General features: G+C 36.0%; 1 protein-coding gene and 1 long non-coding RNA gene across 3 annotated transcripts in view; one reads left to right on the forward strand and one right to left on the reverse strand.

Moving 5' to 3' along the window:
- LOC148939758 (uncharacterized) overlaps positions 1–358 on the forward strand; it is a 22,712-nt gene extending 22,354 nt beyond the window's left edge. The window contains exon 2 of the long non-coding RNA XR_016143483.1: positions 227–358. This is a non-coding gene — a long non-coding RNA (uncharacterized LOC148939758). The remainder of the gene's footprint in view (positions 1–226) is intronic.
- Positions 359–14,503: 14,145 nt separating this feature from the next.
- LOC148939759 (uncharacterized) lies at positions 14,504–39,769 on the reverse strand. 2 transcript variants are annotated; one of them, XR_016143437.1, is made up of 4 exons: positions 39,676–39,769; positions 23,478–24,891; positions 20,098–20,276; positions 14,504–14,597 (listed from the first exon to the last, which is right to left on the reverse strand). XR_016143437.1 is itself a non-coding variant. In XM_089105753.1 (3 exons), exons 1-2 carry the CDS (start codon positions 39,682–39,684, stop codon positions 23,482–23,484), a joined length of 1,419 nt encoding a protein of 472 aa, XP_088961879.1. In that variant the 5' UTR covers positions 39,685–39,769; the 3' UTR covers positions 14,504–14,597; positions 23,478–23,481. The 2 variants fall into 2 exon arrangements, 1 of the variants encoding a protein (XP_088961879.1); XM_089105753.1 differs by lacking the exon at positions 20,098–20,276.
- Positions 39,770–72,089: the final 32,320 nt, after the last annotated feature.

Here is a 72,089-nt window from a genome sequence, read left to right on the forward strand (position 1 = left end):
GTTGGGTTTCCCTCGAATCAGCGCTGTCAACCACTTATAGAATAGCTAGATCTGGAATCCAGATTTTCTTTTTTTATCCCCCTCCCCCCTCGGTAAAGTATCTATGGATGCAAATGTTGCCTCGTCAGTCGATATAAGAACCTCTCTTGTTGCGAGCGGGAGATGTCTTAAATTTTTTTTTTTTTTTTTTTTTACCGAATAATCAGTTTGTCACTTTTTTCCATAGGTTCCAGTTTTTGTTGGAAATGGCAGAGCCTTGTTAAGCGTGGAGCTTCTGGAACCATGACAGTGATGAATGTATTTCCTTTCTATAACTCTTTTTGTTCAACTTGTATAAAATAAATCTTTTTATTAATGGTTTGGTCTGGATATTTCTTTTGGTCAAATATATATATATATATATATATATATATATATATATATATATATATATATATATATATATATATATATATATATATATATATATATATATATATATATATATATATATATATATATATATACATATATACATATATATATAATGTATGTGTGTGTGTGTTTGTGTGTGTATAAGAAGCTTCTTTTTAAATTTATACCAAAAGATTTAGCATGATAAATGCCTAGTAAAGCCAGTATTTAAAATAAATGTTATTAATATCGACCCTTTAAAAAAAAGAGAGAGAGAGAGACAACTCGATAAAGACAGGTGTTTGGAAAATTTTCTACTCTGAAAACACTGATGCAGTTCTAAGGATGATTATTGTAAGTGCTAAACTTCCTATTTATAATTATGCTTCTGCAATCTATAAACTCTTTTGACCAAGTTTGCTGTATTTTTACATAGAATTCAAATGGTAGAATATTTATTGGGGCTATTTTAAGGTCTGTATCTGGTTACCGGATAGCCTAAACTAGTATGTCATTACGCTCTCTGTTAGGTAACATCCACAAAACAAAGGTATACTTCCAATGCTTCATTTTTATTGATATTTAGCATTGTTAAGATGAACAACGAGTTACCATTTTTACTTTTTTTTTTTTTTTTTTTTTTTTGCCAAATTCAGACTGGCTTCTAGGAAAACGACAGATTTCTTTTTGGTAAGAAAAAGTGGCGTTTTTTGTCACCGTTAATTTTAGTCACTGTTAATGCAACTGGATGTTTCAATCGTGACTAGTATACGATTTTCCTCGCCACCGTAATTAAATTGAAGATACAACAAAAATTGGCAAAAGCCAGGTATCGGTTTGACCCAACTTTGGCATTAAGACCACCTAGGTATGGGGGAAGGGTAACTCCATAGACATTGAGTAACTCGGTAAAAACAAATGCTCATGTGTAAGGAAAATTTTGTTAATTAATTTTTATATTTCAATCAAATATTCATGCATCTCTTTCATAAGCATATGTATAAACACAGACACTATACAATTTTCCAATTTTTTGTGTTGTGTCTGTTGTGTTATTCATTGTATGTTTTTTTGCCTAGTTTTTTTTTTCCATTGATGAAGGCTTCCAGGCGTGAAGCCAAAATATTCAGTTTTATATATATTTTTTGTTTTAAAAAGTTCATTTTTGTCACTATCTTATAAGTTTTACCGGTTTTAGTATATTTTCATTACAATTGTCACGTCAGACTTAATAAAAGACCGCCTACCCCTCCCCCCTTGTATACAAAATAATCCGAGATGCGAATATTAACGAGAAAAGGCAAAAATCATAGGCAGCGCAATAGCGCTGCCTAAGTAAAGAACGATGTCGGCACAATATATTATCTATTTTTATTTTTTTTTACAATAAAAAACCGGTTCATGCAAAGGCTACGTGAGTGGTGCGATTTAAATTGTGTTCAAACTCAATTTACAGTTAACTTACCAAACGCCAAGTGTAAGTATTAAATCAAAGTTTTACTTACAGTTTTCATGGAATGTTTGGTATGGCGACAATTTTTGCCTAATGTTCCAACGGTGGAGATAGATAAAAGAAAAAGGGCCAAAATCTGCAATATTTCGCGGTCATATTTCGCCGTTAACTGGAGTCACGCTAATCCATATCTGTGTTATTTTTGGACAAATAGGGGAAGTAGCGATAAGGTGATCTCCATTCGTTTTCGTGTCGCTGTGGGTCTGAAAATCACTTATACATCCCAGTTACCTTGGTTGTCAGGGTTGCCACCGGTGACACTTTAGTGTCACTTTTGACACTTTTTTTTTAAAATGGCACTTTGCGGGACACCTGACACTATTAGGACACTTTTTAGCAAAAGTGGCACTTTTTTTGCTAAGTAGCACTATTTTACAAAAAAGATTTTTTTCAGACAAAAAACCGGAAGGAAAACTGTCAATGTAGATATGCATCGATATCCTTTTTCTGTCAGTTAAGATTCTTGTCTTAACTCTGCGCTCGGCAATTATTGGATGCAAGAATCTTTCTGTGTGGTGAAAAACATAAACGTGTTTGTCTCTATCTGTGTGTGAGAAATTTTTATATTCTTATTCTTATCACTGATAAGCGAAGATCATCCAGTGATCTTCGGTACGAAATACTTGGCAATGAAGAGAACAGAGATAGACATTTAACTGCAATGTGGTGGAGAAGCCTTCAGTTGTTTAGTTCAACTATTTTCTGTTGTTGCAATAATTTGTAGGCTCATAGACGATAAGTCAGTCAAGCAGTTTGCAATTCTTGAGTGGGTCCGAATTCAATTTTTATGTTTTATTAGTTGAGGGTTGACTACAAGTCAAAGAAGAAAAGAGCAAGAAAAGCTAAGAGTGTATTTTTGCGCCATTATGTTAATAGCTGTTACTATGTTAACCAGTCACTGGACCAGTGACTGCATAACTTTGCCCATTTTTTCATCGATTTCCGTGACTGGAGCTCTTTAAGCCCAGTGACTGAAAAGCTCACTGGTGACATTACACAACGACTCAGCAACGCAAAAACATCCACTGGGCCAGTGAAGCAAAAAGGCGCTCTAACATTTCCGTTCGTACTTTTCATATTTTTTCTTTGAACTCTTGGCAATGGACAAATTAATATTCATAATAACCATCATTCTAAAAAAAAAAATTGATGCCAAAATTTCCATTATCTTTAATCCTATGCAGTCATTAGCAAAATCACAATCTTATTTCACTTTTTTTTACTTAAATTTATGTTACATGATTACATAAATTGAATTTGGACGCACTTCCTCATTTTAGTTATTTTATTCCCACTAATATTTGATTGTAAATGTGCTTTCACGCTAATACACTAAATGCTCGTTTTTTTATTATAAAGGTGCTTTCATATTGATGCTTAAAATGCTAGTTGACTGTTCCTATGCCCTAGTCCCCGGACGCATCGTAAAGAAAAAGTTACTGGGGGTGGTGACAGTTTTCGTGAAACTTATTCTATTCAGGTTGTGATAAATAGATTAGATGATATAGCTGTCTTATTGTTTTTTCACTAGTTTTTGCCAAATAAATTATTTGAAAGAGTTAGAGTCTGAACCACTATTAGTTGTGTTTATCATAGGGTCATCAATAGCTACGATCTATGTTCGTGGCATTCTCTTCAACATTTTCGGAGAAAAGAAAAGTTTCAAGCGCCTGAATACACTGTAATAATCCAGATAATCTATTTTTTGGAAAAACTGCATGAAAAACTTTAAATGTAGACGAGTATTGCTGTCTCTTTTTTCTGTTGTCTCAAAAGAAAAAAAAACTGAAGGGTTTTACTCTTTTCTTTTCCTGTTCCTTTTTCACTATAAGAATAAAGACTGCTCAGAAAAAAAGAGAAGAAAGTACTCTGTTGGACGAGTTCCCATTTTATACAGTAATTACCATTTGTGTTTTAGCGGGTTTTTAGGAGGGGGGCTGGAAAGTTGACAAGAATGGAAGTGCTGCACAAAGCCGGAAATCAGCACCGACTAAGTAAAATCAAAATTTCGTTTTTATAGTTGATAGATGGCATTAAATCCGGCATTTCATGTTAGAGAATTTAAAGATGCGGTAAATCACCCAGGGGTAATCCGAAGCGGACTGACAAATATTTTCAATACAAAAAGCTTGTTGAGATGGGCGCAAGTGACGCGAAGCGTCGCGACCGACAAATTTTGGGAAAATTACGCTTTTTATACAGAATGGACACTATTTTGCCACCCAAAGTGGCACCAAAAAAACCGGCCGAGTGGCAACCCTGTTGTGTGTCTCCGTGACTTTCAAATCTAGATGAAATCGCTCACACCCTAGTCATCAGTAGCTGGACCAGTCCGCAAGATGGATCAGAGATAGAGTTAACACTCAATCCTTGCCTTAGTGAAGTGTCATGTGCCTTTAATATAAGATTCCATTATTCCTTTCTTCTTTTTTCTCCGCCACTTTATAAGGATGAGTCGGTGGTAGAAACATAGGAGGGGGCCGATTCAACTGGAAATCGCAGTTTCTATATACCTTTTTGATTCAACCCTTCCCCCCTGATCGTAAACCCCCAAAATGTCCAATCAGGATTTTAAGACAGCCATTCTGTTCAAATAACCTAAAGGTAAAAACATATATCTCCGGGGAGGACTTGGCTCCGACGAATCCTGTGGCAATACCTGTAAATATTGTAAACTAAAACTTAATCTAATTTGCAAAGAAAATTGTTTGGGGGCACGGTCCCTCTATCCTGAACTGGGCTGCAGAAAATTGCCAAAAGGCTTATTTTGCGGTATACGTGAGACTTATATTTACTTACTCGGGATAAGGGTATTTAAGTGCTAAAGGAAAAAACAGAAACAAATATAGGCTCTTCTGAAGACGGGTGGCGACAAAGGGCCAAAATCTCTTTTTTGAACTGCTGGAAACTTAAATAAATTCCTGCGTACAGAGAACCCTCATAAATAAAAATAGTTTTAGTACGGGGGTATTGGCCTCACGAAAATAGGGGCGCAAAAAAAGCTTATTTTAGATTGGCTTAAAACTCATACCTTTAAGCCTTTAGGCCATGGGGTTCTTAATGCACCAACAATAGAAGGAAAAATATTGGTTCTTCTTAAATAGGACCAAATTTTTCCCCAAACGGCAATATTATCGTGGCTTAATGTTACTTAGAAAACGTGTTTTCTTAGAAACCGTCATGGAATGTTATTAAAATGTCATGTCATTCTTAGATGTCTAAGAATATGGGAGACACATTTCCTTACGGCCCTGATTTAGAAGTAAGAAATATTATTCCAATATCATAGAATGATAATTTTTAATTATGAAAAAAACATTTTTTTAACTTTGAAAAGATTCTCAAAACCCCTCGAATATTGTCTAAAAAAATTAGTTAATTTTCATTTCGTTGAAAAAATCGATCGGGAGGTTTACAGTCCCCCATGTCGAAAAACAGGGAAAGTCGTTATTTTTGCGTGTGTAAAAGTGATCTGTCTCTTTTTTTCCTCGCCAGGGGTGATCATATTTAACTAAAGGTCGTAGAATAGCGGGGTAGAATTCATTTGAACGGACATGAAAATATCTAGTTCCCTTTTTAACTAACGAAGTAAACTGTACCACAGCAAAGTCCTGTTTTCAGCAATTTTGTGCTCAGAAAATAAAAAAATTTTAGTCAAAAAGGTGGACAGTCTAAATTCTGAGATAACCATTGATTTTTTGTAGTCAATTATCGGTTCTTGTAAAATGTTTCGACTCCACTCAAGAAGTGAAGTGTGGTTAATCCTAATGAAATATACCAAAATATGATGAAATAAAATACATTATTAACAAAATTATGGAGAGCAGGCCGCCCAAAACGCATTATGTTAAATATCTAACCTAATCACCTCTATATATTAAATATTTAATTAAAGATATACCTACGTCTTAGTTTCAAACAGTTCGTAAGGAGCGACCCGGCTCAATAGTGGCCGAAACTCTAAAAAACGAAATTTTTATATCAATAGATATATTAAAATAATCGCCTTTTTATGCTGTTTAATTAAAAAAAAAACTTTCCGAAAAATAATTTTTCAAAGAAAAGTAAAGGCCATTTTAAGTTCAGCAGATACAAATTCCTGTTAAAATTCAAACTCAAAACAACCAGAAATTACTATTAAAGAACAAATGAAACACAAAACGAACAGAAATTAAATAAACAATCATAGCAAAAAACATACACCAAGTAATAATATAAATAAATAAATGATCTTATAGCGAGTAATGATTAGATTGAGTATGAAAATCAAGCTTAAAGCGAAAAAAAATATTTTGCTATTGAAGTATAAATTAAACTTAAAACGAACAGAAATTAAATAACAATCAATGCAAACAAACATACAATAGATATTAATGTAAATAAACAAATAAATCTTGAAACGAGTGAAACTTAAATTGAATATACAAATCAAGCTTGAAATGAACAAAAATCTCTACAAACAAGAGTATGGGTTTCACCTCCGTCTCTCACTGTAAAAGTCTAAAACCTACTGCGTCATTGGCGCTTTACTGAAGACCAATTTTATTGCAAATATTTTTTTTTGCACTTAATATTGAAAATAAACATTATAATTATATTATTATTTTGAACTGATGAACTTTCAGCAATCAATATCATTATACATCAAATATTCAGTTTAATTTATTAGTTCTTTCTAAAGTTGTTCAAGAAGAATATAGTTTCACTACAAACAAGAGTTTGGATACTGCCCCCATCCATAACTGTAACTAAAAAACAAAAGCCTCCTTCGTGATTGGCGTTTCGCTGAAAACGAATTATATTACAAATATTTTCTTTTCCAGTTCCTCTAACATCGAAAATAAAAATAAAATTACAGTGAAATAAGTTCTTTAGCTGATGGATCTTTCAATAAATAATATCATTATATGTCAAACATTCAATTTGATGTTGTTTATACTTTCCAAGACTGTTCAAGACGCTTATAGTTTTCAGTAAAGTGGCAATGACGCAGCAGGTTTTAGACTTTTAAAGTGAGAGAAGGAGGCGATACCCAAACTCTTGATTGCAGTGATTTTTGTTCGTTTCAAGCTTGATTTGCATGTTTAATTTAAGTTTCACTCGGTTTAAGATTTATTTATTCGTTTACGTTAATATTAAGTTTGAATTTTAAAAGGTATTTGTATCTGCTGAGCTTAAGTTTAAAATGGCCTTAATTTTCTTTTAAAAACTTATTTTTCGGAAAGGTTTTTTTAATTAATTTTTGTTCGTTTTTGATAACAAAAAGTTTCATGTTTTAACAAATTCCTTAATTCAAAATCAAACTTAAAAAAAAAAGTCAAATATTCATAAAAGTATCAAAACTGATATCAAATTACAAATATCATATTGAAGAAATGGGTTTGTGTCAACCTCGGAGTTTTTATTATCGGATGTTTGAACTATTTTTAAATAAATGGCTATCTCAAAATTTTTATCGGATGTTTGGGGAAAAAAGAGCGTCGGGGGGGGGGGCTAATTATCCTTCGGTTTCTTTTGACTCCTTAAAAGTGAACTAGAACTTTCTATTTTCTATCAAATAAGCCCTCTGAAGTTTATACGACCATCCCTTCTATAACAACCATATTTCACCCCAGGGCAAATTTACAACGCCTACCCCCGGGCCCTGGAGGGCTGTGTCGACACCGGAGTTTTGTTATCTGAACTTTGAATTATTTTTAACAAAATCTCTATCTCGAATTTTTTATCTGATGCATTTCGGGCGTGGAGGGGGGGGGGCTAGTTGCCCTCCGATCTCTTTTGAATCCTAAAAAGTGAACAAGAACTTTCAATTTCCAATCAAATGAGCCCTCTCCGAAGTTTATACGCCCCCAGGACAACACTTACAACGCCTACCCCCCGGGCCCTGAGGGGTTGTGTTGACACCGGAGTTTTTTATATCTAATTTTGAACATTTTTTAAAAAACTGGCTATCTCAAAATTTGTAGCGGATGGGTTTGGGGAAAATGGGCGTGGGGGACTAGTTGCCGTTAAATCTATTGACTCTTAAAAAGTGAACTAGAACTTTCAATTTACAATCAAGTGAGCCCTCTCTGAAGTTTATATGAGCATTCCTTCCATAAGAACCATATATGCCCCCAGGGCATAACTAATAACCCTTGCCCTAAAAACTGTGGGGGAGTGTCCTACTCAAAGACATAATTTCCAGAACTGACAACTGCGTTGAACAAAATGGCTATCTCAAAAATTTGATTGGATGTGTTTGGGGAAATGGTGGGCATGGAAGGGGTGTTAGTTGCCTTCCGATCACTTTCGACTGTTCCAATCACCTTCGACTATTGAAAAGGGCACTAGCCCTTTTAATTTCCAATCGAATGAGCTCTTTTTGAAGTTTCTACGACGATGCTTCCTATAAAAACCTTATATGGCCCCAGGGCATAACTTACAACCCTTTCCCCTGAGGGCTATGGGGGATTGTCGTCCTCAAAGACCTAATTTCAAGAATTTTCAACTACGTTGAACAAAATGGCTATCTCAGAATTTTGATTGGATGTGTTTGGGGAAAAGGTTGGCGTGAGAGGGGTGTTAGTTGCCCTCCAATCACTTTCGACTATTATAAAGGTCACTAGCTCTTTTAATTTCCAATCCAATTAGCCCTTTTTGAAGTTTCTACAACAAAGCTTTTTATAAAAAAAATTTATATGCCCCCAGGACATAACTTACAACCCTGGTCCTGAGGGCTGTGCTGGGAGTTTCCTCCTCAAAAACATAATTTCTATCTGGAAATCAACTATCTAGAACAAACTGACTATCTCAAAATTTTCATTGGATGTGTTTGGGGAAATAGTGGGCGTGGAAGGGGTAGTTGCCTTCTAATCACTTTTTACCCTTAAAAAGGGCACTAGAACTCTCGATTTCCAATCGAATGAGCCCCTTTTGAAGTTTTTACTACGATCCCTTCCATATGAAGTGCCTCTAGGAAAAAATAAAATAATAATAAAACATTAGAGCCGTGTGGCCCTTACTATAGGCAACAGTATAGCGTTGCCTCTGATTTCAAATATACAAAAAATTCCCAGTTGACACTAAATGGAACTAAAACTTTTATTCTTAAAAGTAATTTAAATTTCCTTTGCCGAATGCCTTTAACCGAGGGTTTACAAATCGTATTTATAAAAAAAAATCGTTCGTTACATCCACCGGATCTAAATAGGCATTAGCCTAATTCTTTGCAATTTGCCTTTTCTCAGAAGTAATTTGGTGAGAATATGCAAATGATCTCTGCACTCTTGAGTACTTGAGAAACCGTTTCTATTTTGGCGAACTGGTATATACTCCCGGGAAAGTGTGATTCTTGTTTGAAGTAAAAGCTGTCTTTAATGTTAAGTTTTAACAAAAAGTTACAGTTCCCTTTTTTGTTATCATTACATAAGTTAAATGAAGTATTTTATATCACATTTAATATATGCTTTAAAAAAAATGAGAAAAACTAATACAAATGAAATAAAAAAAGGTTTTTTAATGAAAGCTTGAGCGAAATCAAACAGTTCGTGGTAACGAATTGCAAGTAAGGAGCGACCTGGCTCAATAGTAACCAAAACTCTAAAAGACGGAAATTTAATACCAATAGATACATCAAAAGAATTTAATTTTTACGCTGATTTCAAATATATAAGTCTCATTAAGCTTAGTTTTACTGATAAAAAATTACGAGCCTGAGATAAATGCCTTATTTTCAAAGAAAGGGGGAAACACCCTCTAAAAGTCATAGAATCTTAATAACAATGACACCATCAGATTCAGCGCATCTTAGAACCCTACTATAGAGGTTTCAAGCTCCTATTTGCAAAAATGTGAAATTTTGTATTTTTTTTGCCAGAAGAAAGATCACGGATGCGTGTTTGTTTTTTTCTTTTTTTTTTTTTTTAGGGGTGATTGTATCAACCCAGTAGTTCTAGAATATCGGGAGAGGGATCATTTGAAAGTTTTAGTGCCCTTTTTAAGTAACCCAAAAAATTGGAGGGCACCTAGTTCCCCTCCCACGTCCCTTTTTTCTCAAAATCATCCGATCAAAATTTTGAGATACCCATTTCGTTCAGCATAGTTGAAAAGACCAATAACTATGCCTTTGGAGATAGCATGACCGCCCACAGCCCCTGGGGAAAGGTCTTTAAGTTACAAAATTTTTCCATTGTTTCTACATAGTATTTGTTGTTCGAAAGTATGCATACATTTTGCAGGTAGGGAGGGCAAATTTTCTGCTGGTGGTATTTTCCACAGGGATAATTTTCCATGGGAGGGGTAAGTTTCCAGGGGAAATTATACAATGGGGGAATTTGCGAGAATTCCTATAAAAAATTCTTTTGATATTTCTTGCTTTCTCTTTTCCGTCTCAATTTTACGCGTGGAGATGTTAAGGGTAATTGCCTGGGTAAAATTTAACCGGTATTGAATTGTCTAGAGGATATATCCGTGGGGAGGGTGTTTCTCCGCTGAGAGGGGGGGGCAGATTTTTTGGAAATGTTTAAGAAACGATCAGAAATGAAATAAAAAGTTTTTTCCATTCAAAGTAAGGAGCAACATCAAAACTTAAAACGAGCAGAAATTGTACCTTATATGAAGGGGGCTATATCCTCCTCAACACCTTGCTCTTTACGCTAAAGTTTTTATTTTGTCCTAATTCTTTAAGAACGACTCCTGAAACTCAACGTTTGTTTAATTGGAACAATAAGAAGCTTTTTTCAAAAGTACTAAAAAAAACTTTAGCGTAAAGAGCGAGATGTTGAGGAGGAGGCAACTACTTTCCTATACATAATAATTTCTGTTCGTTTTAAGTTTTAATGTTGCTCCTTACTTTCAGTTGAAGAAACTTGTTTTTTTATTTAAGTGAAACTCGAAACGAACCAGATTTACCATACTTCGCAGTTAATGTAACATATATTTATAAAACGTAACAGCATAAACAGATTCGTGATAATCACATGTATTAACAGAATTATCGAATAATAGCACTTTACTGAAAACACAAAATCCACTAAATAACCAACGGGATGTTTTCCTAGGAGCAGAGAAGTCCTTTAGTAGCCTGTAGAAAAGGATTATGCATAAGGCTTTCAGTAGTCTTTCACATGCTATGGTATCGAAAACTTTTAATATACAATTTAAATATTCTCAAAACGAAAAAAAAGAAATTTTATTTAGTTATCGTAAACTCGATAACCAGAACGCAAGAATGACAGACCAACTTATAAGACAGTTTAGTGGTCAAACCATGAAACCAGTTGTAATGTCAATAGCCAGTCATATAATATTCTTTTATTTTAGTATTATTTGAAATCAAGAACAAATAAAAATGATATAAATATTAAAAATCCAGTTTCCAGTTAAAAATCCAGTCTCCTATGGTATGGAGAATCTTGAGCCATGGTTCGAATTCCTGAAGTTAGTCTGTGCTATAGCCAAAATATTTACCCATACCCGTTCCTTTCAGATTTTTCTACAACGTAGTCATCGAATATCAATTTTAAAACTAAAAATTGAACTACTCATTGGATTGAGCTTATTTTGCCGAAGTTTACCTAAATTAGGTAAATTCATTCCATGTAGAAACATCCTAAAATGCTTTGCTTTTTTTACCTTAGATCCTCCAGAGCCAGGAATGGAGCATAGGACGTCTAGGAATCCTCGCCCCACATCTAGGAGCTGAGCTGCAGCCGTGACGTCTTCCCACCGTGGTTGAAGAGACAGTTCCGCACTTCTCAGGTCCCGGTCGTATTACCGTCGTTGGGCATATTTTGGTCGACCTCATTTGCACCTCTCCTGGTGGTGTTACTCATAAACTGGGTTTGGGAGGCGATCCTCTGTTATCCAAAGGATGGGACTAAGGTACATCCATCTCCTGCGCTTCAGAAGGTCGGTATTTAAGGTTTGACCGGTTTTCCGGTGAATTTCAACATTGATGATCTTTTCCTGCCAAGATATGTGTAGGATTCCTTTAAGGCACATGTTTAAACACGTTTCTCCAGTTTGACATTTACTTTTCAGTATTAACGAGCATAGGGCAGAAGGTTCGAGTTCAAGATTCAAGAAATGAAGGTTTAGGTTGACAGAGTATTTACTACTGTGCCAGGCTGATTTCAATTTACTAAAAGCCGATGTCGCTTGTCCAATTCTTCTTTTAAATTCGTTCAAAATTTCACCATTGTATTACATCCAACTCCCAAGATGCTTAAACTGTTTAACCTCTTCTATTGTTTTATCATTGTATTTTAGCATCAGCGGAGACTTACATGTGACAATACTCTTTTTGTTACTGACTTTTACTGCAAGTCCCATTTTTTCGGCCTAACATTCTGTGGCATCGAGTCAATTGCAGTCGCTGTCTCGCTTCTGCGATGAGGACAAGTTCATCTGCGGAATCCAAGTCAGATATCTGCCGTCTGCTAATCTTCCTTCCAAAGAATGGACAAACAGAAACGGGTATAGAACACATTCCCGTATGATATCAGACAATATTTTGAAGAAACGCATGTCCCCGTTATCTGTGCGCAAGTAGTATTCACTCTCTTCGTAAAGTGCCATATCTATTTTGACTAGCTTATCATGTGCTCCGTAATAATTCAAAATCCTCCGTAAGACAATGCGGGTCAGTAGATCAAACAAATTTTCAGAAAATATGAAGAGCAGGTAAAACTTCGTGTTCCGTTCTCTAGACTGTTCCATCATTAGCCTGAGAATGGAGATGAGATCGGAACAGGACCTGAAGTGTGAATCTAGGGTCCCTCTTAGGCCCACGACTGCACGTAGTATTTTATTGGGCACTAACGTCAAGCTGATGCCCCTCTAGTTGTTACTTCACAGGATGGTGCTATAATGGAGAGTTTTACTGATGTACCTCTGGTCTAATCTTTTGGGATTATTTGCTATTCTAGATATCCACTAGAAGAGTAGTCCATACAGTTTATCAGGTTTCTAGGGACCCCTTTAGTATTTCTTCCGTGATCCCATCGACTTCAGTGCTTGGGAGGTCAGCACTTGTGTCAATCTGTATAAATTTGGTATATTTCTGGGTCATTACGTCTGAGTCTGTTCAAGAGTCGCTCAAAATGGGAGGTCTATCTCTCATCAGCCTTCTGCGGATCCGAAATTACGTCCCCATTATAATCTTTGACAAGGAATTTCTAGTTTTTTGGAATTCACTTACCTAGGTAGGTGAAGCTGATTGATCTTCTCTTGATTGATCTTCTCTTGCCCAAGACCGCCTCTTCACCCTCCCTTATTCCCAGTCCAAGCGACTGAGTTTTAACATTTTCGTCTAGGACACTCAACATTATCAACATGATCTACGTCTAGGAGAGCTTTGCTTTCCCATCTGACTCCCTGCTCTCCCATAGTCTTTGTCGTGCTTATTAGGACAAAGTCCAGCCAAATGATCCATATAAATTAGGATAAAGCACAACCCTGCTTAACTCCTGATTCAATACGAAACCAGGGATTAACCTCATTTCCTACCTTGACCGCAGTAATTTTATTATCTTAGATCACTAATCCCTTAGCCCTAAGACTTAGATCACTTGGCCCTAATCACTTTACTACATTTATCAAGTATAACATACAAGGATAGGACCTTTGTTAAAGCTCTTCTATTGGCTGAATCAAATGCTTGCTCCCAATCTATAAATCTGAGAACTAAAGAGGTCTGATGACTTAGGCATTTCTCAAGATTTCACCCTCAAAAACGATATAATGGAAGTGTGGTTAATTTTCAAATAGCTTGCGTTTTCGGTCGTTTTTCGCAACTAGCAGGGAAAAATTGTATTTGTAAGGCAGCCAGTTTTAATTTTTTATTTTTATTTATTTTCTTTTATTTTTTTGAAAGAGGTATAGTTTTCAGACTATTAGTTTTTCGTTCTGGACAGGCCAACCACTAAATATATACCATGCCTATTCCAATTATCATGGTTGTTTTTCTGACAAATCTAAGAGTGAAAATTTGGTCGACGCATCTTGTCCTCTTCCTAAAACCACACTTTTCTTCCCTTAACACTTTATCTACAGCATCTATAAGTGTAAAAACTATTATCATACTAAGTAATTTGCTTCCTACAGAAACCAAGCCATTGCCTCTACAATTACCACACTCGCTCTTATCACCTTTTTTTTTTATAGAGAAAGGAGATGTGTTTTGACTTTTTAAATATTTTAGAAGCTTAATAAACAGGTAGTATGCACAAATACATTCTTGAAACTTCGCTAGGTTCGCCAACTAAAAAGTGCTCCATGTATAACGGGACCATAGTGCTGTGTGTATTATAACAAACATAGTTCATGAATAAGTTATATGGCAAATTCAGTAACTTCTGCAAACTAAATGGGAGTCTGCTTTGAGGGTGCTTGTGAAAATTTCTCCGCAGTCTAGTCAGACAATTATTTTATTTTTATGAGTAATTAAAGAATCGTATTTTGAATATTTTGGTCTTGTAATGAGGGGGATGGGCTGATCCCTGTCTTTCTAAGTCGGTCTACTTGTATCTCCCTTTTCTCTTTCTCTGTAGTTGTACCCCTTGGACATTCGTTCGTGATACCAAAAATACAAACTGTGAATTCAATGTTTAAATATAATAATAAAAATAATTTATTCCGTATAAAATTAATTAATTATATAATAGAAAAAGATAAGCTGTCCAGCGATGTTTCTTCGTCCTCCTCTAACCTGAAATAACAAAAAAAATACATAGATAAATCCAGTCAAGATAAAGATATAGATCTTCGTTAACGATCTATTTTAGTGCCTAGTATAGTAGTAGCAGATTATCTTCAGTGTGACTGCGTTTTTCCTGAGGCCTCAAAGAAGGAAATATTTTTTTTGAGGGGGGGGGCAATTGCTAAGGTCCTACTTCTGTGGCGAGAAAAAAAATTAACAGCTAACCAATGTGTTGTTTTTCATTTTTCTATACTTTTGGCAAAAGATTTTGCTGAGAACTTTTAGCTTTCCCCTGCTTATGCAAGGGAAATTAGACCCTGATTTCTTGTTTGACTAAAAAATTGAAATTTTTCCGGGCACTAAATAGGTAAAAAAAAGCAGAGATTAGAGAATAAACACTTTGAGGCTCAGCCACAAATATACAAAGAATGCATAGTAGTAGGAGACTACGAGTATCTCCAATGTGGTTGCTTTTTTTTTATAACCTCACGAGACCTTAGGAAAGGAGCTAATTTTCTTGACAATTGCTAGGGTCCTACTTATGGGGCGAAAAACAAAAGAAAAAAGATTTTGGTAAGAACTTCTAAGCTTCCCGTACTTATGGAGGGTAGATTAAACCTTACTTCTTATTGGACTGAAAAATTAAAATTTCCCCAAGCAATAAATACGTACAAAAAGCAGAGAATGAACAGTTTTATGCTGGACCATAAATATAAAAAGAATATCTCGTTGTCAGGTGCGTTACTCTTGCGTTGCGTGTAGTAAAGATCTAATAAGTCTTCGGAGTGCCATTTATTTGTTGTTGTTTTTTTCCAGAGCTCCTTCAGATGGACAGAGTTGTCGCAGAAACTTTTGAGATGGCTTGTTTGATTAGAAATTGAAAATTTTGTTAAGGGTCAAAAATGATAGGAGGATAATCGAACCCTCTTTCTTGTGTTTTTCACTACCTGGCCCCTCGCAACCTCCAAAGACACCTGAGCAAAATTTTGAGATAGCCATTCTGTTCAAAATGCTGGAAAAGTAAAATTAAGCAAACAGTTCGTGGTAACGAAATGTAAGTAAGGAGCGACATGGCTCAATAGTTGCCTAAACTCTAAAAGACAAAAGCTTGATATCAAAAATATACATCAAAACGATCGGTTTATTATATAGATTCCAAATATATAACATTCATTAAGTTTAGTGTTATCCAACAAAAGCTTTGCGCCTGAGAAAATTTGCTTGATTTCCGAAAAAGGGGGGAAACAACCCTAAAAGTTAAGGCATCTTAATAAAATTCATATCATCAGATTCAGTGTGTCCGAGAGCTCTACTGTAGAAGTTTCAAGCTCCCATCTGCAAAAATATGCAATTTTGTCTCTTGCCAAAAGAAGATCACGGGTGCGAGTTTATTTGTTTGTTTGTTTTTTCCCAGGGGTGATAGCATCGAACCAATAGTCGTGGAATATCAAGAAAGGGATCATTTGAATGGGAATTAAAAGTTCCGGACCTTTCTTTCTGGAGAGAACAGCTCAGGGTATTAAATCGCTCTTTTTAAGTAACAAAAAGAATGGAGAGCAACTAGCCCCCCTCTCACCCTTTTTCCTCAAAGTCGTCCGATCAAAATTTTGTTCAGCATGGTTGAAATGCCCGATAACTGTGCCTTTGGAGATAACATTACCCCCCCCTACAGCCCCAGGGGAAAGGTCTTTAATTTATAAAATTTGCCCATTGTTTATGTATAGTGTTTGTTATTGGGAAGTATGTATACATTTTCTGATGAATTTTCTGCTTGGGAGATTTTTCATGGGGATGGTAGTTTCTGGGGTTGAACTTTCCATTGAAAATTTTGCACTAGAGGAATTTGCCAGAATTCCTATACGAATTTCTTTTTATTAGACTTTCTTTCTCTTTGCCAATTCAGTTTTACAATTATAGATGTTAAGGGGGATTTTCTGGGAGGGAAATTTTTACCAGGTTAGAGTTGTCTAGAGTATCTTTCCGTAGAAGGGTGGTTTTTCACGGGATAAATTCTCCGAAAGAAATTTTCTTTCGACTAGGGGGCAGGTTTTTTGCGGGAAAGCTTTTCCACGGAGGTGATTTCCGGCATAATTTTCAGATAATTTTTTCAAATGAAACTCCTTTTCAATGAAAGTGCGCTAAGATCAGAATTTTCACCTGGACCTTCCGCAAGAATTTTTTTGGGGGGAATTCTCAACTAGAATGGAAATGTCTGGGAGAAATTTTCCTGGCGGGGGAGGGTATCTTATGCGGGAATAAATTTCCGTGGAGGGGTTGTCCGCGGGGAAAAGGAATTTTCCATGGAGGGGAGCCAAATTTCCCAACATTATTTAAAGACGATCAGATTTTTTTTTTTAAATAATCACATTTTTTCAACCAAAAGTAAGGAGCAACATCAAAACTTAAAACGAACAGAAATTATTACTTATATGAGGGAGAAGTCCTCTTCTCAATATCTCGTTCTTTACGCTAAATTCTGACTTTTTTTTCCAATTTTTTAAGAACGACTCCTGAAACACACGGGCTGTTTAATTTGAATAATAAGCTTTTTTAAATGTTAAAAAAAAACTTTAGCGTAAAGAGCGAGGTATTGAAAAGAGGCAACCCCTGTTATAAGTAACACTTTCTGTTCATCTTAACTTGTTGCTCCTTACTTTCAATTAAAAAAATGATTTTTTATTTTATTAATTCTTCCACAAAAACCGCTTCCACAAAATAAGTTTTTCAAAGAAAAGTAAAAAAGTCCATTAAACAAAAATGAACAAAAATAAAATAATCTACCAAGCGTGAAACTACCACAAATCAGCATCGATAAATAAATGAAACCCAAAACAATCGAAAACTACAAAAATCATTAGAGCATAGCCCCAAATGAGCGTAATTTAACATGAGTAGCGCCGATAATCCCTGTGACTTTCACGGGGCAGAACATAAGTAGCATTTAGCTAACAAAGATAAATGTTTTTACTTTTATAACTTTAATAAATCAAATAATATTAACATTTTGATTACTAAATATCAGTATATGTATATTAAACTGACAATGCGCATTCATTTATATTTTTCAGCAAATTATGTTCTGCCCTTGGGGAGGCATAAGGGTGCCCAGAGGGCTGTGGGGGAGTGTCATCATCAAAAACATAATTTCCAGACTTTTTAACTACGTCGATAACGTTAGTTATCCTCCAATTAAAAAGGGCACAAGCCCTTCTAATTTGCAATCGAATGAGCCCCTTTTGAAGTTTCTACAACATCACTATCTATAAAAACCTTATACGCTCCCAGGGCATAATTTACTACCCTTGCCCCGAGGGCTCTGAGGGGGTTATCATCCTCAAAGAACTGATTTCTAAAACTTTTAACTGCGTTGAACAAAATGGTTATCTTAAAATTATGAGTGAATGTGTTTGGGGAAAAGGTGGGCGCGAGAGGAGGGTTAGTTGCCCTCAAATTACTTTCGACTATTAAAAAGGGCATTAGCCCTTTGAATTACCAATCGAATTAGCCCTTTTCAAGTTTTTACGACAAGGCTTTCAATAAAAAACCTTATATGGCCCCAGAACATAACTTAGAACCCTCACCCTGAGAGCTGTGGGGGGAATGTCATCTTCTTAAATAAAATTTCCGGACCTTTCAACTACTTGAAAAAAATGGCCATCTCGAAATTTTATTTGGATATGTTTAGATAAATGGTGGGCGTGGAAGGGGTGTTAGTTACCTTTTAATCACTTTCGACTATTAAAAAGGGTACTAGCCATTTCAATTTCCAATTAAATGAGCCCTTTTTGAAGTTTCACCGACAACGCTTTATATAAAAAAAAAAAAAAAACTTATATGGCCCCAGGGCATAACTTACAACCCTTGCCGTAAGGACTGTGGGGAAGTGTCCTCCTCAATAACGTAATTTCTATCTGGAAATCAACTACGCTGAACAAAATGGCTATCTGAAATTTTGATTGGATGTGTTTTTGGAAATGGGGGGCGTGGAAGGGGTGTTAGTTGCCTTCGAATCACTTTCAACCATTAAAAAGAGCACAAGCCACTCCAATTTCCAATCGAATGAGCCCATTTCAAAGTTTCTACGACAACTCTTTTATACGAAGTGCCCTGGTATGGAAACCCCCCAAAAAATAATAAATAATACATTGTGCCAACATCGTTCTTTACTTAGGCAGCGCTATTCTGCTGCCAATTATATACCTCCAAAGATGTCATGAGCCCATAGGGCCTAAGACCAGAATCGTAAATTATGGAAGTTGGCAATTGTTTAAACATATGTTTTATAATGGAAGGGGGGATGGTTAAAATATTATATGTTTTATAATAGCCTTGTGCAATATCTCATGAACGGTTAAGGGTATCAAGTCGAAAATTTCAAGGAATGGCATGGAGGGTGCTAAACCACATCAAACGATACTGTTCTCATCCAGATTGGCAATTCGGCGTATCTGCAATATCTCAGGAACAGGTAAGGGTATTAAATTGGAACTTTCAGGGAGTGCTGAGATGATAATTATCTAAATTGAAAGATACTACATGCATCAACGTTCTCAAAATGGTGTGTTTGCAGTATATCAAGAACTTCTAAGGGTGATAAGTTGAATCGTAGGGAACGTTCAGGGGGATAATAAACTAAGTTGAAAAATAATGTGTGTATCCAGGCATTCAAAAAGGTGTATCTAAAAAACAGATAAGGGTAATAATTTGAAACTTCCAGGAAATGTTGAGGGAGATTTAAAAGTAAATCATAAGACATTATTTGTATCCAGGTTGTTAAAAGGGCGTAATTGCAGTATATCAGGAGTGGCTATGGGTATTAAGTTGAAGCTTTTAGGGAATGTTTAGGGGGACGTTCATTTAAATCAAAGATAGTATGTGTATCCATCGTGTCAATATGGCGTATCCGCAATGTCTCAGGAATGGCTAAGGAATTAATTTGAAACCTTCATGGAATGTTTCGCTTGTCCCTCGAGTTTTTGTTGGGACGCACAACTAATACAAAAGGCACTATTAGCATACAGGCTTTCAAAATGGCTTATCTGTAATATAGCGGGAACTTCTATGGGTAATAAGTTTAAACTTTCAGTGAGTGCTGAGGGGGATGTTGAGCTCAATCAAAAGGCAGTATGTAAATCTAGGTTGTCAAAAGGGCGCAACTTCAATATCTGCCGAACGGCTAAGGGTATTAAATTGAAACTTTCAGGTTTAAAATTTTTTTAGTTCTAATGAACCTTGGCATTCCCAAGTGGCTTTGCTTATAAATTTGTATAATAAAATATATAGTTACAAAATACATTTTAAAATAATGATTTTTGTAGAAAGAAAGATTCCCTCGTCTTGTATTACTTATCCCGAAATGACATCTGAAATAGCTTATGTTTTTTCATATTTCTATTTTTTAAAAGCTTGAAAAAAAAGTAAAACTATGAACTAAACAATTCGAAAGTGAAAAGATACTAGCAATACTAGCTGTAAAACTGAAAGTGAAAGTATTGAAAGTGAAACTTACATTTTATTTTATGTTTAATGTCGATTCATAGGTCACTCTTCCAATATTTTGGATTATAATTCCCTCACTCCCTTAACAATAATACTGAACCAACGTCTTTGGTGACTGTTCTGCCTCCTGTGTTGACTCACATGTAATTCTTCCCTCAGAACCAGGAGTTTTTTCGCCTCACCTCACAACTGAAAATCCTTTTAAGTTGAAATTTCTTTTACTGTGAGCTGCCCAGACTCACGGCGAGTTGCCTTTCCTTTTAACTTATTGTTAATGTTAGAACTATTTTAAGGTGTTATGGGTGCAACACAAATGAAAGGGAAAATAAGATAAGATTTGTTCATAATTAATTAAAGATGCAATGAATGTGCCATACTATTCCCTAAAAATGCTCTATAATCAAAAAGTTCGTGGTAACGAACTGTAAGTAAGGAGCGACCCGGCTCAATAGCACCTGAATCTCAAAAATCAGAATTTTAATGCCAATAAACATATCAGAAGAATCAAATTTTTATGATGATTTCAAATACATAAGTTTCATTAAGTTTAGTCTCGCTCATCAAAAATTACGCGCCTAAGAAAATTTGCCTTATTCCCGAAAAAAAGGGGAAACACCCCGAAAAAGTCATAAAACTTTAATGAAAATCACACCATCGGATTCAGCGTATCTGAAAACCCTACTACGGAAGTTTCAAGCTCCTATCTGCAAACATGTGGAATCTTGTATTTTGTCAGAAGAAAGATCACGGATGCGTGTTTATTTGTTTGTTTGTTTGTTTGTTGTTTTATTTCCCAGGGTGATTCTATTGATCCAGTAGTCCTACAATATCGTAAGAGGGTTCGTTTGAACGGAAATTAAAAGTTTTAGTGCCCTTTTTAAGTGACAAAAAAAATTGGAGGGCAACTTGGCCCCCTCCCACGCTCTTTTTTCCCAAGGTAACCCAATCAAGATTTTGAGACAGCTATTTTGTTCAGCATATTCGAAAATCTAATAAATATGTCTTTGAGGATGACTTAATCCCCCACAGTTCCCGAGGGAAGGGCTGAAAGTTATGAACTTTGCCCATTGTTTACATAAAGTATTGGTTAATGGGAAGTATAAAGACGTTTCAGGAGGGTTTTTTCTGATGGGGGGAGGGTGTTGGAGAAGGGTTGTACGGTGGAGGATCCTTCCATGGAGGATTTTTCCTTGGGGGAAGGGACATTTTTTATGAAGGGGGCGCTGGATTTCCCAGCATTATTTAAAAAACGATCAAAAAATAAATTAAAAAACTAGTTTTTTCAACTGAAAGTAAGGAGCAACATTAAAACTTAAAACAATCAGAAATTATTACGTATATGAGGGGTTCGCCTCCTAGTCAATACATCACCCTTTTCGCTAAAGTTTTTTTTTAGTAGTTTCAAAAGAGCTATCTATTCTAATTAACCGGCTTTTGTGATACAGGGGTTTGTGATTCGAACAAAACTCGAACTTTAGCGTAAAGAGCAAGGTATTGACTAGAGGGCAAACACTCTAATATACGTAATAAAACATACGAATATAGAAGTTCGTTACGTAAGTTAATTCGTAAGTTACGTCAGAACAAAATTTCGAGAAACCCATTTAGCCAAAAAAGTAAAATTATATGCAAATTTTGTTTTAATTATTCATGCACGGTGAGCCTAAATCGAAGCTGCATTAATTCAAAACGTTCCGAAGTTAAATAAAAAAAACAAGTTTTTTTAACTGAGAGTAACTAACAACATTAAAACTAAAAACGGACATAAATTATTCCGTATATGAAAGGGGCGCTACCTGCCTCAATACCTCACTCATTATGCTAGAATTTGAATCTGCCATACAACTTTATTTTTTAAAATAGCAAAAAACTTTAGCGTAAAGAGCGAGGTATTGAGGAGAAGACAGCCTCCTTCATATACGGAATAATTTCTATTCGTTTTAAGTTTTAATGTCGCTCCTTACTTTCAGTTATTTTTTTATTTTAATTTTAACCATACAAATACCATATCTTTTATAATGGCTAAGTTAAAACGAGGTCCGGGAAGAAATGCTTATGATATAGCGAGGTAATATGAAAACCTCAGCTTATAAAAAGCATAAGAACTATTTTTTGAAAATTAAATCCTACATAGTTAAAAACACAGATTGAGCTTCAATGACAAAACAGGATAATTTTCAATTGCAGATGTAACCGAGAGACTTAAAACGATTATTCAAAAACAACTTCATTCTAATCTTTCTTCCTAAAGATTCTGTCTTTACAAAAACAAATTGTTTTATTAATATAGCCAGATATAATTTTTAGATTATTTTATTTAGATTTTTAAGTTATCATTTAATAGTCACAAGGTTCCTGTAAATTATGTGTTTTGAGTTTGACAGCACTTGTAATTTATTTGAAAAGATGATTAACACAAAACATTGCGTAACTATTTATAGGAACCGCTCGGGCCTCTTGGCCGCTCCATTGGAAGTTCAACGTTTTTCCACGGTATTATTTGTCAAACGGAAATACTAGTTTGGGGAGGCTCTTTGGCGTCCTTCTTCCCCGAGGTTCGAAAAGGTGAAAAACAAGGACATTCTAGAAGTATCTCCTATACAAGCAAAATAGAAATTGTACATCTAATTTAAGAAAGAAGAAAAGTCGAGATGTTCAACTGGGTTCTAAAACTTCTTAATTCTCGAAAGTTTTGTCATCGGGACTTTTGCGAGAAGGTATTTTCAGATCTTGACAAACCTAATTGAAGGAAGTAGATACTAACCTTGTTGTGTTTTTGTGGATCAGAGCATCGCTCAATCTCTTTGATATTATTCTTAACACAATGCCGCGCAAATGACGCTCCGTCTTTTAGAAGACTTGGGGGTGGTAGCCCTACTCCTGTTTGTGGTAATTTCTGTGCGTTTAAAGTTAGGCTTGATTATTCGTTTTAATTTCAATTTGTTTTAGGATTTATTTGCAGTATTTTTGTCAAAGTAAAAAAAATTAATATTATCCGTCAAAAAATGTTTAGTCACTTTGACAATGCGAACCCTTGCTTTTTAAAGTAGTTCCCTCCCGCTTCGTTAGTCTCGGTTCCTGCCTGAGGAAGAAATTTCCAAGAAACTAGTGTATGAAGTATAGCACTCTACATTCTTGTTTAACCACTACTCCTGGAGCGGGGGGGTGGTATTCCACCTAAACCATCCATTCACCTCTTGAAGTGAAGTTTCAACGCGTACATGCAACCGCGTGTTGAAACTGGAAAAAAAGAAGACAGTAATACATATTTTTATGTGGTCTAAGAAATGTGCCTAATCCCTTAACTCTGTGAAATCAACCACTCAATATCATTCCCGGGTATTTTGCTTTACAAATAATTTAACAATTATATATGGTACATGCACCTACCTAATCATTTATTCCAAGCCCTCGTATTTCTAGGTTCTTCTTGCCAATTAGTATGATCTTCTTCGATGTTCTGTTCAAATTGTGACCACTGATCTTCCTCTTCTTCTTCTCCCTCCAGCGGCAAAGAGCCATGATCAGCGGGTGCGATAGCTCCAGACGGGACTGTGAAGTCTAATTCTCTTGGGAAATCTTCGGGTAATTCGGAGAAAGGTGGTGCTACTGTTGCTGGTTCTCGAAATGGTGCTTGTTGACCTTGTAATTGGTCTTGCTGAACAAAATGTGGCTGTTCAATAGGCCTTGGATTAGCAATTTGAGCATATCCTTGCTGTCTGGCACCGCCCTGCTGAGCCATTGCAGCTTGTTGCTGAGCCAATAAAGATGGTGTTAGTTGGTCTTGTTGAACAAGCTGTGGCTGTTCAATAGGTCTTTGATTAGCAGTTTGAGCATATCCATGCTGTCCTGCTGCGTCCTGCTGTGCTGCCCCATCCTGCTGGGCCACTGTAGCTTGTTGCTGAGCCAATAAAGCTTCCTGTTGAGCAAGGGCAGCTTCGTGCTGTAAAGCCATCATTTGTTCTTGTTGATCCAATGCAACCTGCTGCTGGGATATAACTGGTCGCGTATTTTGTCCATAGACTTGTTGCCCGTTTTGACCTTGCTGGGCTATTGCAGCCTGCTGCTGTAAAGCTGCAGCTTGCTGTCTTTGCAGCACATCAGCATGCTGTCTCTGTAATAGTGCTGCTTGTTTTAATGCTGAATCGCTAGTGGATGACTGTGGACGTTGCTGAATTGGGGCATAAGACTGCTGAGATGGATTTTGACTTGCAGCACCATATATTGCTTGTTGTCCCATAGGCTGCACCTGAGAATACAAATGCTGTTGTTGAGGAACTGATTGATATACAGGTTGGAGAGGCCTTGGGTATATATTTACCATCTGAGGAACTGCAACTGGTGTCTGTGTAGGTGCTCTGTAGCTAGGCTGTTGAATTGGTTTAGTTGGTGCTTCTCCATACCCTGCTAACCCATACCCAGATTGTGGCTGATAATTTGTAGGCTGTTGATATGTAGCAGGGGACTGATCTTTGTATGACTGCAGTGTATCGTATGCAACTGGAGAAGAATATCCAGCACTGCTCTGGGGCTGGTAAGAAGGCATGGGAGCAGGTACAGGTACACCTACCTCACCAATCGGCACAGGTCTTATGGATATTCCTTTGTATTTGTGCACTTTCCATAGTGGGTACATACCCCATGGTACATGGCTCAAAGCTTGAAGTTCTTTTTTTGTTTCTTTATCTTTCTTGAAGAGACTGTCCTTGATTCCCCTTGCATGTCTTGAGGTTTCAATAGGAAGGTAAGGTGTTGCTGGTGTACATTTAGAAAGTGCAGCACAGGATATAAGGAATAACAGGACCTAGAAAAAGCAACTTATAGGGCGTGTAAGGGAACATGGAAGTAAACAAAACAAATGAAAGTGTAAATTATATTCAGGCAGTAATGAAGGCATCTTTGAGCTCTTAAGCGCTTAAATATGATAATTTTTATTTCTACAATATCTCTTTAACACTAACAAGCACTAATAGGCTATGGTTACAAACCTGGGCTTTATAGTCGGGGATAAGCAAAGGCTATAGCCAAATATCAATTGGAAAAGATTTTGTTTGCTGAAGATATCTTTCTAGCAATGGAACAATAATTCAATACGTTATAAGTTGAAAAACTTATACTGGAAAGTAATTTAGTTAGTCTGAGGATGAACTGCGAGTTTGAAGTATTAGTAACTGTGAAACATTTAATTTAATGATTGTAGGTCAACACTAAGAGCCTTGTTCGGGGTCGTTACTATGGCCCACGCCTCTTATTTGTTTAAAAACCTGGTCTTGCTACTTTTGACCAGTACGCTTGCGCACTGTGAAGATTTTAGACATTGTACCAAACGTCCCAGCATTAGAACCAACGGTCCCATTAAATTCTGATTTTTTTTATACTTTTTATTACTTTTCTCTTCGATTTCTTTATACTTTTCAATGGATGCCAGCTTTCAAATAGAATGAAAGCTTGGCTTTAATTCTAGCTATAAGTTTCGCTATATCTCTGTTATTAAAGGGCAAGAACAGACAGGTATATTGTACGTTCAATCGGTATACTATTTCTAATTTTCTCTTCAAGTTCTTTATATTTTTAATAGGGATTCAGGATTTGGGTTGAATAAAAACTAAAAAAAAAAAAACATAACAATTTGACGAGGCTGTTCATTTCCAAGAATCAGAATCTAGTAAAAATCCAGTGCTTTGAACAGATTGGGATGGAGGAGGAAGCGCGCGTAGCTATTTTAGTCTCAGGCCACTTGGTGCTGCAGTGAGTTGTTAGTAGTATTGGCAGTAGCAGTAGTAGTATTAGTTCATTTCTAAGGAAGTCATTCTTGCTGGTTCCTGTCTTGCTGTTGGCTATCAGGCTACGACAACCACTTTCTAATTTATCTTTGAGTATTCCAAATATTAATTTTTCTCTTTTATTAACAGCCCGTTACCATAAACACCTAATCAATATTTTATTATTGATTAGGTCTATTAATAAAAAACACATTTAATTCAAATTTATTTGAAATATCCGTGGCCAAAACAGCTACGATTATTCTTAGCTAACCGGACGATGAACCTCATGTTAGGTCCGGTTTGTAAGATCCCACAAGCCGGACGTCTCAGAATAACACGGTTCTTAAGTTTAAACTGTTGAGACAAAACGCGAACACGTTTTTGATTGTTAAAAAACTTAACAATAACTTTTTTGAGGAAAAAAAACATTACAATGCAAGAGATAGTAGTTGCTACGTTTTAAAATTTTCTTATGTAACTAGAAACTAATCATTATTGAGGATTTTTAATTTAACTGTTTGTGTTTTTGGATCAAGTCAAATTAGCTTCTGAACGAATAGGGAAAAAAAATTATTATTGGCTCGTGGATCTACGCGTGGTGAGTGACTTTGAGCCCGTTTTCCCTCCCCAAACTTCGATATATGAACGACTCGACCAGTAATTTCTTGTATTTGCCATGTCATTCACCTATATTTTTGTCTCTGCCTCCCCCCTGGGTATCCAGCCAGATAGATTTATCCACATTTATTGACTGAAATCATTCATTTTCAGTTATAGCACATTTCAATTTTTCAGCCGCCTGTAAGTAGGATGCCTCGTCTGGATTCCAGACCTTTATGTTCCTTCCTGTGTTATTTGCACACTTTATGTCCCTTGGTAGCCTTCCAAGGCAGATTACCAGACTGGTTATTTGGCCGTGTATAATGTGGTCAAACAGGTTTTTTTCTGTTATTAATAAGAATTTCATAAGAATGTACGTCGTGAGTTCACGTGCACAATTTTTTTCTTAAAAAACTGGTTGTCAATTTAAAATAGTTTAACGTTATACTATATGAAGAAGTTGATACTAAGAGGGGTGTAGATGACAAGAAAAGAATTGTAATAACGAATAGCTTTACTTCTTCGAAGTGTTCCGTATAATACATAAGTGGTGGGGTGATGGCAGAAGGATCTCTTTGGGCTGTCTTTTTGGTCTGTGTTTGTCTCTTTGGACTGTTTGTGTCTTTTTAGACTGTTTATCTTTCTTTGGGATATGTATGTCTCTATGGGCTGTTTGAATCTTTATGGTCTGTTTGTGCCTCTTTGGGCTGTTTGAGTCTTTTTGGTCTGTAGAGCGAGGATTCCCCCATTGGTTCCTGGCAGTAGGCTATGCATATCAAGTTGAAAATTTGACAGAATGAGGTATTTGAGGTGGAACTTGAACTAAATCAAAATACACTATGTGCATGCAGATTTTCAAATTGGCATATCTCAAAAAGGAATTTGTGTATTAAGTTGGAACTTTCAGAGAGTGCTTAAAGGGAAAGTCAATTTGTGAATACTTCGATATGTACTGTATAATACACAAGTGATGTTTGGACAGTGTTGTCAATTTAAAATAGTTTAACGTTATACTTTACGAAGAAGTTGATACTAAGAGGGGTTTAGATGACAAGAAAAGAATTGTAATAACGGATAGCTTTACTTCTTCGATGTGTTCCATATAATACATAAGTGGTGAGGTGATGGCAGAAGGATCTCTTAGAGTACTTATAGTGCTGTACGGTGGGCCGAGCTGCTAGCGAAAACCCCGTCTGGATAAGTTGAAATAAAAAATTTAACAAGAAATGTTAAAATACTATGCTATTGTATAAAATAATTTTAAAGTACCAAGTCACATGATATTTCCGCTATTATAGAAATTACTTTCAAATTACAAAGTCACATGTGATTTAATATTTTGTAGAAAATAATTTCAAAGTAACAAGTCAAATGATAGTTACGCTATTTTAGAAAATAATTTAAAAGTACAAAGTCACATGAACGTTATGTTATTATAGAAAATAATTTCAAAATACCAAGTCACATGATAGTTACGCTATTATATAAAATAATTTCAAAGTACCAAGTCACATGATAGTTACGCTATTGTAGAAAATAATTTCAAAGTACCATGTGACATGATAGTTACGCTATTTTAGAAAATAATTTAAAAGTACCAAGTCACATGATAGTTACGCTATTGTTGAAAATAATTTCGAAGTACCAAGTCACATGATAGTTACGATATTGTATAAAATAATTTCAAAGTACCAAGTCACATGAGAGTTACGCTATTTTATAAAATGATTTCAAAGTAGCAAGTCACATTATAGTTACGCTATCGTAGAAAATAATTTCAAAGTACCAAGTCACATGATAGTTACGCTATTGTAGAAAATAATTTCAAAGTACCAAGTCACATGATAGTTACGACATTGTAGAAAATAATTTAAAAGTACCAAGTCACATGAAAGTTACGCTATTGTAGAAAATAATTTCAAAGTACCAAGTCACATGATAGTTACGCTATTGTATATAATAATTTCAAAGTACCAAGTCACATGATAGTTACACTATTGTAGAAAATAATTTCAAAGTACCAAGTCACATGATAGTTACGCTATTGTTGAAAATAATTTCAAGGTACCAAGTCACATGATAGCTACACTATTGTAGAAATTAATTTCAAAGTACCAAGTCACGTAATAGTTACTCTATGGTATAACAGAATATCCAAGTAACTTGTCAAATTGTAGTTACGATATGGCATAAAGCTATATCAAAAAGGCTAGTCTCTTTATCGTAAAACAAGTATAGAAAATAATATAAATGAACCAATTCACAGGAGCTATAAGATATTGTAACAAATAATTAAAAAGTAAAAAGTAACATTATAGTTACGCTATAGTAGAAAATAATTTCAAAGTAACAAGTCACTTGAAAGTTACGCTATTCTAGAAAATGATTTCAAAGTACCAAGTCACATGATAGTTACGCTATTGTATAAAATAATTTCAAAGTACCAAGTCACATGATAGTTACGCTATTGTAGAAAATAATTTCAAAGTACCAAGTCACATGATAGTTACGCTATTGTAGAAAATAATATCAAAGTACCAAGTCACATGATAGTTACGCTATTGTAGAAAATAATTTAAAAATACCAAGTCACATGAAAGTTACGCTATTGTAGAAAATAATTTCAAAGTACCAAGTCACATGATAGTTACGCTATTGTATAGAATAATTTCAAAGTACCAAGTCACATGATAGTTACGCTATTGTAGAAAATAATTTCAAAGTACCAAGTTACATGATAGTTACGCTATTGTAGAAAAAAATTTCAAAGTACCAAGTCACTTGATAGTTACGCTATTGTATAAAATAATTTCAAAGTACCAAGTCACATGAAAGTTACGCTATTATAGAACATAATTTCAAAGTACCATGTCACATGATAGTTACGCTATTGTAGAAAATAATTTCAAATTACCAAGTCACATTATAGTTACGCTATTGTATAAAATTATTTCAAAGTAACAAGTCACATGAAAGTTAAGATAATTGTATAAAATAATATCAAAGTACCAAGTCACATGATAGTTACTCTATTTTAGAAAATAATTTCAAAGTACCAAGTCACATGAAAGTTACGTTATGATATAAAATAATTTAAAAGAACCTTGTCACTTGATAGTTACGCTATTATATAAAATAATTTCAAAGTACCAGGTCACATGATAGTTACTCTCTTTTAGAAAATAATTTCAAAGTGACAAGTCATATGATAGTTACGCTCTTCTAGAAAATAATTTCAAAGTACCAAGTCACATGATAGTTACGCTATTGTATAAAATAATTTCAAAGTACCAAGTCACATGATAGTTACGCTATTATAGGAAATAATTTCAAAGTACCAAGTCACATGATAGTTACGCTATTGTAGAAAATAATTTCAAACACAAAGAGACGACACACGCACAGAGATGACACACACACACACAGAGCCAACTCACGCACTGAGATGACAAACACACATAGACGACATACACAAATAGACAACTCACACGCAGAGAGGACAAACACACAGAAACGACACACACAGAGAGACGACACACACACACACAGAGCCAACTCACGCACAGATAGGACACACACACAGAGATGACAGACACACTGAGACGACTCACACGAAGAGAGGACAAACACACAGAAACGACACACACAGAGAGACGACACACACACACATAGAGACAACACAGACACAGAGACGACACACACACAGAGACGAAACACACACACACAGAGACGACATATATACAGAGGCGACACACACATAGAGACGACAAACATACAGAGAAGAAACAAAAACAGAGATGACACACTCACATAGAGACAACACACGCAGAAACAACGCACGCACAGAGACGACACACGCATAGAGACGACACACACACACAAAGACAACAAGCACAGAGACAACACGCACACAGAGACAATACACACACCCAGACACAGAGACGACACACACATAGCGACGAAACACGCACAGAGACGACACATACACACACACACACACAGAGACGACAACTTTGTGTGTTGTCTCTTTGTGTGTTTCGTATCTGTGTGTGTGTGTCGTCTCTATGTGTGTGTCGTCTCTGTGTGTTTGTCGTCTCTATGTGTGTGTGTGTGTGTGTCATCTCTCTCTGTGTGTCGTCTCTGTGTGTTTGTCGTCTCTCTGTGTGTGTGTCGTCTCTATGTGTAAGTCGTCACTTTGAGTGTGTCGTCTCTGTGTGTGTGTCGTCTCTCTGTGTGTGTGTCGTCTTTGTGTGGGTGTTGTCTCTGTGTGTGTGTGTTGTCGCTATACGTGTGTCGTCTCTCTGTGTGTCTCATATCTGTGTGTGTGTGTGTCGTCTCTTTGTGTGTGTCGTCTCTATTTGTGTGTGTCTCGTCTCTCTGTGTGTGTGTTGTCTCTGTGTGTGTATCGTCTCTGTGCGTGTGTCGTCTCTATGGGATGTTTCGTCTCTGTATGTGTGTATCATCTCTGTGTGTGTGTCTCGTCTCTGTGTGTGTGTGTGTGTGTGTCGTCTCTGTGCGTGTGTCGTCTCTCTGTGTGTGTGTCGTCTCTGTGTGTGTGTGTAGTCTCTATGCGTGTGTCGTCGCTATGTGCGTGTCGTATCTCTATGTGTGTGTGCTGTTTCTGTGTGAGTGTGTATTCTCTCTGTGTGTTGTCGTCTGTGTGTGTGTGTGTATGTGTCGTCTCTGTGCGTGTTTCGTCGCTATGTGTGTGTCGTCTGTGTGTGTGTGTTGTCTCTGTGTGCGTGTTGTCTCTGTGCTTGTTGTCTTTGTGTGGGTGTGTGTCGTCTCTTTGCGTGTGTCGTCTCTGTGCGTGTGTTGTCTCTGCGTTTGTTGTCTTTGTGTGTGTGTGTGTGTGTTGTCTCTATGTGAGTGTGTCGTCTCTGTTTTTGTGTCTTCTGTGTATGTTTGTCGTCTCTATGTGTGTGTCGCCTCTGTGTATGTGTCTTCTCTGTGTGTGTGTGTTTCGTCTCTGTGTGTGTGTCGTCTCTGTGTCTGTGTTGTCTCTATGTGTGTGTGTGTCGTCTCTCTGTGTGTGTCGTTTCTGTGTGTTTGTCCTCTCAGCGTGTGAGTCGTCTCTTTGTGTCTGTCGTCTCTGTGTGTTTGTCCTCTCTGTGCGTGAGTTGGCTTTGTGTTTGTGTGTGTGTGTCGTCTCTCTGTGTGTGTTGTTTCTGTGTGTTTGTCCTCTCTGTGTGTGAGTCGTCTCTTTGTGTCTGTCGTCTCTGTGTGTTTGTCCTCTCTGGGCGTGAGTTGGCTCTGTGTGTGTATGTGTGTCGTCTCTGTGCGTGTGTCGTCTCTTTGTATTTGAAATTATTTTCTATAATAGCGTAAATTTCAATTGAATTTTTACATTTATATCCCTTTATACAAGATCGTATATAAAAGTGGACCAGTTAGTTTGATTTTATTTTCTACAAAATCTTAACTATCATTTGACTTGGTGCTTTGAAATTATTTTCTACGACAGATTAACTATCATGGGACTTAGTACTTTGATATAATTTTATACAATAGCGTAACTATCATGTGACTTGGTACCTTGAAATTAATTTCTACAATAGCGTAACTATCATGTGATTTGGTACTTTGTAATTATTTTCTATAAAAGCGTAACTATCATGTGACTTGGTATTTTGAAATTATTTTCTACAATAGCGTAACTATCATGTGAATTGGTAATTTGAAATTATTTTCTATAATAAAATAACATTCATGTGACTTGGTACTTGTAAATTATTTTCTAAAATATAGTAACTATCATGTGACTTTTTACTTTGATATTATTTTATATAATTAGCGTAAATATCCTGTGACTTGTTTCTTTGATATTATTTTATACAATAGCTTAACTTTCATGTGACCTGGTACTTTTAAATTATTTTATATAATAGCGAAACTATCATGTGAGTTGGTACTTTGAAATTATTTTATACAATAGCGTAACTATCAAGTGACTTGGTTCTTTGAAATTATTTTCTACAATAGCGTAATTATCATGTGACTTAGTACTTTGAAATAATTTTCTAAAATTAGCTTAAATATCAAGTGACATGGTACTTTGAAATTATTTTCTATAATAGCGTAACTTTAATCTGTAATTGCACTTTTATAATATTTTCAACTGTAGCTTAAATTTACAATGTCTTGTTACTCTGATATAACTCTATACAAAATAGTAACTATAAATAGACTTGATACTACGTTTCTATGTTATACTAAAGCGTAATTTTAAAAGGACATTATTTTTAGATATTATTTTCTGTAACGGCGTAAATATCAAGTGACGGTATAATTTGAAATTATTATATACAATAGCGTAATTATCATGTGACTTGGTACTTTGAAATTATTTTCTACAATAGCGTAACTATCATGTGACTTGCTACTTTGAAATTATTTTCTACAATAGCGTAACTATCATGTGACTTGGTACTTTGAAATTATTTTATATAATAGCGTAACTATCATGTGACTTGGTACTTTGAAATTATTTTATACAATAGCGTAACTATCATGTGACATGGTACTTTGAAATAATTTTCTACATTAGCATAACTATCAAGTGACTTGGTACTTTGAAATTATTTTATACAATAGCGTAACTATCATGTGACTTAGTACTTTGAAATTATTTTATATAATAGCGTAACTTTCATGTGACTTGGTACTTTGAAATTATTTTCTAAAATAGCGTAACTATCATGTGACTTGGTTCTTTGAAATTATTTTATACAATAGCGTAACTATCATGTGACTTTGTACTTTGATTTTATTTTATACAAAAGCGTAACTATTATATGACTTTGTAAATTGAAATTATTTTCTACAATAGAGTAAATATCCTGTGACTTTTTACTTTTATATTATTTTCTACAAAAGAGTAAATAGCAAGTTACTTGGTATTTTGAAATTATTTTATACAATAGCGTAACTATCATGTGACATGGTACTTTGAAATTATTTTATGCAATAGCGTAACTATCATGTGACATGGTACTTTGAAATTATTTTCTATAATAGCGTAACTATCATGTGACTTGGTACTTTGAAATTATTTTATATAATAGCGTAACTATCATGTGACTTGGTACTCGCAACTCCCCCCTCCACTATCACACTATAAGTACTCTAAGACACCCCGCTCCCATCACTCCACCACTTATGTATTATATGGAACACATTGAAGAAGTAAAGCTATCCGTTATTACAATTCTTTTCTTGTCATCTACACCCCTTTAGTATCAACTTCTTCGTATAGTATAACGTTAAACTATTTTAAATTGACAACACTGTCCAAACATCACTTGTGTATTATACAGTACACAATCAACTCATCTCCCTTCAAAATACTTTTCAGCCATTTCTTGTTAAATTTTTTTATTTCTAAACTATTTTAAATTAACAACACATCGAAGTATATTTTAAACTGACAACACTGTCCAAACATCACTTGTGTATTATACAGTACACAATCAACCCATCTCCCCCCAAAACACTTTTCAGGCATTTCTTGTTAAATTTTTTTATTTCTTAACTATTTTAAATTGACAACACATCGAAGTATTTTTTAAATTGATAACACTGTCCAAACCTCACTTGTGTATTATACAGTACACAATCAACCCATCTCCCCCAATACAATTTTCAGCCATTTCTTGTTAAATTTTTTTTATTTCTTAACTATTTTAAATTGACAACACATCGAAGTATATTTTAAATTGAAAACACTGTGCAAGCATCACATTTGTATTATACGGTACACAATCAACCCATCTCCCCCCAGAACACTTTTCAGGCATTTCTTGTTAAATTTTTTTATTTTTTAACTATTTTAAATTGACAACACAGTCCAAACATCACTTGTGTATTCTACAGTACACAATCATCCCCTGTCCCCCAAAACACTTTTCAACCATTTATTGTTAATTTTTTTTATTTCTAAACTATTGTTGGCTAAAGGCAATTCTCCAAAACAAATCAGAAACCGCTCTTGATAGCACAGACTTCAAAAATGAAACTGTGGATAACACACGGGTGATTGACAGCTTTCCCTGCAAAAGCATTCCTTAATACGCAATTTGACAATCTCTAGTTTTCGATTTAAAAAAAAACAGCGGGGAATCCCCGCTCGTAATTGCTAATCACTTTAACCCTTTAAAAAAAATCGAAGTATATTTTAAATTGGCAACACTGTCCAAACATCCCTTGTGTATTATACAGTACACAATCAACCCATCTCCCCCCAAAACACTTTTCAGCCATTTCTTGTTAAATTTTTTATTTCAACTTATCCAGACGGTGTTTTCGCTAGCAGCTCGGCCCACCGTACAGCACTATAAGTACTCTAATAGATCCTTCTGCCATCACCTCACCACTTATGTATTATACGGAACACATCGAAGAAGTAAAGCTATCTGTTATTACAATTCTTTTCTTGTCATCTACACCCCTCTTAGTATCAACTTCTTCGTACGTTCTTTCTTATGAAATTCTTATTAATAACAGAAAAAAACCTGTTTGACCACATTATACACTGCCAAATAACCAGTCTGGTAATCTGCCTTGGAAGGCTGCCAAGGAACATAAAGTGGGCAAATATCACAGGAAGGAGCATAAAGGTCTGGAATCCAGACGAGGCATCCTACTCCTGTATTCCTTTTTGCTAGATAATTGTTATGCAAAACTTAGAATTTGCATTAATAAGGGTATTTGGGGGAACAACAGTTCTCCTAGCCGTGGGCTCTATGCTAAGAACGAGCAGAAATAACATTATAAAAACTGTTTTTAATGACGTTTTCAAACGACGTTAAAACTTTAAGCAAACAGAAATTATTCTGTGTAAAAGGGGGATACCTCCTCTTCAATTTCAGTCTCTTTCAAAACAAAATTTTATTAGTACTTCACTCAAAGCACTTTTGAGGTCAGCACATAGTGTTACTGGGTAACTACAAGCATGGGCGCCCGTAAGCTGAATTCCGGGAGGGGGGGCAAACCTCGTCTAATGGGCACTTTTAATGCTATATAATAGAATCTCAGAACAAAAATATAAAAATAAGGCAGTATTATTCAGACAGCAGGGGGGTGCCCCCCCCCCATGACTGCAAGTGTATTTAATGACTGCATTTCAAGACATTTGAGCAACAAGATCTCTTGGTCAAAGCAAATGCCGATCAGTGGCCATAGACGCGTTTCGAAAATATTTTATTATTCTATTCTAATTTCCCTTGTGTTTGGGCATTCGTTATTGAAATACTGGAAAGAAAAGTTTAACTTCAGCGTAAAGTGAAGGGATAAAAAGGAAGCAACCCCCTAAAATGCAAAATAATTTCATTTCATTTCAACTTTTAGTGTCGCTCTTTACTTTCCTTGAAAAATTTATTTTCTTATTTAATTTTTGTTCGTTTCTAATATATCACCTAGGTCTATCGTAAATAGAAGAAGGGCTAACGCCCCATCAATCCCACTCATTACAGTAAAGCTTAACGCTGTGAAAAAAGGCACTAGAAAGGGGTTGGGATTCAATTTTAAAGGCTTTTCATTAACATTACATCTTGTTGCTTATAGTGAGTAAAACTATGCCCAGTGAAATATTGACGAAACAAGGATAGAATTTGATTTTTTTTTTTTTTTTTTTTTTTTTTTTTTTTTTTTTTTTTTTAGTATCAGTATGAGGCTTGGGACACCCTTCCGACTAAGCCATTAAGCATTGAAGTTACAAAAAAAAAAATGTCACATGTATCCAGTAGGCTACTTTTTTTCATATAGCTAAAGACAAGCAATAGCTAATTAAAAAAGTTTTCTGATGGAAGTAGAGATCAAAATCAAAACGTAAAATGAACAAAATATTTGTTTTGTACCCTATGCAGCATAAATCTATAAAACTAAACAAATAAATGATAGTTTCCAATTTTTGTAAAATCACGCAAAACTAACGCTGTACTGAAAATACGAAACTCACATATGAAAAACAAAGATATATTTATAAGAGCCACAAAACCATCATCCAGCATACAGAGTATAACAGACTTACTTTTTCGTGCTATTATTCATTGTTAAGTTTAGTCTCCCACTCTCACAGACTAAAGAGCCTTTCTGGGGGTCTAAAATTTTGCAATTTTTTCTCTGTTTCCTTTAAATAAATTGATTGATTGCTTTCCACAATTCTTCACCAACCTTATTTCTGATAACTTTTAGAGTACAGTTTAAATGTTTCTTTAAGTTATAGATAATTTTTTTTTTTTTTTTTTTTTTTTTTTTCTATCTTGGAAAATATTAGAATTATACCGGTTTGACATTGCCATCCAAGGCATAAAATGCGCAGCATGAAGTTGATGTCAAGTTAAATTTCTACTCTTTCCTTATTTCTAAGGCTTAGAAGCCTCGATAGATAAAAAGTCTATAATCCATCTAATTTTTTACAAAAATGTTTTACCCTAATTTTGGATTGTAGGCTAAGTTTCTTTTTCTTAGGCTCTAGGTTCGGAAAGGCTCTAGGAATTGGTCTGGAAAGGCTTGGTTTGGAAGGGCTCTATGCTCTAGGAATTTATATAATCTCAGAATGATTTTAAGCCACACCAAGGCTTTTTCCAAATTAAATTAATAGTTTCATAAATATTTAATGTGTTGTCTTTATAATATAAAAAATGTCCTAAAGCACTAAAGGTTTTTGCTGTTCAAAAAGTTCTATATTGGTTTGTGTTCTCAGTAAAGAGATAGTTTTGCATAATCCTACACAAGCAGGGAAATATCATCAGTCCCCTCCCCCCCTTTACCAAGGCTTAGAAAAATTGCCCTTAATTCTGGCTTGAGTGTACTTTTCGTTGACTCTGTTTTGAAAATACAGTTCCGATGATTTGAATAGGAATCGGAGCCATATTGGATTTTTTTAAAATTTCTGACCTATTCTTAAAAGTTGTTTAAAATTCTTCAAAATCGTAACTTATTATAGTTATTAGGCTCAAAATACTTCATTTGGACTTCATTTTTGCTGTAAATCTTTTTATGAAAGTTCCAGTTTTTTAGCACAGAGTTTGTCAAATTTCATCAAAGGCAAGTGTATTGTTAAAGCGAGGGGGTTTGAGGTAAATACTACAAAAGGTGTTCCTTGGTCATTATTTAGAGCCACCTAACTTGACTTCTTTCCACGGTAGCAAAATCCCCCATCACCTATTCCCGTGATTTCCAATAGTCCCCAACGGTGGGGCATAAAAATATATTGGTGGGTCATTTGCAGGGCATGCACCCTTTTGCTGACTATACTTTAGAGCCTTAATTTTGAAAAAAAAATCATATGAATGACGTCTCATTTGTATGCATTTAAGGAGCAAAAAAGATACCTGATAGTATTGCAATAACGTCATGTGTTACATAAAAGGTGTTTTATGCACGCAATATTTTTCATCAGCATAAAATATGCCTAGAGGACGACCCTAAAAAATGCCAAGTTAACGGCCTTTTAAGCCTCCTTCAGGTAAATCCATGTAAATTTTGAATAATAAAATCCAAATTTCACGAGGGGGGCATCAGGATTTTAGAAATGCCTGGGTGGGACATGGCCCGAAATCGGTTGGGAACCACTCGGTTGTGATAATAAAAAGTGTGATATATGCCATTTTGGTCAAAAATTAGTTATGTATGTGTCATGGGTAAACTAAGCACGAGAAACTGAATGGTGAAGTTAGAATTGTCCTATCATGTACCGTTCAGGGTTGCCACCGTCAGTAGGATTTTACTAGATCTAGTAAAAAAAAAATCTAGTAAATTTAGAGGATCTAGTAAATTTCCCGAAATCTAGTAAAAAGTCTATAATAAATAAACCTATTGTTATTTTCCATGAATTCAGGGGGAAAATGAGGGTCCATTCATTACAAAATCTGATTTCGATTACGTTATATATTTTGGCTACTATAGGTTTCCGGAACTTTCATTCATACCACGGAAACGAAAGAAACGAGGAAAAGAGAAAAAAAGGAAAAAAAATTATGAAAATCCTATAAAATTTTCCTCCTATAGCAAAAAAAGATGCTTGATGGTGCGCGTGCGGTGGTAGCCGAACGCGCAAAAAAATTTTTCAGCATTTAGTAAAAACAGATGCGATTTAGTAAACTTTTCCTTTCAGATTTAGTAAATACTTCCAGGCCAGGGTGGCAACCCTGGTACCGTTACGAAAATAAAAAGAAATATAAGCCTGTAAGTGGTCTTATGTCTCTTTTTTTTTATCTATATAACGCTACATAATGGGACTTGGCATTTGTCTCCTTTTTTGTCAAGGAGATATACGCCATAAGATAGAATAATTTTGAATTTGCTCGGAATGCTTGAGTTTAATTTATACCACTAAAAAGAACATAAAAAGTTTGTTTAGAACATGTTCCCTTTATCCCCAGTAGCCTCATCCTTCAGAGCGGCCACAGCTGTAAACTTTTTTGCGTTTTTGGCTCTCCTGAGAAGTTACAAAAATGGTATATGTCGCACTTTTAATTATCATAGCCGCACTGATCTAGAATGTATCTCAAAATTCTAACAACTAATACGTTTCTATAAAAGCTTAAAGTCCGGAATTCGGCACAAATTAGTCACCACGACATAAAGCACCAAGGACATTAGAAGGGGAATCTGCCTTTTTCAATGGGTTAAGAGAGAAACTTGCAGAACCATATTGGGGTTTTGATTCTTAGGGAAAAAGAACTTTTCTATGAAGTTGTGCAGTTTTTGGCAGTAGCGGTTGCATAATTAAAGAAAAGCTATGTTGACAAAACGCCAGAAAATAAACAAAAGCGCATGACAAATGACACTTTAAGAAAGTGCAGATTTCTTTTTAAGGTGTTGTCGTCTTCGGGAGGCAACAGGTTGTAAATGTTTTAACTTTTGCAGATGAAAAGAATTTGTTAAAGTTATCCAATTATTTATGTGTGTTTATTTTCACGGTTCAACCTGGTATCACTGACAAAACGAGGACGACCCCTTTAAAGCCTCTTTATTTTGAGAGAACCTAAATAAAAATATTAAAAAGTCACAATTCCCACGTAAGAATTGGCCAGGGGACAAAAACTCTTTTCAATTTGATGTTTTTAGTACCTTAAAGGTCATGAGACAAATATTGCTTTTCAGATAGTCTACATTTAATATTCTTTTTAGCATAAGAAGTTAGGAATGCTTTATAAAACAAAATAAAGAATTCATTTCAAATATACAAAAAAATATAAAATGAAAGATAATCGACCTACCGATTTCATCGCTTTTCCTATTGGAACCTATCCTTCACTGCCCAGAAGAATGTCTAATTCAAAGTCATATATTTACGCCAAACTTGTTTATTACACTAGTACCGTTGAAACTTGTATACCTTGCGGTATTTCCTTATATCAAAAATAACAATCAAATTCCATAACCTAGACACAGGGGTCAAAATAATTTTTCAAGGCTATTATTCGTCATTTAATTCATTAACCTAAAGAAAACTTATTAGTTGACCTAGTAAATAGTTCAGCAGGAGTGGAAAAAAAATTGATTTTCGAAAAAAGAGTAAACTTCGGAAACGAGAAAACTGAATAGACCACCTCTGCCATAGTGGACATAATTGTGGCCTGGTGTGTGGAACTTTAGTCTGTAGGCCTTCGGGTGGTTAAGAACCTATAGGGCTGTTTAAAAGTAAGTTAGAGAATTAGGTAAGCGCTCAGTGATTTTGTGTTATTACTATTTTGATTATGAATGGGTTTATATTCTTTTCGTGATTTTGTACCTGTTTTTTGGTTTGTGGTTATTGATTTTTTAATTTTTTTTATCAGTTACGTGTATGTAGCCACCCTGCTGCAAGCTTTTTTTAAGGATTTGTTTTGATTTGTTAAGGATTTGTTTTGTTTTGATAGGTTCTTGCAGTGAATTAAATTCAAAGAAATTCTAATTTAAAACAACAAAATAAAAATAATTTCTATCAATTGAGGTTGTTTTTAATTTTTTCAATGGTTACCATTTAGTACTGTCAACATATGGTTAGGCCTTGAACAAATTGCAGCGAAATACCATACTACTACTACTACTACTAACAACTCCCTGCAGCACCTAGCCGCCTGAGGCCAACACAGATACTCACGTTCCTCCTCCATCCCAATCTATTCAAAGCCTCCCTTTTTACGCCCGCCCATGAAGTTCCCATTTCCTTTAAATATTTCTTTATGACGTCCTCCCTTGACAGACGAGGACGACCTGCTTTCCGTTTAGCCCTAGACGGTTGGCCGAAAAGAACAATCTTCGGCAATCTGTCATTCTTCATCCGCACAATGTGCCCTAGCCACCTCAACCTGTCTTTCATTATAGCCCTTTTTAATTAATTTCTGTTCGTTTTATATTGACATAGTCTTTTCAGAGAAAAAGAAAATAATACTTTCAATCTTTTCGTTTTTTTAAGAATTTATAGTTTGGCCTGCTATTTGTATGCTGGAGAAAAATTTTCAGCAATTTTTAACAACATACGTCAAATGGGAGGGTGGGCGTGGGAGGGGGATTAGTTTCCCTCCAATCACTTTCTACTATTAAAAAGGACATCAGCCCTCTCTATTTTCAATCGAATGAGCCCTTTTCGAAGTTTTTACGACAACTCCTTTGATACAAAGTGCCCTGGTCTAAACAACAACAACAGCAAAAAAATAATACATTTTATCCACATCGATCTTTACTATAAAAATGTCAAGCCTTCCAATTACTTTCGACTATTAAAAAGGGCACTAGGCCTTTCGAATTCCAATCGAATGAGCCTTTTTCGAGTTTCTACGACAACACTTCCTATAAACACCTTATATGGCCCCAGGGCATAAATTACAACTCTTACCCAAAGGGCAGTGAGGATGGTTGTCATCCTCTAAGACCTAATTTCCAAAACTTTTAACTACGTTACACAAAATGGCTATCTCAAAATTTTGATTGGATGTGTCTGGGAAAATGGTGGGCATGAGAGGGGCGTTAGTCTTTCTCCAATCACTTTCAGCTATTAAAAAAGGCAATAGCCCTTTCAATTTTCAATCAAGTGAGCCCTTTTGAAGTTTCTACGACAACGCTTTTAATAAAAACCGTATATGCCCCCAGATGATAACTTAAAACCCTCTCCCTGAGAGCTGGGGGAGGGGGTTGTCATCCTCACAGACCTAATTTCCTGAACTTTCTACTGCGTTGAACAAAATGGCTATCTGAAAATTGGATGTGTTTGGGGAAATGGTGGGCGTGAGAGGGGCGTTAGTTACCCTCCAATCACTTTCAACTATTATAAAGGATACTATCCCTCTCAATTTCCAATTGAATGAGCCCCTTTTGAGTTTTCTACGACAAAGCTTTTTATAAGCTTTAAATTAAGCTTTTTATAATATCATTAAAAACCTTATATGCCCCCAGGGTATAACTTACAACCTTTGCCCTCGGGGCTCTTGGGGGTTTGTCATCCTTAAATACATAATTTCCAGAACTTTCAACTACGTTGAACAAAATGGCTATATCTAAACTTTGATTGAATGTGTTTGTGGAAATGGTGGGCGTGAGAGGGGGGTTAATTACTCTCCACTCACTTTCGACTATTAAAAAGGGAAATTACAATTTCCAATCAACTGAGACCCTTTTGAAATTTCAACAACAACTTTCTATATAAACCTTATATGACCCCAGGGCACAAATTACAACGCTTGCACTGAAAGCTTTGATGGGGGTTTTATCCTAGAAGACCTAATTTCCAGAGCTTTCTACTACGTTGAACAAAATGGCTATCTGAAAATATTGATTGGATGTGTTTGGGGGAATGGTGGGCGGAGAGGGGGGTTAATTACTCTCCACTAACTTTCGACTATTAAAAAGGGAAATTTCGATTTCCAATCAAATGAGCCCCTTTTGAAATTTCTACAACAACTCTCTATATAAAACCTTATATGTCCACAGGGCACAAATTACAACGCTTGCACTGAAAGCTATGATGGGGTTTTTATCCTAAAAGACCTAATTTCCAGAGCTTTCGACTACGTTGAACAAAATGGATATCTCAAAATTTTGATTGGATGTGTTTGGGGAAATGGTGGGCGTGAGAGGGGGGTTAATTACTCTCCACTCACTTTCGACTATTAAAAAGGGAAATTCCAATTTCCAATCAAATGAGACCCTTTTGAAATTTCAACAACAACTTTCTATATAAACCTTATATGTCCCCAGAGCACAAATTAAAACCCTTGCACTGAAAGCTTAGATGGAGGTTTTATCCGAGTATGCCTGATTCCCAGAACTTTTGACTACGTTGAATACAACAGCTAACTCTTTAATTTTATTGTATATGATTTGGGATAAGGTGAGCTTGAGAGGGGGGTTAGTTGCCAATATCAAAAAAAATATTATATGCCCCCAGGGCATAACTTTTAACCCTTGCCCTGAAGAGTATGGGGAGAGTGTACTGCTCAAAGGTATAATTTCCTGAACTTTAAACTTCGTGGAACAAAATGGCTATCAAGAAATTTTGATCGGATATGTTTTGGGGAGATGGTGGGCATGGAAGGGGTATTTGTTATTTTTCAATCCCTTCCGAAAGGGAATAAATCCTCTCATCCTTCCGATTTTCTACTAATTGTTCCATTTTTGATGTTTCTACAATAACGAGCTCAACACTAGTCTCTTATGCACTGTGGCTCTAACCTAAAGTCCGGTTCCTGGCAAATCTGGGGCAGTGTCTTCCTGAAACATATAATTTGTATAGAGCTACACGCGAAACGGAATAAAATAGCGCTCTAAAAATGTTGATTGGATGTGTTTGGGGAAATGGTGGGCGAGAGAGGGGGGTTAGTTACTCTCAAATCACTTTTGACTATTAAAAAGGGCACTAGCCCTTTCGACTTCAAATCAAATGAACCCTTTGTCAAGTTTCTACAACAAAGATCTCAGTAAAAACTAATATGACCTCAGGGCAATAACTTATAACCCTTGGTCTGAAGACTGAGGGCGAAGTGTCCTGTTCAATGGTATAATTTCCCGAACTTTAGCTGTATGGAACAAAATGGATATCTCAAAATTTTGATGGGATGTGTTTAGGATTAGAGTGGGCGTGGAAGGGATGTTGGTTGCCTTCCAATTACTTTCAACTTTTAAAAAGGGCACAAGCAATTTCAATTTCTGATCGAATGACCCCTTTTTGAAGTTTCTACGACAACACTCTCTATAAGAACTTTATATACCCCAAGGGCATAACTTACAACCCTTGACCTGAGGGCTGGGGATGGGGATCACATCCTCAAAGACCTAATTTCCAGAACTTAAAACTACGTTGAACAAAATGGCTATCTCAATATTTTGATTGGATGTGTTTGGGGGAATGAGGGGCGGGGGGGGTGGGGGCTAGTTGCCCTTAAATAACTTTCCACTATTAAAACACGTACAAGCCCTTTGAATTTCGAATCGAAATGAGCCTGTTTTGTACATTCTATGACAACGATTTCTATAAAAACCTGATATGCCCCCAGGGCATAACTTAAATCCCTTGCCCTGAGGGTTGTCAGGGAATGTCCTCCTCAAAAATATATTTTCTATCTGGAAAAGAACTACGCTAAACAAAATAGCTATCTCAAAATTTTGATTGGATATGTTTGGGGGAATGATGGGCTTGGGGGGGGGGGGGCTAGTTGCCCTCCAATCACTTTCGACTATTAAAAAGGGCAGTAGCCTTTTGAATTTCCAATCGAATGAGCCTGTTTTAAAGTTTCTAGGACAACGCCTTCTATAAAAACCTTATATCCCCCCAGGGCATAACTTAAAACCCTTGCCCTGAGGGTTGTGGGGGAGTGCCTCCTCAAAAACATATTTTCTATCTGGAAATCAACTACGCTGAACAAAATGGCTATCTTAAAATTTTAATTGGGTGTGTTTGGGCGACTGATGGGCGTGCGGGGCTAGTTGCCCTCCAATCACTTTCAACTATTAAAAAGGGTACTAGCCCTTTGAATTTCCAATCGAATGAGCCTGTTTTGAAGTTTCTACGACAACGCCTTCTATAAAATGCCCCCACGGTATAACTTAAAACCTTTGCCCTGAGGGTTGTGGGGGAGTGTCCTCCTCAAAAACATATTTTCTATCTGGAAAAGAACTACGCTGAACAAAATGGCTATCTCAAAATTTTAATTGGATGTGTTTGGGGGAATGATGGGCGTGGGGGGCTAGTTTCACTCCAATCACTTTCTATTATTAAAAAGGGCACTAGCCACTCCCATTTCCAATCGAATGAGCCCTTTTCTAAGTTTCTACGACAACTCCTTCGATACGAAGTTGCCGGGTGGAGAAAAAGAACAAAAACACATTGTGCCCACATCGTTCTTTACTTATGCAGCGCTAGCGCTTGCCTATGATTATATAAAAGCGATATCATTTCAGGTTCAAGACAGGTTGAATTAAAATTAAGTATTTTGCAGTCGGCATCAAGACATGGCTAATTTTAGAAACAAGCCAAGACAGATAGTCTGAGTAATTGAGAGGCAAATCTGAGATAAGCCCTTGCTAGGATTGTATAAAAATGATGTTATTTCATATGTTGGCAGATAAGTATATCTATCATCCATCCATGGGTCATTCCTAGGGCAGAACTAAGGTAGATAGTCATAGAAATAAGGGATGATGGGATGAAGACAAATGTGTAGTCATAATTTAGCCAAGTATGGTATGATAGAAAATTATAGACTTCCATATCTCTATTCCAAGCTAGTTGTCATCTTGTAGACGCAGTTTGCATCATCTCTTCTGGAGAATATATTATCTTAATGGAATTGCAATTGGCATAAAACAGTAAAAGAACGAGTAAGTCAGTATCATCACCAGCTAGCGCAGTAGGAAGAATATTAGACCTCTCAACTAACTCTCTTTGATGCTAACTCTCTTGCTTGATGCTAACTCTCTTGCCTTAAGTGTTTCTAAAACTAGTTTTTTAGTTTTTTCTCGTATATCCCAGGCTTGTCCTCAATTATCTGAAATTCATATATCCAAAGGCTTTATTAGTCGACCAAAGAATGGCCATGTCCGTTTCCTAGGTATCCTCCTAGATGAAAATTTATCTTTCAAACACCATATTGATTTGATTAAAATGAAGGTATGCAGAAACCTCGGTATTCTAAGAAAACTAAAACATATCTTTCCAGGACTTATTCTAAGAATCCTATTTCATAGCTTAATTCATTCTTATATTTCCTATTGTTCAGTCATATGGATGTCTACTTTTCCTTCTTTTCTCAATCCGCTTTCGAATACTTATGACAAAGCTATAAATCTTATCCAGAATGTAAATCGTTCGGCAACTAAACCGTTACTTGATATTAAAAAACTTTATATTCTTTCCTGTGCGTCTTTCGCTCTTCTTCAGCTCCATGGCGATATTCCTAGGTCGCTTAGGTTTACGTCTTCTTTTGTATCTGATCGGTCAAATGATCAACTCCGTAGTTCTCTAAATATTCAAATTCCCCATACACCAACAATAAGATCCGATTTTAATCCTCTTGTTGCGTGTCATTTGACATGGAACACCCTTCCCGATTCGGCTCGAGAATGCCACTCGTTTGACACATTCAAAAGACTAGTAAAAAAATATTTGTTTTCATGTGATTAATTTTCTTTACTTTTACCTGCTGCCAATGTTTTTTTTTTTTTTTTTTTTTTTTTTTTTTTGTTTTTTTAGATCTTGTGATTCACTGTAGTTTGATAAAGCTTATTTAGTGAACTCTCCTTTTTATTTTTTTTTTTTTGTTTTTTTTAGATGTTGTGATTCACTTCAGTTTGATAAAGCTTATTTAGTGAACTCTCCTTGTTTTTTTTTTCGTTTTATGAAGCAAATGCCTTACATGTCAAAAGTTCAAATGCTTATGTTTATATGTTTAAATATTAATGTTATGTTTATATTGTTTAAATCTTAAGCGTTTAAATGTTTAATTGATCTTTTCATAATCCCCCTCCTACAGACCATGGAGCCTTTGTGGGGATTTGTAGATTGTTATGTAATTATTTTACTGATATATGGAAAATAAATCTATATATATCTAAAAAACAAAAAAAAAAAAAAAACGGCAGTTGCAACGAGCTTCACATCTGCGTTGCCTTCTGCACGAATAACTTCGATCCCGCTTTCACGTAAGATTCTGTGGAGAATGCGAATAAATTTCGCCTTATTTTTTCATTTTTTTTTTTTTTTTTTTTATAGAGATTTGTCTTTGGGCATTTGAAGATATATATCAAACAGTTCGTGGTAACGAAGAGCGACCCGGCTCAATAGTAACCGAAACTCGAAAAAATGGAGTTTTTATACCAGTAGATGTATCAAAAGAATCGAATTCTTATGTTGATTTTAAATATATAAGTTTTGTTAAGTTTAGTCTTACCCATCAAAGGTTACTATCCTGAAAAAATTTGCCTGATTTTTGAAAAAAAGGGGGAAAACCCCTAAAAATCATTGAATCTTAATGAAAATCACACCATCAGATTCGGCGTATCAGGGAACCTTACTGTAGAGGTTTCAAGCTCCTATCTAAAAATTGTGGAATTTTGTATTTTTGCCAAAAGAAAGATCACGGATGCGTGTTTATTTGTTTATTTTTTTTTTTTTTTTTTTTTTCAGGGGCGATCGTATTGACCCAGTGGTTCTAGAATATTGTGATAGGGCTCATTCAGACGGAAATTAAAAGTTCTAGTTCCCTTTTTAAGCTACCGAAAAATTGGAGGGCAAATAGGCCCCATCCCAAGCCCTTTTTTGTCAAAATGGTCCGGTCAAAATTTTTAGATAGCCATTTTGTTCACCATAGTTGAAAGGTCAAATAACTATGCCTTTGAGGATATCATGGCCCCTCACAGCCCATGAGGAGAGGTCTTTAAGTTACGAAATTTGCCCATTGTTCACGCATAATATTTGTTATTGGGAAGTATGCATACATTTTTCGGGGGGGGGGGAGGGGATTTTCGACTGGTGGATTTATCACGGGGATAATCTTCCATGGGGAGGGTAGCTTCCAGGGGGTAATTTTCTAGGAGAAATTTACACTAGGGGAATTTGACAGAATTCCTATGCGAAATTCTTCTTATTTAATGCTTTCTCATTGCCGACTCCACGCGTGGAGATGTTAAGGGTAATTGTCCGGAGTAAGCTTTTTTTTAAAGTACTAAAAAACTTTAGACTAAAGAGCAAGGTGTTGACGAGGAGCAACCCCCCTCATATACGTAATAATTTCTGTTCATTTTAAGTTTTAATGTTGCTACTGACTTTCAGTTGAAAAAACGTGTTTTTTTATATTTAATCTACAGAAAGCAGCTTCTCTCTTCATTTAACTTTCACACGTCTGCTTTGTTTCTGGTCTTTTTTTGCAGGTCATGCATCCTACCCGTCGAAAACCACTGTAAAGTGTGATGGGTATTTGCAAGAGTTAAATGGAATGCAAAGCGTGGTTTCTCATGGAGTTTACAATATTTAAACGATTGTTTTTTGGGGGTTAGGGGGGGAGGTACCGAGGGTAGGTTAGGTTACGTATTTAATATATGCTATGCTTTACCCCTGTCCCCCCACCCCCACCCCCCTAATATGCAAATATATAGCCCAAATTTTATTTTGGTGGTTTAGGGGGGGGGGTACCTAGGTTAGGTTACGTAAGTAGAAATGACCCTATAACTCTTGTCACCACACCATATATGGGCATCGCCTCCCTAGGGAGAACACGTGGTTAATGTGGTCAATGACCTAAATTTCCAAAGGTGTCGATGTTGTTGTTGATGTAAGTGCACGCTCTCAGCGAATTTCAAGGTCGATGTTATTGTTGTTGTAAGTGCACGCTCTCAGCGAATGTTATGAGTTTCCAGAAATTTGGAACACCTGTGCTGTCGACCTCAATTCCCCTATCGTGAATCAATAATTCCCCTTAGAAACAACAAATTAATTCCCCTTTCTTGACAGATCAATCAACCAATGACATCATCTGTCAGACTTTAAAAATTTTCGCCTAGAAACGATTCTCCAGGAATAGATCCAAGTCATTAATGTCTTTGTCTCGGAAACAACTCTACTGGTCGAACTCCAAAAGATATTAATAACCAAACGCCATGGAAACAATTCTCCAAGAAACATCTTAGCGATGAATTGTTTTAGCGCGGGAATCAGGTTTCTTAGTAATTTGAAATGCGTCAGCGCAGAGATGCCAAAAACAAAAGGAACACGCTGAAATTATGTTTAGGGATTATTTGGGCGAAACATTTTTAGACAGGTTATGGAATTATTTCGGCGAAACAGTTAGAGACATTTTAAAAGATGATTTTAGAAGAGGATTTGAGGGTGAAACTCTGTGGTCGTTATAATACACAAGTTCCATTTGGACTCAGGAGCCCCAAAGGCTCCTGAGCCCCCATTTTAATACTTTTTTAAGGCTTTATTATATCTTTTCAGAACAAATTACTATTTTAGGGAATTATTTCGGCGAAACAGCTAGAGACATTTTAAAAGATGATTTTTGAAGAGATTTTAGAAGAGGATCTGAGGGTGAAACTCTGAGGTCGTTATAATATACAAGTTCCATTTGAACAGTGTCGTGAGGTCCCCTACCCCAACCCCAAAGGGTTACGATGCCCCCACCCCAAACCCCAAGGAAGCGCCCGGTCCTCAAAGGCCCCCCCAACCACCCAAACGACCACCCGGCCCTCAAGGACCCCACAGACCCTCAAAGGCTCTCCCCGAGCCCTGTCTTTCGTTGATGTGTGTTGTCTGAAACTTATGATTTGGGATATGTAAACTACTATTTCGGACTTTTCTGAGCTAGATTTCTTAGTCTTTCGTTGATGTGTGTTGTCTGAAACCTATGATTTGGGATGGGTGGATTGCAATTTTTGACTTTTCTGAGCTGGATTTCTTAGCCGTTCATAGGTGTGTGTTGTCTGAAACTTATGATTTGGGATATGTAAATTACTATTTCGGGCTTTTCTAAGCTAGATTTCTTGTCTTTCGTTGGTGTGTGTTGTCTGAAACCTATGATTTGGAATGTGTAGTTTGCTATTTGGACTTTTCAGAGCTAGGATTCTTAGTCCATCATAAGTGTTTGTTGTCTGAAACCAATAATTTGGGATGAGTAGTTTGCTATTTCAGGCTTTTATGAGCTAGGTTTCTTAGTCTTTCATAGGTATGTGTTGTCTGAAACCTATGATTTGGGATATGTAAATTACTATTTCGGGCTTTTCTAAGCTAGATTTCTTAGTCTTTCGTTGGTGTGTGTTGTCTGAAACCTATGATTTGGGATGTGTGGGTTGCTATTTTTGACTTTTCTGAGCTGGATTTCTTAGCCTTTCATAGGTGTTTGTTGTCTGAAACCTATATTTTGGGATGACTAGTTTGCTATTTTTGACTTTTCTGAGCTAGGTTTCTTAGCCGTTCATAGGTGTGTATTGTCTGAAACCTATGATTTGGGATATGTAAATTACTATTTCGGGCTTTTCTGAGTTGGGTTTCTTAGTCTTTCGTTGGTGTGTATTGTCTGAAACCTATGATTTGGAATGGGTGGATTGCTACTTTTGACTTTTCTGAGCTGGATTTCTTAGCCTTTCATAGGTGTTTGTTGTCTGAAACCTATAGTTTGGGATGAGTAGTTTGCTATTTTTGACTTTTCTGAGCTAGTTTTCTTAGCCTTTCATAGGAGTGTGTTGTCAGAAAATTATGATTTGGGATGTGTAGTTTGCTTTTTGGACTTTTCAGAGCTATGATTCTTAGTCTCTCATAGGCGTTTGTTGTCTGAAACTTCTAGTTTGGGATGAATAGTTTGCTATTTAAGGCTTTTCTGAGCTAAGGTTTCCTAGTATTTCGTAAGTGAATGTTGTCTGAACCTTATGATTTGGGATATATAAATTTGCTATTTTTGACTTTTCTGAGCTAGGTTTCTTAGCCTTTCATATGTGTGTGCTGTCAGAAAATTATGATTTGGGATTTGTAGTTTGCTTTTTGGACTTTTCAGAGCTAGGATTCTTAGTCCCTCATAGGTGTGTGTTGTCTGAAACCTATAGTTTGGGATGAGTAGTTTGCTATTTCAGGCTTTTCATAGTCAGATTTCTTAGTATTTCGTAGGTGTGTGTTGTCTGAAACCTTTGATTTGGATTGTGTGGGATGCTATTTTTTTGACTTTTCATAGCCAGATTTTTTAGTCTTTCGTAGGTGTGTGTTGTCTGAAACCTATGATTTGGATTGTGTGGATTGCTATTTTTTGACTTTTCTGAGCTGGATTTCTTAGCCTTTCGTAGGGATGTGTTGACTGAAACCTATGATTTGGGATGAGTGGTTTGCTTTTTGGACTTTTCAGAGCTGGATTTCTTAGCCGTTCATAGGTGAGTGTTGTCTGAAACCTATGATTTGGGATGGTTAATTTGCTATTTTTGACTTCTCTGAGCTAGGTTTTTTAGCCTTTCATAGGTGTGTGTTGTCAGAAAATTATGATTTGGGATGTGTAGTTTGCTATTTCAGGCTTTTCTGAGCTAATATTTCCTAGTATTTCGTAGGTGAATGTTGTTTGAAACCAGTAGTTTGGGATGAGTAGTTTGCTATTTCAGGCTTTTATGAGCTAGGTTTCTTAGCCTTTCGTAGGTGTGTGTTGACTGAAACTTATGATTTGGGATATGTAATTTGCTATTTCTGACTTTTCATAACCAGATTTCTTAGTCTTTCGTTGGTGTGTGCTGACTGAAACCTATGATTTGGGATGTGTGGGTTGCTATATTTTGACTTTTCTGAGCTGGATTTATTAGCCTTTCATAGGTGTGTGTTGACTGAAACCTATGTTTGGGATGTGTGGGTTGCTGTTTTTGTCTTTTCTGAGCTAGATTTCTTAGCCTTTCATAGGTATGTGTTGTCAGAAAATTAAGATTCGGGATGTGTAGTTTGCTTTTTGGACTTTTCAGAGCTATGATTCTTAGTCTCTCATAGGCGTTTGTTGTCGGAAACTTCTAGTTTGGGATGAATAGTTTGCTATTTCAGGCTTTTCTGAGCTAAGGTTTCATAGTATTTCGTAGGTGTGTGTTGTCTGAAACTTATGATTTGGGATATGTAAATTACTATTTTGGGCTTTTCTAAGCTAGATTTCTTAGTCTTTCATAGGTGTGTGTTATCTGAAACCTATGATTTGGGATGGGTGGATTACTACTTTTGACTTTTCTGAGCTGGATTTCTTAGCCTTTCATAGGTGTTTTTTGTCTGAAACCTATAGTTTGGGATGACTAGTTTGCTATTTTTGACTTTTCTGAGCTAGTTTTCTTAGCCGTTCATATGTGTGTGTTGTTAGAAAATTATGATTTGGGATATGTAAATTACTATTTTGGGCTTTTCTGAGTTTGATTTCTTAGTCTTTCATAGGTATGTGTTGTCTGAAACCTATTATTTGGGATGTGTGGGTTGCTATTTTTTTACTTTTCAGAGCTGGATTTCTTAGCCGTTCATAGGTGAGTGCTGTCTGAAACTTATGATTTGGGATGGTTAATTTGCTATTTCCGTCTTTTATTAGCTAGCTTTCTTAGCCTTTCATAGGTGTGTGTTGTCAGAAAATTATGATTTGGGATGTGTAGTTTGCTATTTGGACTTTTCAGAGCTAGGATTCTTAGTCCATCATAGGTGTTTGTTGTCTGAAACCAATAGTTTGGAATGAGTAGTTTGCTATTTCAGGCTTTTCTGAGCTAGATTTCTTAGCCTTTCATTGGTGTGTGCTTTCAGAAAATTATGATTTGGGATATGTAAATTACTATTTCGGGCTTTTCTGAGTTGGACACTTCTAAATTTTTCCGTAGAAGATGGGAAAAGTTATACTATGATTGTGATTATTTTCCATGAAGATAAAAAGTTTCCCTTTAATTCTAAATTTTCTTAAATTCAATTCCGACCTTTCTCAAAGAGATGAAAAAATTAAAGTTCTGTTTCAAATATTTTCCCGGAAGAAGAAAAGTTCAACCTCGATTCTGAATTTTCTCAATGAAAATGAAATAAGTTATTGATCAAATCTATTTTCCCGAAATAATATAAAAATTTCCACTTCAGTTCAGATTTTTTTCTCAAATAGATTAAGAAATTTAAAGTTCTGTTCCAAATTTTTCATAGAAGATAGGAAAAGTTATACTTTGATCGTGAATATTCGAGTTCTATTCTGAATTTTACCAAAGAACACAATTCAATTCTAATTTCCCCAATAAAAAATTTAAAGTTCAATTCTAAATTTTTCGGTGGAAGATAGAAAAAGTAATACCATACTTGTGAATATTTTCCCGGAAGATAAAAAGTTCTAGTTCAATTTAAAATTTTCTCAACGAAGTGAAGAAGAATTCAAGTTCTCTTCTGAATTTTACCAAAGAATACAATTTAATTCTAATTTCACCAGAGAAAATAAAAATCTTCCACTTCAGTTCTTTATTTCACAAAGACATAAAGAAATTTAAAGTTCTGTTCCAAATTTTTCATAGAAGATAGATAAAGTAATACCATACTTGTGAATATTTTCACGGAAGATAAAAAGTTCTAGTTCAATTTAAAATTTTCTCAACGAAGTCAAGGAAACTTTAAGTTCTCTTCTGAATTTTCTCAATGAAAAAGAAATTAGTCATTGATCATTTCTATTTTTCCAAATAATATAAAAATTTTCCACTTTAGTTCAGATCTGGCTCGAAGAGATGAAAAATTTAAAATACTCTTCCAAATTTTTCAATGAAGTGAAGAAAAGTTCAAGTTCTCTTCAGAATTTTACCAAAGAACACAATTCAATTCTAATTTCTTCAGAGAAAATAAAATTCTTCCACTTAAGTTCTTTATTTCACAAAGACATAAAGAAATTTAAAGTTCAATTCTAAATTTTTCGGTGGAAGATAAAAAAAGTAATACCATACCTGTGAATATTTTCACCGAATATAAAAAGTTCCAGTTCAATTTAAATTTTCTCAGCGAAGTGAAAGAAAATTCAAGTTATCTTCTGTATTTTACTAAAGAACACAATTCATTTCTAATTTCACCAGAGAAAATAAAAATCTTCCACTTCAGTTCTTTATTTCACAAAAGACATAAAGAAATTTAAAGTTCAATTCTAAATTTTTCGGTGGAAGATAGAAAGAGTAATACCATACTTGTGAATATTTTCCCGGAAGATAAAAAGTTCTAGTTCTTTTAAAAAGGTTCTTTTAAAGGTTAGCCTACGTACGCGCGCGTACGTAGCCTAACCTATCCTAACCTAACTTAACCTAACCTAACTTAATCCTAACCTAACCTAATCATACACCTAACTTTTTGCCTGTCTCTCACCTAACCTAAGCTAACCTAAGTGAAGCGTACGTAGGCTAATCTAACCTAACCTAATCTAACCTAACTTAATCTAGCCTAACCTAAGCTAACCATACTCACCGGAAAAGGTTAGGTTAACTTATCACGAGCTCTAATGATAAGTTAACCTAACCTAACCTAACTTAAACATGTAGAAATGTTTCTATTTATTTATTAATATTTATTTATACCTAACCTGACCGATTGTGTTGGAGGTTATATGAACGAGTTTGAACGATTGTTTTTAATAAGATAAGGAGTCAATCATTTTCTAATTAAAAAAATTGATGGGCTAAATCTATAAAACAAATGAGCTAAAATTTAATTTAAAATTAGAAAAGAACTTTAAATTTTTCATCTCTTTGAGAAAAAAACCAGAACTGAAGTGGAGCCTTTTTATTTTCTTGGAAAAATTAGAAGAGAACTTTGAATTTTTTATGTCTTCGAGGAATTAAGAACTGAAGTGGAAGCTTTTTTCATTTTCATTGGTAAAATTCAGAATTGAGTTAACTTTTTTCACTTCTTTAAGAAAATTCAGAAGAGAACTTGAACATTTTGCACTTCTTCGAGAAAACTCAGAATTAAAGTGATGCTCCTTATCTTCATGTCGAATATTCAAATCAATGTATAACTTTTTCTATCTTCTATGAAAAATTTGCAACAGAATTTTAGATTTTTCATCTCTTTGCAAAAAAATCGAAAGTGAACTTAAGAAAATTAGAATTAAAGTGAAACTTTTTATCTTCACTGGAAAATAATCACAATCATAGTATAACTTTTCCTATCTTCTACAGAAAAATTTAGAACTGAACTTTAAATTTTTTATGTCTTTGAGAAATTAAGAAGTGAAGTGGAAGGTCTTTTTCATTTTCATTGGTAAAATTCAGAAATGAGTTAACTTTTTTCTCTTCTTTAAGAAAATTCAGAGGAGAACTTGAACATTTTGTACTTCTTTGAAAAAACTCAGAATTACAGTGGAGTTCCATATATTCATTTTAAATATTCACGATAAATGTATAACTTTTTCTATCTTCTATGAAAAATTTGGAACAGAACTTTAAATTTTTCATCTCTTTGAGAAAAATCAGAACTGAATTTAAGAAAAATTATAAATAAAGTGAAACTTTTGATCTTCATGGAAAACAATCACAGTCATAGTATTACTTTGCTATTTTCCATCTAAAAATTTAGAATAGAGCTTTAAATTTCTTTATTTCTTTGGGGAACTTAATACTGAAGTGGAAGATTTTTATTTTCTCTGGATAAATTAGAATTTAAGTGTGTTCTTTGGTTAAATTCAGAGGAGAACTTGAACTTTTTTTATCTTCGCATAGAAAATTTTAAATTGAACTAGATATTTTTATCTTCCAGGACAATATTCACCAGTATAGTATCACTTTTTCTATCTTCCATCGAAAAATTTAGAATTAAACTTTAAATTTCTTTATGTCTTTGTGAAATAAAGAACTTAAGTGGAAGATTTTTATTTTCTCTGGAGAAATTAGGATTGAATTGTGTTCTTTGGTAAAATTCCAAAGAGAACTTGAACTTTTCTTCACTTCATTGAAAAATTTGGAACAGTATTTTAAATTTTTCATCTCTTCGAGCCAGATCTGAACTAAAGTGCAAAATTTTTATATTATTTGGAAAAATAGAAATGATCAATGACTAATTTCTTTTTCATTGAGAAAATTCAGAAGAGAACTTGAACTTTCCTCGACTTCGTTGAGAAAATTTTAAATTGAACTAGAACTTTTTATCTTCCGTGAAAATATTCACAAGTATGGTATTACTTTTTCTATCTTCCACCGAAAAATTTAGAATTGAACTTTAAATTTTTTATTGGGGAAATTAGAATTGAATTGTGTTCTTTGGTAAAATTCAGAATATAACTTGAATATTCACGATCAAAGTATAACTTTTCCTATCTTATATGAAAAATTTGTAAAAGAACTTTAAATTTCTTCATCTCTTTGAGAAAAAAATCTGAACTGAAGTGGAAATTTTTATATTATTTTGGGAAAATAGATTTGATCAAAACTTATTTCATTTTCATTGAGAAGATTCAGAATCGAAGTTGAACTTTTCTTCTTCTGGGAAAATATTTGGAACAGAACTTCAAATTTTTTCATCTCTTTGAGAAAGGTCGGAATTGAATTTAAGAAAATTTAGAATTAAAGTGAAACTTTTTATCTTCATGGAAAATAATCACAATCATAGTATAACTTTTCCTATCTTCTACGGAAAAATTTAGAAGTGTCCAACTCAGAAAAGCCCGAAATAGTAATTTACATATCCCAAATCATAATTTTCTGAAAGCACACACCAATGAAAGGCTAAGAAATCTAGCTCAGAAAAGCCTGAAATAGCAAACTACTCATTCCAAACTATTGGTTTCAGACAACAAACACCTATGATGGACTAAGAATCCTAGCTCTGAAAAGTCCAAATAGCAAACTATACATCCCAAATCATAATTTTCTGACAAAACACACCTATGAAAGGCTGAGAAACCTAGCTAATAAAAGCCGGAAATAGCAAATTTACCATCCCAAATCATAAGTTTCAGACAGCACTCACCTATGAACGGCTAAGAAATCCAGCTCGGAAAAGTAAAAAAATAGCAACCCACACATTCCAAATCATAGGTTTCAGACAACACATACCTATGAAAGACTAAGAAATCCAACTCAGAAAAGCCCGAAATAGTAATTTACATATCCCAAATCATAATTTTCTGACAGCACACACCTATGAAAGGCTAAGAAACCTAGCTCAGAAAAGTCAAAAATAGCAAACTAGTCATCCCAAACTATATGTTTCAGACAACAAACACCTATGAAAGGCTAAGAAATCAAGCTCAGAAAAGTCAAAAGTAGCAATCCACTCATCCCAAATCATAGGTTTCAGACAACACACACCAACGAAAGACTCAGAAATCTAGCTTAGAAAAGCCCGAAATAGTAATTTACATATCCCAAATCATAAGTTTCAGACAATACACACCTACGAAATACTATTAAACCTTAGCTCAAAAAAGCCTGAAATAGCAAACTATTCATCCCAAACTAGAAGTTTCAGACAACAAACGCCTATGAGAGACTAAGAATCATAGCTCTGAAAAGTCCAGAAAGCAAACTACATATCCCAAATCTTAATTTTCTGACAACACATACCTATGAAAGGCTAAGAAATCTAGCTCAGAAAAGACAAAAATAGCAAACCACTCATCCCAATCATAGGTTTCAGTCAACACACACCTATGAAAGGCTAATAATTCCAGCTCAGAAAAGTCAAAATATAGCAACCCACACATCCCAAATCATAGGTTTCAGTCAGCACACACCAACGAAAGACTAAGAAATCTGGTTATGAAAAGTCAGAAATAGCAAATTACATATCCCAAATCATAAGTTTCAGTCAACACACACCTACGAAAGGCTAAGAAACCTAGCTCATAAAAGCCTGAAATAGCAAACTACTCATCCCAAACTACTGGTTTCAAACAACATTCACCTACGAAATACTAGGAAACCTTAGCTCAAAAAAGCCTGAAATAGCAAACTACACATACCAAATCATAATTTTCTGACAACACACACCTATGAAAGGCTAAGAAACCTAGCTCAGAGAAGTCAAAAATAGCAAATTAACCATCCCAAATCATAGGTTTCAGACAGCACTCACCTATGAACGGCTAAGAAATCCAGCTCAGAAAAGTCCAAAAAGCAAACCACTCATCCCAAATCATAGGTTTCAGTCAACACATCCCTACGAAAGGCTAAGAAATCCAGCTCAGAAAAGTCAAAAATAGCAAACCACACAATCCAAATCATAGGTTTCAGAAAACACACACCTACGAAAGACTAAAAAATCTGTCTATGAAAAGTAAAAAAATAGCAACCCACACAATCCAAATCATAGGTTTCAGACAACACACACCTACGAAATAATAAGAAATCTGGCTATGAAAAGCCTGAAATAGCAAACTACTCATCCCAAACTATAGGTTTCAGACAACAAACACCTATGAGGGACTATGAATCCTAGTTCTGAAAAGTCCAAAAAGCAAACTACAAATCCCAAATCATAATTTTATGACAGCACACACCTATGAAAGGCTAAGAAACCTAGCTCAGAAAAGTCAAAAATAGCAAATTTACATTTCCCAAATCATAAGTTTCAGACAACATTCACCTACGAAATACTAGGAAACCTTAGCTCAGAAAAGCCTGAAATAGCAAACTATTCATCCCAAACTAGAAGTTTCAGACAACAAACGCCTATGAGAGACTAAGAATCATAGCTCTGAAAAGTCCAAAAAGCAAACTACACATCCCAAATCATAATTTTCTGACAGCACATTCCTATGAACGGCTAAGAAACCTAGCTCAGAAAAAGTCAAAAATAGCAAACTACTCATCCCAAACTTTTGGTTTCAGACAACAAACACCTATGAAAGGCTAAGAAATCCAGCTCAGAAAAGTCAAAAGTAGCAATCCACCCATCCCAAATCATAGGTTTCAGACAACACACACCAACGAAAGACTAAGAAATCCAACTCAGAAAAGCCCGAAATAGTACTTTACATATCCCAATCATAGGTTTCAGACAACACTCACCTATGAACGGCTAAGAAACCTAGCTCAGAAAAGTCAAAAATAGCAAACTACTCATCCCAAACTATAGGTTTCAGACAACAAACACCTATGAAAGGCTAAGAAATCCAACTCAGAAAAGCCATAAATAGCAACCCACACACCCCAAATCATAGGTTTCAGACAACACACACCGACGAAAGACTAAGAAATCTAGCTTTGAAAAGCCCGAAATAGTAATATATATATCCCATATCATAGGTTTCAGACAAAACATACCTATGAAAGACTAAGAATCCTAGCTCATAAAAGCCTGAAATAGCAAACTACTTATCCCAAACTATTGGTTTCAGCAACAAACACCTATGATGGACTAAGAATACTAGCTCTGAAAAGTCCAAATAGCAAACTACACATCCCAAATCATAGGTTTCAGACAACACACACCAACGAAAGACAAGAAATTTAGCTTAGAAAAGCCCGAAATAGTAATTTAAATATCCCAAATCATAAGTTTCAGACAAAACACACCTATGAACGGCTCAGAAATCCAGCTCAGAAAAGTCAAAAATTGCAATCCATCCATCCCAAATCATAGGTTTCAGACAACACACACCAACGAAAGACTAAGAAATCTAGCTCAGAAAAGTCCGAAATAGTAATTTACATATCCCAAATCATAAGTTTCAGACAACACACATCACCGAACGCCGGGGCACGGGGAGAGCCTTTGCGGGTCGGTGGGGCCCTTGAGGGCCGGATGGTCCTGCTGGAGCTTGGGGGGACCATGGAGGACCGGACGCGTCCTTCGGGGTTGGGGTGGGGGGTCGGAACCCTTTTGGGTTGGGGTAGAGGACCTCACGACACTGTTCAAATGGAACTTGTATATTATAACGACCTCAGAGTTTCACCCTCAGATCCTGTTCTAAAATCTCTTCAAAAATCCTGTTTTAAAATGTCTCTAGCTGTTTCGCCGAAATAATTCCCTAAAATAATAATTTCTTCTGAAAAGATATAATAAAGCCTTAAAAAAGTATTAAAATGGGGGCTCAGGAGCCTTTGGGGCGCCGGGGGCCCTTTGGGAGCCCGGAGGCCCTTTGAGGACCGGTGGCTTCCTTCGGGTTGGGGTGGGGGGATCGGAATCCTTCGGGGTTGTGGTAGGGGACCTCACAACACTGTTCAAATGGAACTTGTGTATTATAACGACCACAGAGTTTCACCCTCAAATCCTCTTCTAAAATCATCTTTTAAATCATCTTTTAAAATGTCTCGAACTGTTTCGCCGAAATAATTCCATAACCTGTCTAAAACAGTTTCGCCCAAATAATCCCTAAACGTAATTTCAGCGTGTTCCTTTTGTTTTTGGCATCTCTGCGCTGACGCATTTCAAATTAATAAGAAACCTGATTCCCGCGCTAAAACAATTCATCGCTAAGATGTTTCTTGGAGAATTGTTTCCATGGCGTTTGGTTATTAACATCTTTTGGAGTTCGACCAGTAGAGTTGTTTCCGAGACAAAGACATTAATGACTTGGATCTATTCCTGGAGAATCGTTTCTAGGCGAAAATTTTTAAAGTCTGACAGATGATGTCATTGGTTGATTGATCTGTCAAGAAAGTGGAATTAATTTGTTGTTTCTAAGGGGAATTATTGATTCACGATAGGGGAATTGAGGTCGACAGCACAGGTGTTCCAAATTTCTGGAAACTCATAACATTCGCTGAGAGCGTGCACTTACAACAACAATAACATCGACCTTGACATTCGCTGAGAGCGTGCAATTACATCAACAACAACATCAACACCTATGGAAATTTAGGTCATTGACCCCATTAACCACGTGTTCTCCCTAGGGAGGCTATGCCCATATATGGTGTGGTGACACGAGTTATAGGGTCATTTCTACTTACGTATTTAATATATGCTATGCTTTAACCCCCCCCCTCTAATGTGCAAATATATAGCCCAAATTTGTTTCTAAACTATTATATGTTCATCCTATTTTATTTCATTAGCATTAACCAAACTTGACTTCTTTCGTGTATAGCGCTGGTTTAGTTATAATGTATAAGTACCCATCTTTTACTATTTGCTATTGCATAATTAAATTTTGGCATTTTGTCCTCTTCCCCGCAATTTAAGGGTAAATTTGACCGATTTCTCTTAGGGACAGCGATGCCCATTTTGGATATTTGAATAAGCGCATTTTTCTCTTTCGAAGGGTATAAAAATCATTTTTCCTGCAATTTGTTCAAGGTCTACCCCTTTTTGTCGTATCTTTATTGTACTATAAGTTGTTTTCTTGTTCTCTATTTATTTCAAAAATTAATTGAGACATATCCAGATGGAAGATGAAGCATGCATCGAACAGCTTCTGGTAAGGAACTACAAGTTAGGTGCGACTCGGCCCAATAGCAACCGAGACTCTAAAATAAGTGCTGATAACAATTAATACATCAAAACAATTGGATCCATGCCTGGTTCGGCAAAATGTGCTGCGATGCGTTCTGACTGTTCGGTAAATGTCTATTTACGTCAATACAATTGTGTATAACTTGAAAAGAAGCTCATTTATAGTATTTGAAAAGGGGAAGAGGAAGAAGAAGGGGAGCCCTTTTTACCATTTACCTTTTTTAAGGGGAGCCCTTTACCATGTTGTATTGGATTAGCAAGATTAGACAAACGAAAGTCTTCCTTGAGCTTTGATATAGTTTCATTTCTTAACTTCATTGCTGTCCTTTAAACTTCTTCGTTTCTTTCCAGTAGATTCAATACTACCTAAGACGAAGCAAGGCCGTATCCAGGGGGGGGGGAGGGGTACCCGGTTTGAACCCCCCCCCCCCGAAATTTTTGACCGAGTCGAAAATTAGTCTAAAAAATACCTGTAAAGACAAAACCTTACCAGAAAAAAAATATGCTCCCACACTAAATCCTATTGCATTTTGTGGGTAAACGGTTCTGATCAGCTTACGGAATTAGGTACCGTAGGTAACCCCATGTTCACCTGACCTTGCACAGTAAATTAGGGTTAATATGTGCTATTATCCTATTGTATTTTGTGGCATACAAAAATCATTTTGCAATTTTGTGGGTTAACGGTTGTCATCAGCTTACGCAATTAGGTAACCCCATGGTCGCCTTATTATGCAAGGTCAGACCTTGCATAGTAAATTAGGATTAATGGGGGCTCGAGGTAAATGTTATAAGAGAGTGCAAGATTGTCAATTCAGTTCAGTTCAATATCGGACTTGGATAAAAGAAGAGCGATTTTCAACATGAAGAGGAAGTGTGATATTACGTCGTTTTTCGCGCCCAAGTGGACCAGGGATGTTTCGGACAGTGACGTCTGTAGAGCATTCATCTACACCTGTGGATCTGAAGGGCACTGGAGCAATCGTTAAAGCTTCTGAATCACGCACACTGGAACCAACCACGACGCAACACGCACCTGCACCAACCCAGTCTCTGTCGTTGTTTGCAAGTGACATCGGTCGTTTTGTCAACAAATCATCCAGTCTCGATGCAAATTCTAAACTTCGTTTGCTGAAGAGCCCTTGGACTCCAGATATCTCCTAAATTTTTCCATTATCCGAAAAATGGAAGCTGAAGTTTCAGTTAACTCGGCTCGCTCGTTTCAGTTGGTTGTCCTACTCTCCGTCTGAGGACGCTGCTTTTTGCAGATTTTGCGTTCTGTTCTCGTCAGAGACAGCTGGCAAATGCTGCCACCAGCGCATGGGGAATCTAGTCACACAACCATTCAGGAACTGGAAGGATGCGATAGAGTGCTTCACAGCTCACTAACAAGCAGAGTTTCATAGAAACTGCATCGTATCGGCTAAAAACTTTGTTTCTGTCCCGGAGGAAAGGCAGGACAATATCGTGCACCAGCTAGACGCGGCGGGGAAAGCGTAGGTTCAAGAAAATCGCCAGAAGTTGCGACCAGTTGTTGAGACGGTGATATTTTGTGGGCGGCAACAGCTTGCCCTTCGTGGTACCAACGATTCCGGCCCCGTTTCGGTCTCGGATCCAGAAACTTCTCACAATGATGGCAACTTCTGAGCACTACTGCGGATGAGGGCGAGACACGGTGACGATGTTCTGAAGAACCATCTTCTTTCTGCGGTCGGAAATGCCACATAACTTTCTCCCATCATCCAGAATGGTATTATCGCCGCATCCGGAGAGCTTCTTCAGCAGTCTATTGTGGAAATAGTAAACACAAGTCCATGCTTTCCGGTGCTTGCCGATGAAACAGCGGACGTTTCGAATACCGAGCAGCTGTCTGTTTGCGTCCGCTACACTTTCAAAGGGAACCTGCATGGGGATTTTCTCGGTTATACTCCAGTTTTTGATTTGACTGGGCTAGGTCTGGTTTCATCAATCCTGCGATTTGTTGAAAGCCTTGGTCTTAATCTGAACAAGATGGTTGGTCAGGGGTATGACGGTGCAGCAGCGATGAGCGGGCATCTTAGGGGTGTCCAGGCTGTTATACGTGAAAAGTATCCGAAGGCGCTTTACGTCCATTGCAGTGCGCACAGTCTCAACTTGGTCATCTCTTTTGTATGCTCTATTCTGGCGTTTAAGCATTTCTTCGGTGTCTTGTCACAAGTCTGCAATTTTTACCATACTTCCCCACTAAGGACACAGAATTTAAAAGAGAAGATCAACGAAATACTACCGGATTCGAGGAAACATACTTTAACCGGACTCTGCAAAACAAAATGGATGGAGCGCCACTATTCTGTCTTGCGTTTTCTTGAGCTGTACCGACTAATCCTGCGATCCCTGGAAGCTCTTGAAGAAAACAGAAATGCAGAAACTTCTGCAAAAGCGGCGTAGTTGCTGGACACGATGAACCAGTCGCAATTTTTTGTGTGTCTCCATGTGGAGACACACAAAAAATTTCACGCTTCCACTGTGCAAGACTCTTCAGTCAGTTGACTGTGATTTGGCAGCTGCATATAGGCACGTGGAAACTGTCCTTTAAAAAACAAAGGAAATGCGAGAAAATGCTGCTACTGCTTTCACGTCTATTTTCGACGAAGCTCAGCGTTTTGCCAGCGACTTAGGACTGGAGATGACTTGTCCAAGGACGAGAGGTGGCCGGAGTATGCATGCAGACGATCCAGAGCTTTTCAACCACTATAGAACCTCGCTCTTTATTCCTGTCCTGGACTACTTCACTTCCGAGCTGAAACAACGATTTGTGCTTCACAAAAAACTGCTGTCAAATCTCAGCGTCCCTTTTCCTGCCAAAATTGTTTCTGTCGATTTGAAGGCATTAAACCTGGAGTCATTAGTTGAATTGTATGGCGATATTCTTCCCGAGCGAGACTGTCTGAAGCAAGAAATTGAGCGATGGCGCATCAAGTGGGAGAATGTTCCGGTATTAGAGAGGCCTACTTATGCTGTGTCTTCGCTTCAGGCATGTTACGCCACCTTTTTTCCAAATATTTTCTTCTTCTGGCTGTTCTTGCGACGTTACCTGTTAGCACTGCTACTCCGGAAAGAAGTTTCTCAACGCTTAGAAGGCTCAAAACCTGGCTGAGAAATTCAACAGGAGAAGAAAGATTGAGTGGCTTAGCCCTCCTTGCAGTCCATAGGGACGTTGACATCTGCCCTGACAAGGTCATCGACATTTTTGCAGGGAAGAAAAATCGCCGCCTGGATTTCGTTTTATAGATATTCACTCTTACTTTTAGCTAAAAAAAAAACAACTAAAAAATATATAGACTACTTCTACTATTTTGCTTCTTTTTGCGTTAACTGTTTTTGCTGTCTCAAAAAAAAAAACAAAAAAATTACCTTGTAGTATTTAACTGTATTTAAATACTTGTCTCGTTTTTGCGTTCCTTAAAAAAAAAAAAAAAAAAAAAAAAAAAAAAAAAAAACCTCGAGCTAACGTAATCTTGCTCGAAGATGTTAGACAAAGTCCACGGAAAAAAATCGGATAAACCCCCCCCCCTCGAACAAAAATCCTGGATACAGCCCTGTGACTAAGGATCAATTTAGCATCAAGATAACAAATAACACAAGTAAATATAATATTACAACAAAACACGCACAAAAAGACATTCCATCAGGGAGCGTACGAAAGGAATGTTGAATTTATAGTTATATTCTTGATTGGTCTCATCTCACAATATATACAACACATCTTCGACTTGATACCCTTACTTGGGTATCCTTTTCCAAGACCACACTGAATTTCTATGACGATCAAATAAAACGTTCAAATGGGGATAAGTCCATTTATTCAGACAGTGAAAACAGGTGCAAAGGTCCAGAAATGGTATAGATATTTCGATCACCGACTTTTGTACTTGTTTCCTCTGTCTAAATAAATGGACTTATCCCCATTTGAACGTTTTATTTGATCGTCATAGAAATTCAGTGTGGTCTGGGAAAAGGATACCCAAGTAAGGGTATCAAGTCGAAAATACATTTCACATATTCTTAGAAATTGACTACGATTCCCTTTGAACATTTTGGGCTGATGATATAACATTTTCAAATTTATTCGTCAAATGATCCACATCCGATGTCATTGAATTGACCTGCCTTAACTTCAGGTTAATAATATCCAACTCAAAATAATTGGATGAATTTGCGCTAATAATGCGCAAATTCATATGTAAGGAAGATAAGGAATATATATAGATATATATATATATATATATATATATATATATATATATATATATATATATATATATATATATATATATATATATATATATATATATATATATATATATATATATATATATATATATAGATAAGGAAGATAATCTTCAATTTTAAACAGAAATAAAGAGCTAAAATGAAACGTTGATTTTTGAATTATCAACTTGTTAGAGGTGAATATTGAGTTGAGAGCCACGCATAATTAGAGTAAAGACAAGACAGATAGTTCCTGTGAGAGGTAAAGCTAGCTAACTTTTTCAGAGTTGTATGAAAATCATTAATTTCATAATTTCTTCACAGAATGTTAGGCTCTTCAACCAGAATTTCAACTGTTGAATTTCAATTTGCTTTCAGAAAGAGTTCATATCTTTAGTTGTTTTTCATATTAGAAAATCAACTATAATTTCAAAAGAAAAATCGATTACGCAAGAAATTTCAAATTGCAGGATAATCTGATCCGATCCAAAAACTAGTTCTTTACTGTTCAAAGACTATAACAAGACTTTGATGGCCTACTTTTATTTGAGATTAACAAACCATTCTTAATTCAAATTTTCTGCCTTTTCCCATTTGTTTCTGCCCGGTTTCACCTACGTATATTTGTCCTCCTATCAACATTACCTACCATAGTTTGAATAATATTTGTTAACTTTAACAAATATTATGTAAATAAAACACTAGTTTTGCTCTCTCGTAGAATATTAAAATGCCAAGAATAGTGAAAATGTAATCAGATTATTTGAATTGGTTAAGTGGAGACCTAAGAAATCGTATATGCCTTAAAAATACGAAATTAGACAATCCAATTTTAAATGAAATTGGCCTCCATATGCAGTTATTTGGTTGGTAGCAGCGGATGCCAAATAAAAAAAAACTGGCTAAAAATGAGCAAAAAAAAAGCTAAAAACCACTGACAGTTTAAGAAGGTGAAGCTTTCCTTTGAATTAGAGTAGTATTTGAAGAATACATATTGTTAAAGTATGAGCTTCGACAAACAGAAGCTGCTGTCAAATTTGAGGAATGAGCTCTGCTTATTTATTTTCACAATTAAACAAGGCAAAATATGGCAAAATGTGATACTGCGCTAAAAACTTTATATCTTTAAAAAAGACAAGCAACACAAATGTTAGAGAATCGCACTTTTTACGTAGGCCACCTTAGAAGAAATGTTTTATTTTAATATCATTGGTATATTAAAATGGTAGATGCGTCATTATATATTGGACCAGACGAAAATGATAGTAACAGCAATTGTATAGAAAAGATATTAAAGCCAAACTCAATATAGTTTATAACACCACTGCAAACCATGTAAGCATGCAAATGAGGTTATCCTGGAAGTATTCAAATGAGATGTACCGTCTATAGTGTAGACAATCTTGTTGTTAGGAAAGGTCATTCACCGTATCTGGTTGCTAGGGCCTCATGGGTATATGTAAATTCAAATGGCCTGATGGATAGTGGCTACTGGACCGATCTATACCATACTACTAATATAGAATATGATAACACCACTGCAAACCTCAATCAAAATAACAGAGAAAATTGAAGAGAAATATAGCAAATTTAGGGGTTGTAATGAAATAAGCTTATTATATTATAAATTACCGAAGGAAATGATATTATTTGCGAATATTTGAGTTTTTGAATTTTGTAATGAAATGAGCTTATTATATTATAAATTACCGAAAGAAATCATATTATTTGCGTATATTCGAGTTTTCGAATTTGTTATTTTCAATATAAATATTTGCTCATTTGATATGATATTTGCTCATAACCGGAGGACATCTGTTGATATTCAACCGAAATTTTCGCTCGACTCACTACCTCCAAAAATTTCCCTTCTTTCTATATAAACTCATGTAAATTCTTATAATGGAAAGACACTATAGACTTAATTTTTTCTTACCTGTGATATGACATATGCAAACTCTAATCAGGCGTCGTTACTAATCTCCGGTCCAATTAACAAGATATATTGGACAAAATAAAAGTTTTGCAACGATTAAAGACTTTTAAACTACAAACTGATTTTAGGACTAAACTCGCAAGGAAGTATTAGCCCAAATTAATTGACAGGCAGAGTCATAAAATTCCCTCGTCCAGCCTCACAAACTTTGAATACAAATCTCTTCTGTTTCCGTCGACGCATTTAGCTTCTTAGAGGGACTTTATGCAATTACAGTGGAACCTAAGTAAATTGAATCCCAAGGGGAAAACCAAAAATTTAAATTGACAAGTAATTTAACATAATAAAGTTCGAATTGTCGAAACTTCGATTTAAAAAAGCAGAGAGGCGGAATATGGGCTTTAGGTTATGCGTCGTCCGTACTCAATTAAGTTCAGTAAATTGATTTTCCAAGTATGTAACCTTATGAAAACATATGTAAAATCACTTTGTAAAATTTGATGAAGCCTTAGCTATTTCAAATGATAAGGGGTACACTCAATGGGCGAGGGAAGCCATAGAAATTAAAAAAACATATGTTTGCTAACCTTTCGACAAATAGGGACACAGGTAATTTAAATATTGACCCAATTTATGATAACCTTCTAAAGAGTGAATCAACAGTCAATAAGGGAGTTAAGATTTTATGTAATCACCAAGGGACTATTTTACCTGCTAGACCAGAACGATTGGCTTCAGTAATAGCTAACAAAAGGATTATTTCGCAACAGAATAATTAAAGTAATTTACAGTTTTTTTTATTTTTCCTCGGTTACTCTGGTGTCCTCACTGAAGTAACTCTATAATAGCATCTTTTCCCTACGTTGATCAGTTTGCGCCAATTGTACATTTTTTTTTTGGTGGTGGTTTTATTGGTTTTTAGTTTTGTCTTGGTTTTTTTTTTTTTTAACCTGTTCTTCTTGTGTTTCTTTCGGGCTGAAGACACCTTGTTTGGATACAGGCGAAATATCCGCGTTGTTTTGCATTTTTCTTTTCTTTTCTCTCCACTGGCCACAGTCTCGTTTTTTTTTTTTCTCATTGAGATTTCTCTCTTTATTGTTTTTTGTCATGGCTGGCCAGTTCAGCTTAAGATCTTTCATCAACCAATATTAGAATATTGGAAGCTACAGTGGTGGCAGTAGCCAAGTATGGTTCTGCAACGTTGGTGCTTCTGAAGAAGGAGGAGGATTTACTAGACTTTCCCCCGAAGAATTGTCTATAGATAGTTTCAAGTGCCTGTTTGGCTGATCATCTATCATAGTAAAGAACGTTTGCCTAAGTAAAGAACGATGTGGACACAATGTATTCTTGTTTTTTTTTCTTTTAGACCAGGGCACTTCGTATCGAAGGAGTTGTCATAGAAACTTCGAAAAGGAATCCTTGGATTGGAAATTGGAAGGGCTTGTGCCCTTTTTAATAGTCCAAAGCGATTGGAGGAAAACTAACGCCCTCTCATACCCACAATTTCCCCAAGCACATCCAATTAAAATTTTTAGATAGCCATTTTGTTCGACGTAGTCGAAAGTTCTGGAATTAACGTCTTTGAGGGTGACAACCCCCCCCCCCAAGCCCTCAGGGCAAGGGTTGTAAGTTATGCCCTCAGGGCATATAAGGTTTTTATAGAAAACATTGTCATAGAAACTCCAAATAGAGCTCATTCGATTGGAAATTGAAAGGGCTAGTGCCCTTTTTAACAGTCAAAAGTGATTGGGGGCAACTAATCCCCCTCTCACGCCCACCCTTTCCCGAAACACATCCAATTGAAATTTTGAGATAGCCATGTTGTTCAACGTAGTTGAAAGTTCTGGAAGTTAGGTCTTTGAGGATTCCAGCCCCCCCCAACCCTCAGAGCAAGGGTTATAAGTTATGCCCTGGGGGCATATAAGGTTCTTATGGAAAGCGTTGTCGTAGAAACTTCAAAAACGCCTCAATCGATCGGAAATTGGAAGAGCTAGTGACCTTCTTAATAGTGGAAAGTGATTGGACCCCCTCTCACGCCCACTATTTCCCCAAATACATTCAATCAAAATTTTTAGATAGCCATTTTGTTCAACTTAATTGGAAGTTCTGGAAATTAGGTCTTTGAGGATGACAACCTCACCCCCCCCCCCCCCACAACCCTCATGGCAAGGGTTGTAAGCTATGCTCTGGGGCGTATAATGTTTTATAGAGAACATTATCATAGAAACTTCAAAAAAGGCTCATTCGATTGGAAATTAGAAGGGCTTGTGCCTTTTTAGTAGTCGAAAGTGATTGGAGGATAACTAACACCCCTTTCACGTCCACCATTTCCGCGAAAACATCCAATCGAAATTTGGAGATAGCCATTCTGTTCAACGTAGTTGAAAGCCTCGGAAATGTCTTTAAGGATGACAAATCCCCCACAGCCCCTATGGCAGAGGTTGTAAAATATGCTCTGAGGGCATATAAGGTTCTTATAGAAAGTGTTGTGATAGAAACTTAAAAAAGGGTTCGTTCAATTGGGAATTGAGAGGGTTAGTGCCTTTATTGATAGTCAAAAGCGATCGGAGGGCGAATGCCCCCCCCCCCACACTTATCATTTCCCCAAACACTTCTGGTCAACATTTTGATATAGCCGTTTTGTTAAACGTAGTGTTGAAGTGCCCAGAAATTATGTCTTCGAGCATTACAACTCCCTCACAGCCCTTGGGGTTAAGGTTGTAAGTTATGCCCTGGGGGCATATAAGGTTTTTACAGAAAAAGTTGTCATATAAGCTTCAAAAATACACCCTTCGAGCAGAAATTGAGAGGGTTATTGCCGTTTTAATAGTCAAAAGTAATCGGAGGTTGAATCACTTCTCCTCCCCCTTAACGCCCATCATTTCCCCAAACCTTTCCGATCAATATTTTGATGTGGCCATTTTGTTCAGCGTAAGTAAAAGATCTGGAAATTATGTCTTTGAGGAAGATAACCCCCCCACCCCCCACCATAGCCCTCACGACAAGGGTCGTAAGTTGTGTCCTTGGGGCATATACGGTTTATATAAAAAGCTTTGTCGTAGAAGCTTAAAAAAGGGCTCATTCGATTGGAAATTGAGAGAACTAGTGACTTTTTTATTAGTCGAAAGTCATCAGAGGGGAAATAAACTCCCCTCCCAAGCCCATCATTTCCCTAAATACACACAATCAAAATTTTGAGATAGCCATTTTGTTCAACGTATTTGAAAAAGTCTGGTAAATTATGTCTGAGGATAAAAAAAATCCTTCCAGCCGTCATGAAAAGGGTTGTAAGTTATGCCTTGGGGACATATAAGGTTCTTATAGAAAGCGAGGTCATATAAATTTTGGAGGGGTTTCATTCAATTGTTAATCAGACGCTCTAGTGCTCTTCTTAAGAGTAAAAGTTATCGGTGGGCAGCTACCCCCCCCCCCCCCCACACACACACACTCGTCGTATTGTCCCGAAATGCATCTGATATAATTTTTGAGATATCCATTCTATTCAAAATAGTCTAAATATCATATAACAAGGCTTTTGGGGTTGGAACAAACCTCAGAGATTAGGGGCAAGTTTTGTAAGTTATGCCCAGGGGGTATTTAAAGTTTTTATGGAAGGGGTGGTTTTTAACTTTAGAAGAAGCTTATTTGGTTGAAAATTAGAAGTTCTAGATCCTTTTTAAGCGTCAAAAGCGATGGACGGCATTTAGCCCCCCCCCCATATTCTACAGCCCCTCCTTTCACCAAACGTATCTGATTCAAAATATGAGATAGCAGTTTTTTTCAAAATAGTCCAAAGAACATATAATAATATCTCTAGGGCTGATACAGCCCGCCAGCGCCTTGGAGATAGGGTTATAAGTTATTTTAAGAGGGCATATAAGGTTTTTATTGAATGGGCGGTAGTATAAACATCAGATTTGGCTTGTTTGGTTTGAAATTGTAAGTTATAGTGCCCTTTTTAAGAGTCAAAGTTATTTGAGAGCAAACAGCCCCCCTCCCTTCACGCTCAGTCTTTGCCTTAACACCCCAAACCAAAATTTGGAGATAACAATTTTATTCATCGTAGTTGAAGGTTTCAGAAATTATGTCTGTGAGGAAGACACCCCCCCCCCCTACAGCTTTCACGGAATGGGTTGTAAGTTGTGCCCTTGGGACCTATAAGGTTCTTATAAAAAGGATGGTCGTATATGCTTTGGAGGGGACTCATTGGATTGGTTATCATAAGTTCTAGTGCCCTCTTCAAGAGCCAAAGTGATCGGAGGGCAGCTACCCCCCCCTCCACACACACACACAAACATGTCGTGTTTTTCTGAGATATATCCAATAGATATTTTGAGACAGTCGTTTTATTCAAAATAGTCCAAATATCATATAACAAGGATTTTGAGGTTGTTACAAACCACCAGAGCCTGAGGGCGAGGTTTGTGAGTTATGCCCCTGGGGTATTTAAGGTTCTTATGGAAGGGATGGTTGTATAAGCCTTAGAGGTGGCTCATTTTGTTGAAATTGGAAGTTCTAGTTCCCTTTTAAGAGTCAATAGTGATGGAAGTCAAGTAACCTCCCCCCCATCAACCCCTCTTTCCACCAAATGCATTTGATTGAAATTGTGCAATGACAATTTTGTTTAAAATAGTCCAAAGAACATATAACAATGCTTACAAAGTTGGCCCCCCAGAGCCCTGGGACAAGGGCTTTAATTTATGCCCCCGGGGAATATAAGGTTTTCATGGAATGAGTGGTTGTATAAACTTCAGATGGGTCTCATTTTATTTTAAATTGGAAGTTATAGTGCCCTTTTTAAGAGTCAAAGTGATTTAAGAGATACCTCCCCCACCCACGCGACTATCATTTCCCATAACAAATATCCAAACAAATGTTTTGTTTTATTTCATTAGCATTAAGCAAACTTCACTTCTTGACAGAACTTGAGTGTGGTGGCTACAAGACACAAGTACCAAAAAACTATATGAAACTGAGCTGCTGAACTAATGGAGCTTTGACGTCAGCTATCGTGTGAAATGAAAGTGTGGTCGCGAGTTGGAGATTAATGGCCTACCCTCTTGGGGATTTATCTCCATTTCCACACTTCGGTCAGTTATCACTAATTTTATTAAAGAAATTTCAGACTTTAGGGGAATGAGAGG

Source organism: Artemia sp. Qi Xiang Cuo, chromosome 20 (genome assembly GCF_049724085.1).
Source record: "Artemia sp. Qi Xiang Cuo chromosome 20, ASM4972408v1, whole genome shotgun sequence".
Lineage (NCBI taxonomy): Eukaryota > Metazoa > Arthropoda > Branchiopoda > Anostraca > Artemiidae > Artemia > Artemia sp. Qi Xiang Cuo.